This window comes from Lissotriton helveticus, chromosome 10 (assembly GCF_964261635.1).
Source record: "Lissotriton helveticus chromosome 10, aLisHel1.1, whole genome shotgun sequence".
NCBI lineage: Eukaryota > Metazoa > Chordata > Amphibia > Caudata > Salamandridae > Lissotriton > Lissotriton helveticus.
In genome coordinates this window covers 264678066-264750154 of record NC_136071.1, presented here as the reverse complement: position 1 = coordinate 264750154, position 72089 = coordinate 264678066, and positions in this window count along the sequence as shown.

Sequence of the window (72089 nt, the reverse complement as noted above, 5' to 3'; positions counted from 1 at the left end):
GTTTGTTGGATTTCTGGTCAGAAAAATGTAACGGATCAGGTTCAACCAACTTATTTTGATCATCATTAGAATTTGGGGAAAAAAACTTTTTCTTGGAGAGGGTAGAGAAGTATTCACTTATAGCAGGAGTGCTTGATATTTGTCCTGGTTTTAGTGACTTGTCTACAGAATTTCTTACAGCTGCGTCCGTCCCCATTCGCCTCATGTAAATTGTCCGTGAGCGTAGTTTTTTTAGCGCCCTCATACTTGGGGACAGAAATCTATTTTATAGATGTAATGTATAGTATTAATTGTATGCTGTGGCTTGTCTTAATCACACTATCTCAGTTGATCAGTTAAGGAATGAGGGTTTTTTACACGTATGAATCAAAAGTTTAGTTGAAGAGTTTCCTCTTATAGTGAGCGTTAGTGGGGTGGCCCGTCCCGTCCTCGGTCGTCCCCGGACGGCCACAGACGGCCCGCCCTTTTGCCCGGGCTTATCCCCGCGCTTAGTCCCGCGCGCGTCCCGCGTCGCGGGATGCGAGATGTTATCTATATACGTTTCGTTGGGGGCGTGTCCGTGGGCGGTTCGCCTGGGGGAAGAGGAACCAGGTGGTCTCCGCTAAGGATTCTGGTCCTCGCAGTCCCCCAGGCTAGGTGCTCTCGCTGTTTGCACCCTGGCCTCAACCCCTCTGACTCCAGCTGGGAGCGACAGGCAGAGCGTGCCGAGTGCAGCTCACGCTCACACCAGCGAGTCAGGGGGAGGCAGCGCCACGACACAGTGAGGAATCAGCGTCAGCTTCAGACAGCCAGCACAGGCTGCAGACGGTAGAACGAGTTCTCTTGCTCAGCTGAAGTAGAAACAGTAGATCAGCAACAGTGTTTAGCTCCTGTGAGTGGCGCCCGCGAAGCGGGTGTCACGAATCTTTAACCAGGTCGTTGGGGGCGTGTCCGTGGGCGGTTCGCCTGGGGGAAGAGGAACCAGGTGGTCTCCGCTAAGGATTCTGGTCCTCGCAGTCCCCCAGGCTAGGTGCTCTCGCTGTTTGCACCCTGGCCTCAACCCCTCTGACTCCAGCTGGGAGCGACAGGCAGAGCGTGCCGAGTGCAGCTCACGCTCACACCAGCGAGTCAGGGGGAGGCAGCGCCACGACACAGTGAGGAATCAGCGTCAGCTTCAGACAGCCAGCACAGGCTGCAGACGGTAGAACGAGTTCTCTTGCTCAGCTGAAGTAGAAACAGTAGATCAGCAACAGTGTTTAGCTCCTGTGAGTGGCGCCCGCGAAGCGGGTGTCACGAATCTTTAACCAGGTCGTTGGGGGCGTGTCCGTGGGCGGTTCGCCTGGGGGAAGAGGAACCAGGTGGTCTCGGCTAAGGATTCTGGTCCTCGCAGTCCCCCAGGCTAGGTGCTCTCGCTGTTTGCACCCTGGCCTCAACCCCTCTGACTCCAGCTGGGAGCGACAGGCAGAGCGTGCCGAGTGCAGCTCACGCTCACACCAGCGAGTCAGGGGGAGGCAGCGCCACGACACAGTGAGGAATCAGCGTCAGCTTCAGACAGCCAGCACAGGCTGCAGACGGTAGAACGAGTTCTCTTGCTCAGCTGAAGTAGAAACAGTAGATCAGCAACAGTGTTTAGCTCCTGTGAGTGGCGCCCGCGAAGCGGGTGTCACGAATCTTTAACCAGGTCGTTGGGGGCGTGTCCGTGGGCGGTTCGCCTGGGGGAAGAGGAACCAGGTGGTCTCCGCTAAGGATTCTGGTCCTCGCAGTCCCCCAGGCTAGGTGCTCTCGCTGTTTGCACCCTGGCCTCAACCCCTCTGACTCCAGCTGGGAGCGACAGGCAGAGCGTGCCGAGTGCAGCTCACGCTCACACCAGCGAGTCAGGGGGAGGCAGCGCCACGACACAGTGAGGAATCAGCGTCAGCTTCAGACAGCCAGCACAGGCTGCAGACGGTAGAACGAGTTCTCTTGCTCAGCTGAAGTAGAAACAGTAGATCAGCAACAGTGTTTAGCTCCTGTGAGTGGCGCCCGCGAAGCGGGTGTCACGAATCTTTAACCAGGTCGTTGGGGGCGTGTCCGTGGGCGGTTCGCCTGGGGGAAGAGGAACCAGGTGGTCTCCGCTAAGGATTCTGGTCCTCGCAGTCCCCCAGGCTAGGTGCTCTCGCTGTTTGCACCCTGGCCTCAACCCCTCTGACTCCAGCTGGGAGCGACAGGCAGAGCGTGCCGAGTGCAGCTCACGCTCACACCAGCGAGTCAGGGGGAGGCAGCGCCACGACACAGTGAGGAATCAGCGTCAGCTTCAGACAGCCAGCACAGGCTGCAGACGGTAGAACGAGTTCTCTTGCTCAGCTGAAGTAGAAACAGTAGATCAGCAACAGTGTTTAGCTCCTGTGAGTGGCGCCCGCGAAGCGGGTGTCACAAATCTTTAACCAGGTCGTTGGGGGCGTGTCCGTGGGCGGTTCGCCTGGGGGAAGAGGAACCAGGTGGTCTCCGCTAAGGATTCTGGTCCTCGCAGTCCCCCAGGCTAGGTGCTCTCGCTGTTTGCACCCTGGCCTCAACCCCTCTGACTCCAGCTGGGAGCGACAGGCAGAGCGTGCCGAGTGCAGCTCACGCTCACACCAGCGAGTCAGGGGGAGGCAGCGCCACGACACAGTGAGGAATCAGCGTCAGCTTCAGACAGCCAGCACAGGCTGCAGACGGTAGAACGAGTTCTCTTGCTCAGCTGAAGTAGAAACAGTAGATCAGCAACAGTGTTTAGCTCCTGTGAGTGGCGCCCGCGAAGCGGGTGTCACGAATCTTTAACCAGGTCGTTGGGGGCGTGTCCGTGGGCGGTTCGCCTGGGGGAAGAGGAACCAGGTGGTCTCCGCTAAGGATTCTGGTCCTCGCAGTCCCCCAGGCTAGGTGCTCTCGCTGTTTGCACCCTGGCCTCAACCCCTCTGACTCCAGCTGGGAGCGACAGGCAGAGCGTGCCGAGTGCAGCTCACGCTCACACCAGCGAGTCAGGGGGAGGCAGCGCCACGACACAGTGAGGAATCAGCGTCAGCTTCAGACAGCCAGCACAGGCTGCAGACGGTAGAACGAGTTCTCTTGCTCAGCTGAAGTAGAAACAGTAGATCAGCAACAGTGTTTAGCTCCTGTGAAATCAAAATGCACCTAATTTGGCCTGTGTCTTAAAAGGTACATCGACGCCAGCTACCACACCCACATTCACATTACTAGCAAACGGTAGTTATTTACTTTTAAATAATGAAGATTGTTGTGGGATGCTGGCTGGAATTCCTTACATCGTTACAGTCTCCCAACGTGTAGTTTGTTGTAAAAACTTAATGTTTCCTCCTCCACATGAGAAGCTGGATGTTTCCATCTGGCCGTCGATTCCAACCTTGAAGGCAGAGTTCAACAAGATGAGTCGAATAAGAGCTCTTTTGTCCCAGAAAGAAGTTGTCCTTACATCTGCCAGTGAAACATTTGTCCTTCACGTGGCAAACACCCGCACAGAAGTGCATGCCTTATTAAATACGGATCTGCCCCTGCATTTCGGGGAGTTAATTCACACTATCTTTAAAGCTTCCTCAACCACGGGGTTGGCTCTCTTTTTTAAAGTTGTTTGTAGTGGCCTAGTGACTTCTTTCCAAACTATATTCGGTGTGTTCCCGGCATTTTTTCATTTGATTTTCTCCAGCCTCTTTGGTGGATTTCCCTTGATGCTTGCTCGGGTTGCCGGAGTGCTTCTACTGCTTTGTTTATTTCAGAATGGATGCACATCCTGTGCCACGAGACAATTTGCCCCGCCTGTTGCTGCTTCGCAACCGAATGCTTGATTATTATGGAGCGCTGCGTCTGGCTACATTGAGTGCAGCTTATGCATTATCGTTTCGATTTTCTTTTTTCACATGCGTCCAGCTTGTCTTTGATCGCCTGAGCAGCGATTTCGAATGGGCTCTGGATTGTGTCTCTGCAGTACGGTGTTTCCCAACGCAGATTATGATCAACTGATGAGCCCCTTAGTTGCTCATGAATTGTTTTGTTCTGGCGGCAGGATTTGCAGCGATGCATGGAGTCCTGGGTCATTGGATATTTTTGCAGCGGCACATGAATTCTTGGCACGCAGTTATATTGAAGTTAATCCGAGTTGTCCTCTGATGGTGCTAGAGGTTCCGGTTAGTGAGGAACATGTATGTTCATTCCCGTTACTAAATTGGATGGCTGAAATGTTTTCAGATGAGAACAATGACTTCCTTTTGGAGGCTGTTGCAACGTACTTGCATATACACTATTGGAGTAAGGTGCATTTCCTACTCTCTCTTATTCACGACTGACGTCACATGTTGGACATCAGATTTCTTTTTACTATTTTTATTTTTTTTAGGCCTATCGGCTTTATTGTGCCCAAAAGTAATTACTAATTTGGAGTATTTTTAAAAATTCGGAGTTTGCTCCCGTTTTCCCATTATGGCAAATTTGAACTCTGCGTTCCTGCTTTGCCCCCATTTCTCATCCGTGCTCCGATCAAGGGAGGGTGTAGTGGGGCTGAGCCTTGCATTCATACAGTGTTAAGTTAGCATGAGCTTATCAGAAGTTTAAACGCTATTTAACCTTTTGCTTTCTTTTGCACCCATCACACACGTTAGATATTGTTTCGAGTTAGTCTGAGTGTTTTGCTTCACATGAGAAGAACCTGTTTTTCTACATTGCTAGACTTGCTTTGTAAGCTTAGTCTGAACAGAGAGTGGTGAGGCCTTCAAGGTTATATCAACACTGTTGCTGTTGTTCGAACTGATCAGCGCACGTTCTAGACATAACATAAATGCAGCTTGGACAGCTCAGATATTGGCGCCTTTGATAATACACTGTGTAGGCATGATTGAACACACTTGGAGAACATTTGTATGCTGAGAGCTTGTGCAGGACTCGATGTGATTCACTCCTGCTAATCTTTGAGGTATGGGGTCGCCTATGCAAGCCTAAGAGACCTTCTTTAGTTATAAAATAACCTAGTAGCAAGGGAGGGTGAAATATAGGTATATATTTAACCTGTTTCCATTTAACATTATAACATGCTTTCTCCCTTTGTATTTTATGGAATAGTAACTATGCTGACAATCTTATTTCTTATCATATGTCTGCTTGTATTAGCTAAGATGCTGCACCTGAGATCACAGCGATACAAAAGGGGATGATGGACGGAGCGCTTGAACAAATCAAACACTCACCCCCCATCAACTGATCTGGGTTTAATCCATCACCATTCTTTAGTTCACTCAGCCACCCCAGTTCAGACATGACTATATGCAAATCAGTCTGACCCTGTGCCTCATGGGAACAGTCCAGCCCGAACTGCCAAGCCATGTCATCCCTGGACCAGAAACAAGCATCCTGGGACCGGTTTCGGATTCATAATCCTCATCAGCCAGGCTATCTTGAATCCAGTGGCCACGTGATCAAGGGACTCACGTCTGAGCATACCCTGCCACACTTAGGGCGAACAAAGCGATACAAAAGGGGATGATGGACGGAGCGCTTGAACAAATCAAAGTCAAAAAGCTTTATTTCGATAAAATTTCATTATCATAAAAGCAAGTTTAAAAGAATTAATGGTAATAAAATTAATAAAACATATCCAGTTAATAACAACAAGTATAACATTTGCTAAAATTAGTGGAATTTAAGAGAGAATTAAACAAGGTTTTTAAGCTTTCTGGCTCGAATGGCCCAAGCCCAGAATAAAAATTTGGCTAGGGCACAGACATAGGGTACATAACTGTCCGAAACAAGGATCCTGATTGCCACATCGTGGCTCCTGGTTCCCAGTTGCCTACACAGATTCTTCAGCCAGACCCTTCTTGGATTAGCATATTCGCTACAAACGAATAAGAAGTGGGCCAATGTCTCTGGATGGGCTAAACATGAAGGACACAGGTCGGTTTTGTAAAGACAGGAGTTCCATGTTTTGGTAAAAGTGTTCAATGGCAAGGTACCCGTTCTGAATTTAAAATACAAAGACCGGGCAAACGGTTTCCCGATTATATCTAGATAGGGTTCTCGCATAGGAATGTCTTTAAATTTCAGGAAATCCACAGAAAGCCTGCCAATGGAAGTGCTGGAGTGCCTTTGGGAGCAGATCCAATCCCGATAAAGATTTTTGAGTACTTGTTTAGGTGGAGAAGATCTACTTAACCAAGAGTCCAGAAGGCCCAAGTCCAACAGTAAAGATTTCATGTCTATTAGCCATTTGACTCTAGCCCAATGTGGTGACGCCATTATTTCTTCCAGGCCTCTAGCATAGGCACTAAGTTCCTCTACCCGCCAAATGCGGGCCCATAACAAAAGAGGGCGAAATTTCGCAATTTCGCCAATCTGGGAACAGCCAAAGTCCATAAATAGAGGTAAAAGTGGGGTACTTCGAGGAAGGGACATTATTTGTCTACAGAAGTTATTCTCAGATTTTTGGAGAGCTACTGAAGATGCAAAGCCCCAGAGTTCAGCTCCATAGAGTGCAGAGCTGACACCCTTGGCGGCATAGATCTCTAGGACTGTTCCTATTGGTTTCAACGAACTGGAACGTTGCTCCCTCAATAGGGCACCTGTGATCCTTTTATGATTTAGCAGCATCTTGTCTAAATGAGGAGTCCAATCCATTTTGTCTGTGATGCGTATCCCTAAGTAGTCAAATACTTTCACCCTTTCCAGGGGCTCAGTGTTTAAGATAGGGGGACGCACTTGCTGTTTCGGGGGGTTAAGAACAAGGTATTTTGTTTTGTTGGTGTTTATAACCAATCCCCGGTCAGTACAAAATGATTGGAAGTTATCCAAGAGTTTCTGTAGTCCCATAGGTGATTTGGAGATTAGGAGCGTGTCGTCCGCGAAGAGGAGGGTCGGTACTCGAACCCCCGCCAGGGATGGTTCATCAGATGGAAATTTCAGTAGGTGCTCAACCACCCCATTGATATACAAGGAGAAAAGGGTGGGAGCCAGAACACATCCCTGGCGGACACCTCTCTCCACCGGAATACAGCCCGTTTTCTCCCCTCCAGAACCCCACCTGATTTGGGCAAAGCTGTCCTGATGGAGCCTAACTAGTAGGGATAGTAGATACTGTGGAAGCCCCATATTAGCCAGGACCCTCCATAATAAGTCCCGGGGGACAAGGTCAAAGGCAGTCTTTAGGTCGATAAAGGCGAGATAAAGACTGCCCTTGCCTATCACTACCACCTTCCAGTAAATCATCATAAGCCTGAAGGCCTGCTCTATCGTACCAGTGCCTACTCTAAAACCAGCCTGGAAGTCACTAAGTATTTTGTTTTCGTCTACCCAGTTAAGTATCCTAAGTAGAATAACTTTACCAACGACTTTTTGGCTTACATCAAGCAAGCTGATCGGCCTATAATTGGAAGGATCGTCCCTTGGACCTTTCTTATAGATGGGAACTACCTCTGCCCCCTTCCATGACGCGGGAATGGGGGCACCCCTACAAATAGCGAGAAGGAGGGAGTGGATTGATTTACCCCAAGTAGCAACATCAGATTTTAACAGGTCCCCTGGGATGCCATCAGGTCCTGCAGCTTTCTGTGGAGTGATGGAATTAATAGCATATTCTACTTCCTTCTGTGTGAATTCAGGATCACTGGGAAGAAGAATATAATTAATGTAAGGGGAGGATTGGACAAACCCTCTCCTGTTCGAATCATTGTAGCAGGAATAAAGTTTAGAAAAATGGGCCTCCCATACCTGCCCTAAAATATTGCAGGTTATAAGATCGGAATCCGGTCTATTTCGTGCCCTTATGGCGTCCCAAAAGGATTTAGAATCTTTTTTCAGACTAGCTTCCTTAAGGGTTAGCCAGTAGGCATCCTCCCACTCCCTTTTAGCAACCTGCAAGGCCTTTTTATGATCTCTTCTAGCAATTTGGATTAGTGGAGGGGACTTCCCTTTAACTGCCTCTATTAGGCGGGATTTGGCCTTCCTGCATGATGCCGAATACCAATCGTGCTTGCCTTTAGCTTTTAATAACAAATTTTGTTTCCCTGGAGGCAATTGGACCCAAAAAAGGTCCCCTATAGTTTTTACAGCAGTTTCAAATATAGCGGTAGCCATATCTGCTGCTATAGTTAGGTCAATCGAGCCGATTTCGGCTTGCATGACCTTAGCTACTTCATCTATTGCTGATAGTTTATCGACATTACACATGATCTTACTCCACTTTAGACGTCTGCCACAAGTGGCAACAGTAGTCCCTTGTTGACGGCTCAAGGGAACTGGCAATACTTCGGTGGGCCAAGGGTTTTTTAAAGATAGAGAGAGTGGATTGTGGTCACTCTCTACGGTATTGGTGATAACCATGTCATCAACATGGCTCCAGAGGCCCCTGTCCAGCAGAATATAGTCGATCCGTGTGCATTGACCAACTCTGTTAAATGTCGGAGCACCCTGCAGGTCCGATCGAGTACGACCGTTAGCAGCTCTCAAGCCAAACTCCAATGTGAGTGCGTTTAGGTAAATTGCACTGCGAGTCCAGCGTTTGATAGATGGAATAGAGAGGGTAGGAATCCCCCATCTACTGTCCTCCTCTCCTAGGTCTGGCACTCCTTCTAGGGGAAGTGGCTCATATGTACAATTAAAATCCCCTGCTACTAGGATATGCCCAGGTCCACTCTGCTCTCCTAACTGTGCCTCAAGCTCCAACATTGTAGGTGAAATACACCCATTTTTAGTTCCCCTAATATATACATTATAAAGGTCAAGGATCATGCTTCCCCGAGGGCCCAATAGTGAGACACCAAGGATATCCGGGGACCTTGGCTTCTTGGTAATTATCCTACAATTTAGGAGGATACTTATCCAAATAATAAGCCCCCCCGATGGCCGCCCCTTCCCTACTTTAGATTTTACTGCTGGAGTAAAGATAGTGACAAACCCCACCCGGTGTAATGGTTCGATAGCCCAAGTCTCTTGAAATATACAGACTGTATGGGCATCGACCAGGGCATTCCACTCGGGGTGACCTAACTTCCTTGAGATCCCGGCAAGGTTCCAGCTAAGGATCTTTAAATTACACTGTGCTAAGTTTCCATCTTGGATCATAGTGCCTTGATAGTTGCATGAGTCACCGCTACATCTAGTTGATGTGGGTGATAACACCTCTAAATTAATAGGGAAGAATGTCTCCCGCACTGGGTCCTTCATACTGGTGTTTGCGCTAGGGAGGTTAGCATCTAATCCTCCCTTAGGAGTGAGTCAATCAACCTCATCCAGGACACAGAACCTATTTGGATGGGCAAACTGTGTATAGGAAGGGTTGGAAGACAAAGATGGAGACGGATCCTGCCATGGCTGTTGCCATTGCTGATTGGTAAGTAGTGGCTGAGGAGGTTGTTGCCACTGCTGCGTGGGTTGAAAGAAAGGAGGAGGTAAGGGGTGAAAGGGATGTTGCCACTGAAAGCCAGCATGATGTGGGACGAAAGATGGAAAATTCGGCGGTTGTTGCCAATAGTTAGAGGCATATTGAGGGGGACATGCAGGCCCTTGATTTCTTGGACGATGAAAATTGGGTCTTTTCAAGTCTGGGAGGAAATAAGATAGGGGAAGTGGTTTAATCTGGGTGGCTGGGCCGCTGTTAGAGGCATTACAAATAAAAGTCGCAGCCCCCATATCCCTAAAGTTAACAGTAATTACGTCCCCTGATATTGTTTTCTTACTCCTACCCACCCAGTCGCCTCTACGCACAGTAAGAATTTCCCCACTCATACTACTAGGTAATGGTCTATGTATTTGAAGCCACTGGGCACATTTATTTCTAAGCTCTACATAAGTCTCTCTAACTCCTTCCTTCAGTGGGGGGACAGCAGTCAGCACAACCACAAAAGGGGAAACTTCTGGTGGCAGACTAATAGTCTTAAAACGAGTCTGCCTTGGCTTAGGGGCTTCAGGATTATTAGTAGCAAGGGGGGCTGGGATGTTCGTAGGTTTCCCTTTAGCATCCGGGGTTTGGGAAGTGATAGATTTTATTCCAGCAGCCGGTTGCTGGGCAGATAGAGAGCTGCTCACTAATTTTGGTGATGGTTGGGCAAGATTTTTCACAGAGTGGGGATGGCATGTTGCTGATTGCTCTTTAGATGGGGGAAGGTTTTTCGCTTCATCAGCTATAAAATTGATGACCTTAGTTGGAGGTTGGGGATTAGATGGAGTTTCTCTGCGCCCTTGTTGCTGAATAGACCCGGACTCATTGGTCTTATTGAGCCATTTAGTATTAATAAGAGATGTTAATCTATCCAGTTTTGAGATCAAGGGTTTGATTTGGGCCACTATTGAAGTTTCAAGGTCATGCTTGAGATCCGTGACCATATTTTCAACCCAGCATGGAATGCCAGGCGTTGTATGTGGAATGGGTGTCACCAAATTATGATTATTAACTTTCGTTTTAGTTTTCTCTTTAGATTTGGACTTAAACTCCCTGGTTTTAGACTTAGCTACTACTTTTGAGGGAATAAAAGTAACCTTTCCCCTGGAACCGCTGGGCACATAAGCGGTCGACTTGGCAGCTAACCCATCCAGATCCGGCTCCGCCTCACCGGATGTCCGACAGGCTTCTAGATCTGGGGTCACCTCCAGATCCACAAAGGACGGGTCCGACTCTGAGCAGGTAACCGACAAGTCGACAGCACTCGGAACTGTAACAGTACCCATAGTGGATAAGGGGAAGGGCGAGGAGCAGTTATTCAAAACCTGCTGGGAAGGTGAATGCACATTTGCAAGGGAGCCCAAGGAAGAGCGCTTGGCCTCCATGAGATCAAGAGAGACTCTTTTCTCTAGGAGTACAATGCTCTTGTCGATTGTCTCTGTTACCCGTGAGATGAAGAGGTCAATGGGGCCAGTCACTTGAGCTACCTCTGCAGCCTTTTTGGTGCAGCTTCTGGTTTTGTTCCGCATGATTTAACACTACTGTTGACCAACTACACCAATGTCAATGACTATAGGCTCGAACAAAAGGCTGAGTACCAGCACCCTACCTGGTTGGTAGTCTCAGGGCAATAGGCCAAGGATTCAGGGCCTGGGCCGTCCTCTGCCGTCCTTGAACGGCCTTAAACGGCCCGCTCTTTGCCCGGTCTTCGCCCCGGTGGCCGCCCCGCGCGCGTCCCGCGTGCGCGTTAGAGCTGCACAAAGTTTATAGGAGGAGCAGGTGAGGTGGAGGGGGCGGGAAGAGGACCAGCTGCGGCCAATCAGCGCCGCGCTGCACGCTGGTCCTCGCAGTCCCGCCTCGAGGAGAAGGGTTGATTTTCACTCTCTCAAATCGCGTTGGTGCTCCTGTGCACTCCGGGATGACTTTGGGCAGTTAGGACAGATAAAGTCTTGCCTTCGAGCGGCACCCGCGGAGCGGGGGCCGCGAGGCGTGAAGGTTTTGGCAAACGCTGGAGACAGAGATGAAATGTGGAGCAAGAGGCAGGCAGCACTCGCGGCGTCCAAAAGGCAGAACCCGCACTCCTGTCACACCGCCTGATCTTTATCGGTGGAGGGGCGGGAAGAGGACCAGCTGCGGCCAATCAGCGCCGCGCTGCACGCTGGTCCTCGCAGTCCCGCCTCGAGGAGAAGGGTTGATTTTCACTCTCTCAAATCGCGTTGGTGCTCCTGTGCACTCCGGGATGACTTTGGGCAGTTAGGACAGATAAAGTCTTGCCTTCGAGCGGCACCCGCGGAGCGGGGGCCGCGAGGCGTGAAGGTTTTGGCAAACGCTGGAGACAGAGATGAAATGTGGAGCAAGAGGCAGGCAGCACTCGCGGCGTCCAAAAGGCAGAACCCGCACTCCTGTCACACCGCCTGATCTTTATCGGTGGAGGGGCGGGAAGAGGACCAGCTGCGGCCAATCAGCGCCGCGCTGCACGCTGGTCCTCGCAGTCCCGCCTCGAGGAGAAGGGTTGATTTTCACTCTCTCAAATCGCGTTGGTGCTCCTGTGCACTCCGGGATGACTTTGGGCAGTTAGGACAGATAAAGTCTTGCCTTCGAGCGGCACCCGCGGAGCGGGGGCCGCGAGGCGTGAAGGTTTTGGCAAACGCTGGAGACAGAGATGAAATGTGGAGCAAGAGGCAGGCAGCACTCGCGGCGTCCAAAAGGCAGAACCCGCACTCCTGTCACACCGCCTGATCTTTATCGGTGGAGGGGCGGGAAGAGGACCAGCTGCGGCCAATCAGCGCCGCGCTGCACGCTGGTCCTCGCAGTCCCGCCTCGAGGAGAAGGGTTGATTTTCACTCTCTCAAATCGCGTTGGTGCTCCTGTGCACTCCGGGATGACTTTGGGCAGTTAGGACAGATAAAGTCTTGCCTTCGAGCGGCTCCCGCGGAGCGGGGGCCGCGAGGCGTGAAGGTTTTGGCAAACGCTGGAGACAGAGATGAAATGTGGAGCAAGAGGCAGGCAGCACTCGCGGCGTCCAAAAGGCAGAACCCGCACTCCTGTCACACCGCCTGATCTTTATCGGTGGAGGGGCGGGAAGAGGACCAGCTGCGGCCAATCAGCGCCGCGCTGCACGCTGGTCCTCGCAGTCCCGCCTCGAGGAGAAGGGTTGATTTTCACTCTCTCAAATCGCGTTGGTGCTCCTGTGCACTCCGGGATGACTTTGGGCAGTTAGGACAGATAAAGTCTTGCCTTCGAGCGGCACCCGCGGAGCGGGGGCCGCGAGGCGTGAAGGTTTTGGCAAACGCTGGAGACAGAGATGAAATGTGGAGCAAGAGGCAGGCAGCACTCGCGGCGTCCAAAAGGCAGAACCCGCACTCCTGTCACACCGCCTGATCTTTATCGGTGGAGGGGCGGGAAGAGGACCAGCTGCGGCCAATCAGCGCCGCGCTGCACGCTGGTCCTCGCAGTCCCGCCTCGAGGAGAAGGGTTGATTTTCACTCTCTCAAATCGCGTTGGTGCTCCTGTGCACTCCGGGATGACTTTGGGCAGTTAGGACAGATAAAGTCTTGCCTTCGAGCGGCACCCGCGGAGCGGGGGCCGCGAGGCGTGAAGGTTTTGGCAAACGCTGGAGACAGAGATGAAATGTGGAGCAAGAGGCAGGCAGCACTCGCGGCGTCCAAAAGGCAGAACCCAAATCAAACACTCACCCCCAGTCAACTGATCTGGGTTTAATCCATCACCATTCTTTAGTTCACTCAGCCACCCCAGTTCAGACATGGCTATATGCAAATCAGTCTGACCCTGTGCCTCATGGGAACAGTCCAGCCCGAACTGCCAAGCCATGTCTTCCCTGGACCGGAAACAAGCATCCTGGGACCGGTTTCGGATTCATAATCCTCATCAGAGGAATTCCATCCTAAAAACAACTGATATGGGTTCATACCACACTGACGCATAGCTCTGAAACTCCAAGTATCCAAGTCAGGGTGGATGACACTCTGCTCAACATACAACAGGACCCTCGCCTGTCAGTTCTGGAACTCCTTTATCTCTATACGATATTAGATACCACTGACCTGCAATCCTAGAACAATATTATTTTAACACAAATGAAACTGAATAGCAGGGCACTCTACTGGAGCTCTTTCTTTTTTTTATCATTGCTAGCTCACCCGGATGGGCACCTCCAGATCCCACTTGACAACGCTAACTGGAAGTGTAGTACAATGGTGCTTGTTCTGCTGTTTCTGGTCACACACAGTACAAGCAGAGAAAATGAAACAGCTGTGTAGTCTTCCTTCAGACACACAACACAGGAGAAGACATGGACAAGGCTATTGTGAGCCCCCACTCCAGCGGTTGAATGTCTGTGTATCATTCTATTCATTACGGAGGTCCTGGCACAAAGTAACCATACTGTGGCATTTAAGGTTAATGGTGGCACTGGCATGAGGCAGCACCACTTGGCATTTTATACATTCTAGACATTATGGTGGCAATGGAACAGGAGGATCTTCAAAACATGTATCAAGCATCCTAGGCTTCATTTTGACCAATTCTTGAATAACGATTACACTTTTTGTAAATGGCAATCTTCAGCATGGAGTCAACATCCTTGGCAATGTTGCAGACATTCCCAGAATGAGTGAAGGGCATTCATGACATTTGCACCTTCCATACACATTCAGTTGGTATTCCTGGCATGTGAGTGCGATGCTTGGACATTCTGACAAGCTGTTAGTTGGAGACCAGAGACTGGTAGATTTACTAAAAATGAAAAGTGGGAGTTTGGATGGAAAACAGTTATTTTTTTCAATATTACGAACTTTTCATTGTGAAAATTAAAGTTATTTAGCCAAAACGAAATGCTTTCATTGTGATGAAATGTTTCTTTCAAGGTTATGTATGGAGACAAAAAATGTGCATTTCTTTCCAGTATTTTGAACTGATGTTCAACACATTTATTTTGAGTCAGAGACCAATTTTACTACTGTTTCTTTGGGAACAAAGAACACTTACTCCTATGGCTGTTCCATGATTGCCTCATACGGAGAGACTTCTTCATCTATATTGTTTACTCTTAATAATTAAATGACCATCTGTATTTATTTATGAGGCCAGACCCAGCGAACTGAGAGTAAGCAGGGAAATCCTAAGGAATTCTGGGGTTCCGGACCAAACGTATTTTTTAAACCCCTGTTCTTAACACCTGTGAATTTATGATCAAATTTCAGCTCTTACTTGACCTCTTTAGCCAGGTCACTGAAATGGCACAGTCACACTGGTAAATAATGACATGTGTTTTCAATATTATAATTAGGGCTCCCGCTTTTACGGTATTCATGTTTTTAACATTTCCGTCTTTTTTGGCCATCTTATTGGTATTTATCCATATTTGTTTTATGTTTTGTAAACAGATAAGGTGATAACTTGTATATTTCTGCATTAATCTAACGGATAAATGTGGACTCATAATTTGATGCCTGTCAGGTTTTAGCACATAACACAGCCAAAATTACAAAAATAATGAACCCACATTAAAAAAACATGTGTAATAACACATATACATGTTGAGATATTCAGTAATTTAAGTACATTTCATTGAGCTTTGTAGCTCTGAATGCTGTCATTATGAACGGCTACTGGCCTGAAAGGCATTCATCTCAGCATGGTGAATCACTCAAACAAAGTTGAATTATCTGTATTTTTCTGCTTTTAAAAATAAATACAGACAGGAGAGACAATGTTTTCTGTCTGTATTTATCTGTAAAAATTGGTAAAAATGGAAAACAGGGAGCCCTAATTATAATTCAGCAGCAGCTCACTAACATTATTGCTAATAATCGTTGTGGCCCCTGCCATTTCTAATATTTGAGGTCCTATTTTAATCTAAAAGAAACTATTTTTATGAATGTTGGTTGGTGTTGAAAAACAAACATTTCTCTGCCAAATGTCTGTAATAGACTCCGATACATCCAGTGCTCAATTTGAGCCGGTAGTTTCCGGTGCCCAGCACCAGCACTTATGACAGTCTGGGGAGACGCAGCGTTTACCAGGCAGCGGACAGCCCGGGGAAAAGCGCGAGAAGGCACCAGCGCTACCCGGCCACGCCCCCCTCTGACCGGGGAGTTTAAATTGACCTCACGTCTCCAGCTCCGCGGGAGACGCAGCGTTTACCAGGCAGCGGACAGCCCCGGGGAAAAGCGCGAGAAGGCACCAGCGCTACCCGGCCACGCCCCCCTTTTACCGGATATAACCAGCATCTGTTTCTGTCCCATGGGACGCGCGCGGGCAGCGCCAGGCGAAGCCCGGGCAAAGGGCAGGCCATCTGTGGCCGCCCGGGGCAGGACGAAGCAGGGCAGGGCCACGCCATTTTCATCTACATCTTCACCAAGGTACTGTGTCATAGAACCAAATACTATGGGGAAGAGGAAAAGTATGGAGGGTGTGTCAGACGGTCCAAGCACGCGGGTGAAAAGGAGAAAGTCAAAGAAGGCCAATAAGGCACCTAAACACGCAGGGGAGAACTGTGTAATGTCTCGTATTGACGAACTGATAGAAGACTGTAACCTTATACTTACATCTAAGCTCCCCACAGATTACAGTCCGAATGAGAACAAAGGGGAAGATGCAAGTGATTCGCTGCAGAGACGTGGCAAACGGGGTTTGACTGTTGTTCCTGGGATGTTCCTGAAGGGAAAAAATAGACGCAATTCTGATGAAAGTCTTGTTGGGATTGGGGTAGTTGATAATGCTGTGATAGCAAGTCTAGATGTAGAGGTAGAAACAACTCCTCCAACCCCGCTCGATCCGATTGTGTTTTGTTCAAATAGGTTCTCTGCTCTCACTGACATTGACTGTTTAAATAAGGAGAATGGGGACCCCTTGATTCAGTTTATTCCAGATGATGCATCACAAGGGCCGTGGGAGGGGATGCAGGGGTTGGAAGTAAACTCGTATACACCCATTTCTGGTGTTGGGGATGACATTTTAAGTTATGTAGCACTGTGAATCGTTTATGTAACTTTATTCATTGCATGCAAGACAAATTAGATATTTTACCATCTAAAGTGGATAAGGTAATTTCTAATTCAAAAAGATGCTCTAATTGCAGCCAGATAAGAAACATTAGAGCATTGTACCTGTGGAGAAGCAAAGGCCAATAGTTCAGCATCCAGTGCCACAGCAATCTAGGGGTAGTATGCTGAGTAAGGTGGACATGCCTCACAGTAAAACTGTTAGAGATAGAGAGTCGTCAGCAAAACCCTTGCTCGTGAAAACCCCTAAACCCAAGTCTCCCGAACAAACAAAAAACAAGGGGAACACAAAGTTTAATTCTAGATCCTCAAATACCACTATCACTCCAACGCCCCTCCCTAGTAAATTGATAGGTAGAGGCCCCTCTTTACTTCGTCCTACTCCTCCCGACTTATCCAAAGTATACATGGTGAATGTCCCAAAACTGAGCCCAGGGAAGGACACAGAAACTAACGATTCCCTGACAAATAAAGCTATCCAGTGGATCAGGCATACCAGAGGATGCCGATCCGTGATTAGGGAAGATATTATTAGGGCCACAAGGCTTTCGCATCCAAGATGTGAAACGGATTGCATTGTACTTACATTTAAACATGAAAATCTGGCACAAAACTTTATATTGTTGTAGTTTAGGTCCTGCTCCCCTGACCATTCACTTATTCAATAGAGATCTTCACTCCCCCAGCAGTGGGTAAAAGGTAGGGGAACCCAATCACTGGGGGTAGGTGTGGGTGGGTCGTGCCTGGACTTCAATGATTGACTAATGACAGATGGCATTAACCCCAACTCTCCTGGTGATTTAGTACCAGACACCTTAACTAGGTCACAAGGCACGCCTGTGGGAAAACCTTGTGCAGTATCAGACCTAGGGGTGGATATTGTGGATGGTAGTCCCCTAGACCAGAGTTCAGATGTGAGTTTAGTGACGGACTTTGATGCATTTGGCTCCATTATGTCATGGAATATTGCGGGGCTGAGTGCTAAGATGGAAAGCCCGGAGTGGGGTTCGTTTATCAATCAGTTTACAATATGCATATTTCAAGAAACGTGGCTCCTTGATCCCCAACACTTCCCGGGGTTCCTAAATTATAGTGTGCCTGCAGAAAAGAGTGACAGAGGATGACCCTCGGGTGGCTTAACAATCTGGGTCAAACAGAACTCTGGAATTGTTGTAAAGGAGTTCACGACGAATCATAAGGACATCCAGATTGTTTCTCTTACATTTAATCGGGCCAAATCCTTACACATTTATAATGTATATGCTAGGAGCACAGGGGGGTGGAAGTCTGGTCCTTTTGCTGCCCTTGATGACTTGATTGATAAATTCTCCTCTCATTCACGTTTGATTGTTGCAGGAGATTTTAATGTAGATTTTGAACCCTTGTCAAATGATGATTCCTATTTTGTTGAGGAGCAGGACAGTCAGTGGGGGGTTCCTAAGCTTGAACTGGACCCAGTGAAGAGGTGGACCGATCTGGTGATCCAGATCAACTCTATCTGCCTAAATAAAGGACTAAGGGTGGGCCAATGGCAGAACCCCTAAAGATAGGGTGGGTGCTGTCACATTCAAGAGTGGCAACAGAGAAAGTAGAATTGATTACATACTAATTCATCTTGATTTGTGGAACCATCTAGAGGACATGATGATTGTTGACCGCCTTGAGAGTGATCATAATCTCCTATGCATGATTCTTTCTTATTGGGAAGTGCCCGTGGCAACAGTGGGACCGAGTTATGAAAGCCATCAAGCTGTCCTCCTCGCAAACGATATGCGTCATTTGAAGTGGGCCAAAGTTGCCCAAAGCCAGGCAAACATTGACTTTATTTTAAAAAATCTAGAACAAGCTACCAGGGAACTGAGCGCCTGTGCCAATGCCGGAGCCTCAGTCTTAGAGAGAGATAGGGCCAACAAGGTGCACGAAACCTTGTTTTCTCAAATAAAAGGCTTATTTGTTAAAATAAACATCCCAAATAAAACATTAGTTAACAAGTCTCCTAGTTGGTATAATAAAGAATGTAGGATGGCACGACTGGATCTAGGGCAGGCTATCAGAAATGGATCTAGTGCCAGTGTTCGTCTCGCCAGGAGTGCGTATAAAATTGCCATCCAAAAATCCAAGCACGCTTGGGATGAAAAAAAGTGGGGTGAGCTTAAGGAGGCCAGCTCAGCCAAGAACTCCAAGCAATTCTGGGATTTGTTGAAATGGGGATCCGAAGGCCGCCCAGAAAAGCACCAAAACTGGGTCGCCCATGACGACTGGGTGGCTCATTTTAGGCCCCAATATGCCAAAGGGCTGGAACTGCCCTCAGAACAAAGAGATGGGATTACATACACCCCATGGGTGGAAGATGCGTTTACTATTCGAGACATCCAACATGCTTTGGATTCTATTACACCTGGTAGAGCACCAGGAATAGATGGTGTCCCAGCAGATATCTTCCTAAACGACAGAGAACCTTGGGGAAAGTATATACTATTACTGGCAAATATGATAGCCAAAGGATCACCAATACCTGAATCCTGGAACGGGGCGGAAATAATTCCTGTCTTCAAAAAGGGTGACAAGTCACTCCCAGGTAATTTTCGCCCAATCAGTCTAATAGACACCATTCAGAAGATCTACGGAAGACTGGTATTAAAAAAAGTACATGAGTGGAGGCGTGAGATGAATATCTTGTCCCACCTCCAAGCAGGATTCAGAGCCTGTATAAGTACAGTCGATCAAGTCCTACACTTTGCCATGCTCTATTGGAAGGTTGTTCAACTGGGGGGGTAGCTTATATGCTGCCTTCATTGATTTGAGGGCAGCCTTTGATCTTGTCCCGCGTACAAATTTGTGGCTCGTATTGAAAGACTTGGGAATGCCTCCTACCCTTCTTTCCTTGATTGTTAAATTGCACAAGCACAAATTTGCCCAGATAAGATGGGGCCCTCCTGGAAGTGTCACAATCCAGTTTCCAGTAGAGAGGGCAGTGCGCCAAGGTTGCGTGCTAGCCCCGACCCTTTTCTCTCTCTATATTAACAATGTGGCAAAGGACTTGATTAAGGAAACTGTTGATGCCCCAATTTTAGCAGGCGCCAAAGTACCAATTTTAATGTTCGCCGACGACTGTCTTATTATTTCCAAGACACCAAGTGGCTTGCAAAAAGCGCTTGGGATCTTTGAAGCCTTCTGTACCAACCATGGGCTGGAAATGTTGATTAAAATCCAAGTTTATGTCTTTTAATCAACATAGGTCATTTAGAGGAAAAATATTGATGAATGACTTGCCCCTGGAACAAGTTAAATCATTATTATATCTGGGCGTAACCATCCAGCACGATCTGCGATGGAACGAACAGATAGACCTCGCAACCCTGAAACATAGGCAATTAGCAGGAGCACTAAACAGCGAACATGCCAAGTCCCTGACAAAACCGGTGGCCCCTGCAATTATGGTCTGCAACGCGAAGGCTGTGAGCGCAGCACTCTACTGAGTAGAAATTTGGGTGCATGGGAACCTAAGTAAGTTAACAGGTTCTGAAAATAGGTTCCTACGTAACCTTACCATGCTACACAGAGTACCCCTATGGGCCCAGTTTTTCAGGATCTAGGCATGAAACCAATTGAGATTATTGCAAACCTTCACCCAGTATTATACTGGAGGCGACTATGGGTAACGCCGGAACTAAAAATATTCGCCATGGGACTCCTGGACATTATTAAAAGTGATGTTTTTCATCAGGTAAAATGGCTCTCTGGAATTGGAGCGATTCTCAGAGAACTGGGTCTGGTGGAGGGATGTATGACATTACAACGCATGCTTTTACCACGCATGCTTTTACATCGCGAGTTTTACAACGCATACCATTACAACGCATAGTGCTTTGGGGCGCTGGATAGTAAATAGTTTAATTTAGTATTCCAACTCCAGTCCCCGTGGATAGTAGGGAAGGTGTTGGATAGTACATTAAACCTATGCCCTATCCTAGAGCGTCCCCCAGCGCAATGCGTTGTAATGGTTTGCGTTGTAAAAGTTGCGTCGTAAAAGCACTGCGCGCTAAACGTTGCGTTGTAAAGGATGTTTCCCCTGGTGGAGGCATGTGAGGATCCCACCAATGCTATATTTCCTTCAAAGAAGGCAATAAAGGGCTTGTACTGGGGAATGATATCCTCAAAATTGTTTAGGACCACTCCCCCACTCTCACTAACTGGGGTGTTTATGGAGTTCAAGGAAGAAACCCTATTTGAGCCATTCTGGGACGACATAACTAAGCCACTGAATAGAAAGCTCTATTTCCAACTGAGACTCGGCAGTATCCCTGTCAGAGCATTTACATCCAGGTGGTCTAGTGGTGGAAACGCCTCATGTCCATCTTGCCCGGATCCCAAAGAAACAGTTAGTCATCTACTCTTTGGATGCCCAGCATACTCTGCCCTGCGCAGAGTCTGGTTGCGACCCATGGCTAAGCTGCTGGGCACCCGGAGTGGAATAGTGGCCGTTAGAATTATTTGTACGAATCCAAGCCCCTTAATATATATAGCTGTGGCAAAATTTTTAGGATGGTCGTGGGCCAACAGAAATAAGAGTCACTGAATGATTAACTTTTGTGATTACTTGATGTATTTAAACTTGATGAAATTTTATGTGATGAAATTTAGTGTTTTTTATGTATTTGTATATATTTTATCCTTATTCTAATGATTTTTTAATTTTTTTAACTGAAATGCTTTTATGACAATCGTCGAATAAAGCTTGTTTGACTGACTGACAGTCTGCCACATTGTGGGCTATTAGTCTGATTTAAAGTAGGCACATCAATGATGTTTATTAATTCAATATAAGTTAAAAATGGCTAATATCAGCCACTCAAACCATTCTATTAACTTTGTCGGCCTGGAATAGTCTGCATGATCCCACTTGTAGGAGTATGATGCTCTGTAACTGGTTTGGTACTGTCATTTGCAGCACTGGCAGTGGCAATGGGGTACATCTATGAGCAGTGAATACAACACCCACATTAAAAACAAATTAAAGGAAAACGGTATTTAAAACAAACTGTTAAGAATTATTCAAGGTCATCAGGGCAAGGACAGTTGGCTCCGGAATAAGCAGTGGCCTGGGCCAAGACACACTTTGCCTGTGGCATTTGTCTAACGTGAGAGATAACCTTGCTGTTTACTGATTCAGTATTATTTTTAATTTTGTTAACCCTATCACCTGCGTTAGATTCTCACTGATAATATATGACTGCAAAACTACCTAGAAGGGGCAAGATGGGAAAATGAAAGGAGAAGAAAGATAGAAATGAAAGAAAATTATAAATTGAGTTATCTTCAAAATCATCATGATAGCTTTAGGGGAGCAAGTCAGACTGCATACCAGACTAATTGAACTGCCTGTAAAATCTAGTTTAAAAAAAAAAAATGGAGGAAAAGTCCATCGTAATGTTTACAAGGATGATCAGCACAAGGGGACTTGAACTAACCGCCAACGAAGGAGAACAACGCATAGGTCACTCACTTATCTACGCTATGCAATGTACTCGCGCAGTGCTCTATGCGCAAGAAATTGTATATGTGTTTGTATTTTTGTGTGTATCGTGTCTATGAAAATACAATAAAAACATAAATAAAAAAAAGGAAAGGAAGAGACTCAACATTAAATTCGTAAGAGGATTGGATAAGTTCAGATGCACTCCTTAGAAATTGTCTGTAAAAAAGTTGGGATTTTTTAGCCAACTAATTTGAATATTAAGTTGCAAAATACAAAATGTTTCCCCATTTTTCAAACCTTTATTGGGAAGGAGTGATTTCACCTACACCTTGGGAAGTTCAGCTTCAGTAAGCAGACCTGCTTGATTTAGATTACTCCATGAGTGACCACACAGCAAGATATACTGGAAAACCTGTACCTTTATGGCCATATTATTTACAAACCGAGCTGTGAAATGCACTATTTTGCTCCATCAGTTTAAGAACTTACTCAAGAATGACAACCCTCAATCCTTACTACAGAGCACAGGGTGATCCTGCTTCGCTCGTTTGCTCTGTATCCTTGAGGATGTGGTTTAACGTAGAGGAGGGATGCATCCTATTTGTTTGGCCCCTCCCATGCTCTGTAACGTTTCACAGAACACTGAACAGGCAGCCACCAGAAGTGTATCAACAGAATAGGTACATCATCAGCAGGAGCTGTGAAAGCTTCCCTCCAAAATAATGATTGTGTTTCTGCAAACTTAATCGTATAAATGTAGACTACATCAGCATCTAGACTCTTCAGAGGATTGCACTTGTGTGTTTGAGGAGACGATTTTTGAATATAGCGTTAGAGCCTTCCGTAGCAGGCACTTCTAGCCATTAAAGGGGGTGCTCCTGCGTCGATGAGGGCCTTTAACAAGGGAGTGGGCCTTTAATGACAGGTAGAGTCCGCTAGAGTGAGCTCTAAGGCTATTAGGAACATTCCGCCCCTAGAGGGCACAATGTTCTAATTTATAAAACAAAGTTCTCTTGGAACCCGAGGGGGTTGAAATCCCCTTGGAATCCGTGAGCCTTTGTTAAACATTTGAATGTTGATGATCTGAGCTTCTACCGGCCATTAAAAGCCCAGAGAACTCCACTGCTTTCAACAGAGCGCTCAAGTTTACAATGTTCTAATAAAGGAACAAGAAGGAAAGTCAGTGATATTACTCATATGCCACTTGTAATGTGAAAGGTGGCTACTTTTATAATGTTAAAACATTTAAAAAAAATACTTCGAGCAATGGAGACAGGCACTGCATATTAATATGAACTTTGCCTGAGTTTCTGCTCTATAAGTCAACATCTGATGATCACTATACCGTAGCAGGAGCGTGTACAGTAAAAAGTGGTTTCAGTATTCAGAAATAAGCCAATTGATTCCCACTGTCATTGCCATAAGTAAGGTGTGCACTGCCTTCTCCCACATAGGATAATAAATGTTTTCATCTTATTAAATGTTATTGAATGTTTATTTAGCGCTTCATACCACAGTTTACAATTGTAAGCACTGCCAATACCAGTTGTGATATTACCTTATTTCATGGTACTCAATGAAATTATACATCGAACTACATTGCCACATCATTGGACATATTTTTGGGAACACTGCACAGAATAAGAAAAGCCTCCTACGCAAATACTTTTAAATGGTCTTCCAACTATCACATCTCTTCAAGTTACTAAAAAGAGCATGTACAAATCTTTGTTTACTCCATTCTTGAGGTTATATGATAAATCTGGCTGCAGGGCATGGAAGGCTTAGGAAGGCATATGATAAACCTCTAATCGTTTAGAGGACCCATAAAAGAATGGGGCCCTCGGCAATTTATCATTTTGCCTATACCTTAAAATGTGTCTGTGTGCTCAAGGCACAGGTAGGCAAGGATAAAGTGCCATCATTTGTGGGTAAGTTGCAAGGGATGTAGGGCGAGTACAGAAAACAAAGTGGGGGGGGAATATTAATCAAACAGGGACTTTATAAGGCAGTGGGGAGGCACAGTGTGCAAAAGTGACAGGCTGTACCACAAGCGTATCTTGTCCATATGGAACAGATACAGCACAGAGAGCAGCAATGCATGCCTCTTCTACATGCACACAGTAACACCTACCACATGGCGTCAGCACTGCAAGCATTCCTCACTCACATAGACTGACAAATCATCGACATCATCACCTATCCAAAAGTCAGACATGGCCCCTGGATGGCACAATAATGTAATTGTAGATAGTTGGGTATATCGCTTTCCCACTATGGCAGGATGACACATTAACAGTAATGTGGATGTATATTCACTTGTCGTAAGTAGGCATTGCTATTTAACTGACTGTGGGTTTTGGTTTTGCAGAGTTGTGTGCCAGACCTTTGATGACAATAGGGAAATGAGCAAAGTCCTGCTGTTTGACCTAATGCAAAAACAGTGTGACTTCAGCCAGACCAAACAAATTTCACTCCAACTGCTAAGCCACGCAATATAGCAGGCAGCCAAAATGGAGCACAACAGCACAGGTGGTTCAAGAAAGGCACAGTGCAGTGCATGCAGCCTGAGGAGAAAATATGTATGATGATATTTTCCTTTTTCTGCATGCCGCAGCACTAGATTGGCATATGGGGTGAGGATCATTGAATACATTAAGAAACAGACAATAGATTCTGCCCAGGGCCACACAACTCAATAAAGTGGTGACATGAGGAGGCAAGTATACAAATCTAAGACTACACCCTTCAAAACTGTGAGAAATTGGGTTGTTGGTTGGGGGGATGAACCCTTCTAAAGCAATAGCCACAATCATTGCCAAAGTAACCACAAATTTTCTTTAAATTAGCCTGTGCTTAACCGTCTTGTAGCTTGGCACAAACATAGTCTGGCTTAACTTGAAGGTAATGAGTATAGTATTTTTGTGGCACTAAAACAGTAATAAAGTGAGAACACAACAAAAGAATAATCTCACACAAATTTAGAAAAAGAGAGTCAATTTTAATAAATGAGTTGACACCAACCCAACAAGAATCCAGTCAGTGCATCTGAAGTTATTAATTTTTAAAGTGTAAAGTAGCACCATGAATATCAAAGTGCCAACCGCTGACATCTAGTCACACAAAACTGGGGCAAAGTCGAAAGTTATAGCTGACGGCGATGGAGCTCAAGTCAGATACACGAAGAGGAGTGGACCTGGTCTTCACTTACCTTCGGACTTGGAAGAAATGTTGAGAAAAAATGTCTGAGAAGGTAAGGTTCAGTGGGGCAAGTCATCTGGCGGTGCCCGAGGAGGGAAGTCTCCACCAGGAAGAAGCTGTAGACTGTGCCTATGAGGATTCCAACGAGGTCATTTACCCTTTCTGCAAAGAGGCACTGAACAGGACTTGCTGCTGCAGAATAGAATGTAGCAGGACCAGTTGCAAAGTCAAGATGACCTTGAATGCACTTTGGGTGGATCAGCAAGCAAGTAGGTCCTGGTCTACTCTTGGTTCTCAGAGCAAGTTTTTGCCTAAAATATTATAATTCCCAAGTTTTAAATTTGGGCTATCAGGGCACCTTTAGCACCACTTCCAAAGGACCATGACTGGAGAGGCACCACGTGGAAGATCAGGATTCACTTAGGATGGGTCCAGTTGCTGGTTCAAGATGGTTGGAGCAGTTTCTATCCCTGAGGCTCTGATCAGGAGGCCAGTCAACTATCCCTTGGAGTCACTCTTAAAGTCTTAGATTGAAGTGAAACAGCAGGTCTCAAGCCTGGCAGGTCAGACTTCTGAGGGCAAAGGGCAGGCTTCAGACAGCAACACAATCCTTTTTAGTACAGCAGGGCAGTCCTCTGAAGTACACAGCAGATCAAAGCGGCATACAGTACTCTGAGAGTGCTTCCGCAGATCCAAGAGTGAACTGAAGAGTGGGTCTGAAAGCCCCTTTTTATACCCAGTCTCCCCTTTTGAAGCAGGATTAACTTCTGGAGGTTTCTCCCCACAGAAGGGTCTGATATTTCCTGCCTCCCTGCCCTGGTCCCAGTCTGTCTGCAGGCATAATAGGCTAGTGTGAGGTTATTTGTGTGACAGCAGGGGCACTGCCATTTCCAGTGCACTTTTTTCAAGGTGTGCAGTGACAAGAAGAAAGGTGATATTTATGGCAACATGATTCTTTTTTGCACTTCTGGGGTAATTATAGAAAAGTTAGAATTTTTCTGCACGTTTCTACTGCTTTTTTTCAGTAGCTTCTAATTTCGTTTAACAAGTATCTAACAGTTTTTTTGATGTGTGCTCTAGAGATGCTTTTATTATACTTTGTGTGGGGAAACATGTTCTCTCTTTCCTATGACAGGACTGTAGGATTTTAGTGCTCTTTGGGAAAGATGATGGTGTGACCATGTTTTATAAGAAATTTGGTACCCCCTGCCATACATTATAAGGTTATTGCAAGCCACCTCTGAGTTCTATAAAATAACTAGTCTCTGTTCCTCTATACCGCAATGTAACTGCCCAGTGACATGCAATATCCCTATAATGTACAGCCAGGATACTTTATCCCATATATCAACAAGGTACCACCATGTTATTACCTCCCAACTAGTTAGTGTGATAAGATGTTCAATCTGTATATTTACATGTTCTTCAATTTGCACTTTTTCCCTTCCACTTTTTGTTTAACATGATTCTTTGTACATCTGCCTTCTTCGTTGTCATGCTCTCTGAGGTTGACATTGAAGTGCTCTACACAATATATAATTTGAAAATAAAATCAATAAGTTAATGGGCTCGCCCCGCTAGTTTTAAAGTACCATGAATGATTTGTGCACCAGCAGGCTCTTCCCAAAAACACAGCTAAACCCTCTTTATAGCACTGTAGAAAAACAAAAAAGCTATCATTCTACTAGATAGACAGGAGTTCTGGATTTATCAGAGTATGCACAATTATCACATCAGGCGTATAGACTATGAAAATACATGGCAAATCAACAACTAGCAACCACTCGTGACAGTAATTGACTGGGCCTGGTATCAGGCCTTCACAAAATCAATGCTCCGGATTTGCTTCAAACCCCTCTTCAAGGGGCCTTGAAGCACAGACCCTGGAGCTGGGTGGGTAGAGAAGATTCTACTCTTTTTCTATCTGGTCCCTGGTGTCACCAGCCCAGCTTCCCCACCTCTAATCATGTAGGTTTGTCCAACCAGGCTAGGATTTTTAGCTCCATGTTATCTATGCCGCCTTTGTAAACTACCACACATTAGCAGCTGCTAAAATAGCAGAAATGTGATGCTTTTTGATGTGGTTTAATGTGTTGTGTTCCTGGTGGTGTGTCATTTAATTTAGCCTTCCCCAACCTCTGACAGTTCTGTCTCCTCCTCCTTAGCAACATTGTACTGTACACTTGTCAGGTCTAGGGGTTCTCCTAACCTGCGGTCTTTCTGGCAGCAGCCCCCAAAGATCACCCTCCTCCTCCTCTGTACTCCCTGTCTCCCCATCAATTGGAAGGTGAAACTGAGTCCAGCAAGCATCTCTTTAGCCCACTCCTGGGACCCCCAGAAAAGGGCTCATCCACAGATGTTCAGCAAACTCCCTCCTTCAGAGTCCCAGTGAGTGACATGTACAAATTATCACTAACTTGATTCCTTGTAGCCAATCCAGTGGGCGCAAGGATGCCCAACTCACCCCTTAAATCATTTCATGTGCTGTTGAATCTCAAAACATTCATGGAGGAAAGGGAATGGGACAGCGAACCCCTGGCCCAGCATAGTTCCTTTCTCGCCGCCTCTTCTGCATTCAAGGAGCTACTATAGAATATATGATGCCCCTTCGACTGGCTAGTCTCATTCTGAATGCACACACAAAATAATAATTGCTTAATTTAAGTTCTTACTATAATGTTCCATATATGAGCTACACTATGTTTACACTGTACCTGCCATTGCATTCATCAGCATTCAGGAATTTAACACGGTGCCCATCTTGCAGAGAATAACTTAGCAACTCCCTTGAATTTGCTGCTTTGCTTTTTGCAATCAAATATTTTTTTAAGTTCCTAATAGGAAAAAATCGCTGTCTCTGTATTAAGCATTTCATAACCTGTTTCTTCATTTGCCTAAACTCCATTGATCATGATCTTGGGTAATATACAGACATACTATTTGAGACATGGCAGTGAAAATCAGCAGACATAAATGAAAATGAAAAAAAAAGAGCCTGAGAACAGTCGGTTAATTGAAGCGTCATTATCCTCTACATCTGTATAGTCTGAGAAAAAAAAAGCAACATTACATTAGCAACAAAAAGAATTAAACAGAAAGATATAAAGAAAGACACAAGTTCTACATCAGTTTCTTTTGTGAGGGGAGGGTCGGCACCCAGCACAACCCCAGAAGAGGAAAGTCATGTAGAACACAAAACGTTTACACAGATAATAACCAGACAAACTAACTTGAAAACCTAGTGCTTGACTTATCTTCAAGAGCTCTTTCTAAACTGTAACTAAACTATTCCAGTATGGATTAGAATACACACTGACAAATTACACGGATCCTTTTAGACTCACTACGGAGGATCAAGTGTTATAATCAATCAATATATTTGTAAAGCACACCACTTACCGTGAGGGTCTCGAGGAGCTGGTGGGGGGGGCATTGCTGCTGCTGCTCGAATGGCCAGGTCTTGAGGAGTCTTCTGAAGGTTAGGAGGTCCTTGGTCTACCGTAGAGGGGTGGGGAGGGTGTTCCAAGTCTTGGTGGCGAGGTGGGAGAACGATCTGCTGCAGGAGGTCACTCTTAAGATGCAGGGGACTGTGGCGAGGGCGGTGGAGCGGAGCTGGCAGTTAAGGGTGTAGAAGCGGAGTCATCTGTTGAGGTATGCTGGTCCGGTGTTGTGGAGTGCCTTGTGTGCGTGGGTGACGAGCTTGAAGGTGGTCCTCTTGATGACGGGGAGCCAGTGCAGGTCTCTCAGGTGGGGTGTGATGTGGCTGTGGCGAGGGATGCCGAGGATTAGGCTTGCAGAGGTGTTTTGAATGCGTTGAAGTCATTTCAGGAGTTTGGCCGAGGCTCCTGTGTAGAGGGCGTTTCCGTAGTCCAATATGCTGCTGACAAGTGCCTGGGTGACCGTTCTTCTTGTTTCTGTGGGGGTCAACCTGTAGATCTTGTGGAGCATGCAGAGGGTGTTGAAGCAGGAGAACGAGATGGCATTGACCTGATTTGTCATGGAGAGAGTAGAGTTGAGGATGAACCCTAGGTTGCGTGCGTGGTTGGTGGGTGTTGGGGCTGTTCCCAGTGCGGTCAGCCACCAGGAGTCGTCCCAGGCCAAAGGGGTGGAATCCGAGGATGAGGGCTTCCGTCTTGTTCGAGTTTAGCTTCAGCCGGCTGTTCTTCATCCACTCGCCGACGGCTTTCATTCCGTCGTGGAGGTTGGTTTTGGCGGTGAGGGAATTCTTGGTGAGGGAGAGGATCAGCTGGATGTCGTCGGCGTAGGAGATGATGTTGAGGTTGTGTAGTCGGGCGACGTTGCCGAGCGATGCCATGCAGATGTTGAACAGTGTTGGGCTGAGGGATATGCCCTGGGGTACGCCGTAGATGATCTTGGTGGCTTCGGAGGAGAAAGGGGGAGGCGGACCATTTGCGTTCTGCCGGAGAGGAAGGAGGTCGTTCAGTCCAGAGCCTTGTCTTGGCTCCCAGCGTCATGGAGGCGTGTGCATAGGATGCGGTGGCAGACAGTGTCGAAGGTGGCTGACAGGTCCAGGTGGATGAGGGCCGTGGTTTCTCCGTTGTCCAGCAGGGCTCTGATATCATCAGTGGCTGCGATGAGGGCAGTTTTGGTGCTGTGGTTGCTGCGGAACCCGGACTGGGACAGGTCCAGGATGCTGTGCTCCTCGAGGTAGCAGGTCAGTTATCTGTTGAGGGTCTTCTTGATGACCTTCGCCGGAAACGGGAGCAGGGAGATGGGCCGGAAGTTCTTGAGGTCCTTGAGGGTCAGCCTTGGGTTATTTGAGTAAGGCATTGATCTCGGCATGCTTCCAGCTCTCCGGGAAGGTTGCTGTCTCTGAAGAGATGTTGATGGCTTTCCGGAGATGAGGAAAGATGGCGGTGCTGGCTTTGTTGAAGATGTGGTGTGGGCATGGGTCTGACGGCGATCCGGAGTGGATCGTGTTCATTATTTTGATGGTGTCGTCGTCATTTATGTTGGTCGAGGAGAGCAGATGGTCGGTGCGGATGGTGGCCGTGGGGAGGGAGGTCTCAGTGGTTGTTGGGGCGGTCGGTACGTTGAAGCTCTTGTGGATGCCTGCGATCTTGCAATGGAAGAAGATGGCAAGGGAGTCGCACAGGTTTTGCGAAGGTGGGATGTCGTTGGTGTTGGAGCTGGGGTTGGAGAGTTCCTTCACGATGTTAAAGAGCTCTCTGCTGTTGTGTGCGTTGTTGTCAGGCAGTCTTTGAAGGAGGCCTTTTTGGGCAGTCTAATGAGGAGATGGTGTCTGCGGGGGGCGTTCTTGTGGGCTGTGTGGCTGTCTGGTGTCTCTTCATGGTGTCATTTCCTCTCTAGGTTCCGGAAGGTTTGCTTGGAGGCCTGGAGGTCTTCAGTGAACCAGCTGGTTTTCTTGCTGGCATGTCTGTTAGAGGGTTTTTTGATCGGGCGATGGTGTTGGCGCAGTCGTCGATCCATTTTCTGAGGTTGCTGGCGGCAGTTTCGTGGTCAGTGGGGTCTGGGGTGGGCTCCGGGCGAGGGTGGTGGTTAGCTGGTCTTCAGTGACTTTGCTCTAGCAGCGGCGGCGGATCTGTTGGGTGTGGTGGTGCGTGGTGGGTTTCCGGAAGGTGAAGTGGATGCAGCCATGGTCGGTCCAGTGGAGTTCGGTGGTGTGGTTGAAGGAGATATATGCACCTGCGGAGAAGATGGGGTCAAGCATGTGGCCGGCGGAGTGGGTGGGTGTTGTGACGAGTTGTCTGAGTCCGAGGTTGGCAAGGTTGTCGATCAGGGTGGTGGAGTTGCAGTCGTTTTTGTTCTCCAGGTAGAAGTTCAGGTCCCCGAGAAGGATGTAGTCTGTGGAGACGAGGGCGTGCGTACCGACGAAGTCGGCGATGGAGTCACTGAACTGTGTTCGGTGTCTGGGGGGTCTGTAGATGAGGGTTCCTCTAAGGGTGGTGTTGGGATCGGTGTGGATCTGGAAGTGCAGGTGTTCGGTGGTGCTGAGGGTGGCATTGGTGTTGGTTGAGACTCTGAAAGTTTTCCGGTGGACGATGGCGATTCCTCCACCTGCTCCATTGGTGCGCTCCCTGCGGGAGATTTTGTAGCCGTCCGGGATGGCTATGGCGAAGTCGAATGTCGAGGAGGGATTGAGCCAGGTCTCCGTCAGGAAGGCGGCGTCTGGGGAGGTTGAGTTGAGTAGGTCCCAAAGTTCAACAGAGCAGGTGATGAGAAGGATGCATCTGAGGTGGTTGCGTTCTTTCCCGGTGGCATGATTTGCGGTTCGGATACTGGTGAAGCTGCAGCTGTGGCAGGAGAAGGGTCCTTGTGTGCGTTTCGGGGCGGCTAGGAAGCAGGTGTGTGATCGTCCGATGTTGAGTGCGCGGAGGGTGCTTGCATCGTAGCTGCATCGGGTGTTGTGGTGTTCGTGGGGGCCAGGGGTTCTGGTGCAGGGGTGGACCGGCGCAGACGGACTTGCCTCAGGCACGCTTTTGGTGTGCCAGCGGCGTGGCCGCCATAAGAAGGGGAGGTGGGAGGGAGGAGCAGCTGGGAGGTGGTGGCGGACAAATGGGCAAGCAGGGGAGGCGGGGTCGCAGGAACAGCGGAGAGGGTACAGAAGGCAAAGAGGGCACAGGTCACCGAAACAACACAAGGGGAAAAAGGAGGAAAACAACAAAACGAATACAGCAAAATACAAATACACTACGGCTAGGCGAAGCGAGCGGGGGCGGGTCTGCAGGGGAAGCAGCGGCGGGAAGTGTGGGAGGAACTGCGAGGAGGCAGAGAGGGGCATAGAGTAGCGTAAGGGGCAACAGGAGATATGAAAGCAAAGCAAAATAAACAGTACAAGCAAAGCAATACTATTACATAAGCAAGGCGCAAGGGTCAACAGGAAAAAAGAAAACGGAGCAAAAACAAACAATAGAACAGAAGCAATACAATTACAAAGCAATACAATTACATAAGCAACCTGCGGCCTACCACTGGCCACCAGAGATGAGGCACAGGTGGGGGAGGGCCTCAAACTAGCGTCCGAGGCAGCAGCAGTGAGCTGGGGAACACGGGTAGACATGTGGTGCTGTTGCGGCGTGGGGAGCGACCTGCCTGTAGAAGGGTCAAGGGTCGCTCCAATCAACCAAACATGATACAGCACTTTCATCATGGATTCTTTCTTAGACAGCAGTTATGTTCCTCTATCATAAAATCTCCTATTGAAAACAAAACTGAGATATTATGACGTTTCACATATTTAACTTAAAGCGAAATTATTGTTTCTGAGGCAGTAAAATACCTTAACGAGATCTTCCCAAGGCTTGCATACACATGGTAAATCACCCATTCATGTTGATTGTAGAGATAAGGTCCCGATTAGGAGTTTGTCAGGCACACCACCAGCCTGCCATGGTGGCGTTCGAGAGACCGCTAGCAAGCAGACAGCATCCCGATCACAAGTTTACTACAGGGCTGGCGGAGCGCCCGTAGCGCAGCCACAGTGGTGGCATGCTCCGGCTTTAAGAGAGAGCCTGAAGGCAATGCTGGCACACTGCTGTGCCTCCAGCAAGTTGGGTGCACTTTTGCCATGCACAATGTTGTGCAGGCACACAGTGCACGCACTACAGCGCAGGCATAGGGGGCACAACATGTACCCCCAGCCACAATCCCCATTACCTAACTCACCCTGGAGCCCTGTTTGTTGCCCTTTACCTTCCTTTCCACTGACCTTTGCATGGCGGGGTCCCCACCATGAAAAGGTCGGTGGGATGGGAGGTCATAATCCCCATGGTGGTGCCCATGCCGGCACCGCGACCATTGACTACCGCTTTTCACACTGCTGCCAGAGCGGGAGTTCCTATCTTGCTGGTGGCAGCAGTCTGGAGGCAGTTGTGAGGTAGTCTCTCTGCCCACATTGAAATGTGGCAGTTGGACCACCAGATATGGGGGCGATTGGACCTCCAGAATATGATGCCGGACCGCCAAAGTCATAATCAGGTCCTAAGTATTTGTTCAAATAGAGAGGTTTGTGGATGCTTACTTAAAAAAGACGTTAGAGAAGGTATGAACAGTATTTCAAGATGCAACTGATCTACTTGTTAAATTCAGAATTTTCCTATAGAGTAAGGAGGCACACTGTTTATTTCAGATACAATAAAGTTATTTCGAAGCATTGCAGGTCTTGAAGGCATTTAAGTGATTGAAACTGTTTTACATGAATTTAATCAAGAAGAAATTGATAGTGAATTCTTGTTGAGCTTTCTGAATGTACTGATTTTCATAACTATTTCAAACTAGAAATGGGAAGTGTGGTATATAAATAAATAATACCGGATCTAGGTTTGACTAGGCATAGCAATAACAGATAGCTCAATAAATAAGAGTCAAGATTCGAGGTAGTAGGAGTTTTGCAGGTTTAATACAGCATAAGGACCGGAACAGGACAACCTGCACAGGAATAGGATGGCAGGGCCCGGCAGCTGCCGGGGCTGGATCTGGGATGAGCGCGCTAGCATTTAATAACAATACACAAGCATATATAGTAAAACAGTTGCATTACAGTACATATGATAGGCGGAGCAGTGGGTGGAGCAAAGGGTGTGACGCGTAGCAGTCGCGAAAGATAAGGGTGAAAGTGGGTGTAACAGGGCGTATACATAGACAGGTGATGCAAACGTAGCAGAATATGTCATAAATGGGGCGGAAACATGGAGGGGGCTACCTAAGGAGCCGGGACCTCTAACCTGATGGTGCGCGCAAGCTGGCAATGATGTGTTACTAGGAGAAGCTGGGGGCTACGAACTCTTGTGCTAGGAGCAGAGACTGAAGTCTGGAGAGTCAGGGCGACATGTACCTAAGCAGTATCTAGTATCTGATGTTTAGAGAACATGTTGATAGAATCCAAAAGTTATCGGGGTAAAGGCGAACAGACTCTAAGACTGGAGCATGCATTATTCTATATGTAGTGCGTGATGAAGAATATTAAATGATCATTAATACAGTATTTCTCTAACATGGAGACGTAAAGGCTAGGCAATGACGGAAACTATTGATGCGATTCAGTAGCTTAGGAATGCAGAGAAGGAGGGCTGGACTGATAACTAGGATCATAACATACTCTTGGCAGACTCAGAGGCAGAGCCAGGCAGAACCGGGCACTGTGAGGCAGGAAGTAAGTGAAGGGTCAGGGATACAGGTGGGGGCTGTATCGTTCCTCAGCGAGGGCTTCAGGAGACAGGAGCTGAATCTGGTGTCCGGGCCCTTTTGAGGCCTAGAAACGGGGACTTTACAATGGAATAACGTGCACACTGAGAAACGTGGCAACGTAACTTTAAATAGGCCTAATATTCGTAGTATTCACGAAAACTGGAAACTGGCATACTAGAGATGGGCATAAATATAATTGCGTCTTTAATCGAACATGGGGAATACATATGCATATTAATCATGCACACATAACATATGATGGAGGACGCGTAGGGACACAGAACATGGCAAAATTTACTTTTCCACATTCCCTCCTTGTCACTACGTTTCCATCAGGAAACATCAATATTCATGATACCATCTATCATTTCATACAGTATCATTTGCTCGTCTCGAATTTTCTGGCAACGGGTTTTAGAACGGGACTTGGGACTAGGAATACAAGAGGTAGCACAAATGCCACAAATCGCAGGGCCACATTGTAAACAGAGGCAGCAACTGAATATGATCGCTACTGCAATACCCAGAAATGACAATACTTTCCATCCCCAAGCGGAAATTATATTCCAGAACCAACCGGACCATGTCCATGTGCCTGGATCTTGGTGTAACAGATGGGCAATTTTATGGAGTCTGGTTATAGCTGAATAAACAGACGGTGCGTTATTTGGAATGAAAATGCAGCAACTAGATCCGATGACTCTACAGGCCCCGCCCCTATCGGCCAATATGACGTCAAGGACGAGACGATTCTGTAAAACGACAAATCTCATAGCAGATTGCTCTTCAGTCAAGTTACCTAGGGCAGAGGCAGTCTCATTTACTACAGCTTCAAGGGTTCTGGTTAACCTACGGATTAGCTTACTGTTCTGGATAGGGCCTATAAAGAAGAAGAAACCTCTATTGAAATCTGTATACTGTTCTAGAGCAGTTTCAGTATAATCGACAATTGGGGACTCAATCTCCCTTCTATGTCTAAGGTGTACTAGATGTGTGTTTCTATGATAATCAGATGGGGCTAGGAAAACTGGTGGCAGTAGGAAGGCAATGTAACAGGTTCCCTCCCAATCGAGGGGCAGACGAACATATGCGGTTTGACCACAAACAAAATAAGAATGACGTGAAGCTTTGAAAATAGATTTCCCACTGTCACTATACTTGACAATAGTAGTACAATCGCTGTGTCCTACATGTACGGAACCATTATTTCGGACACATAATTCGCCTTTGACTGGTAGTACTGAAATAGCAGGTAAGTCTGGAGTAGTATCAGACTGAACATTCAGGACCATAAAATTCGAAGAATAATTACCTAAATTGTAAACTTCATTTTCTAGATCTAACCCTGTTCTGTGGGGACGACCTGGCTTGTCTGGAAAACATGTACTGTTAAGAAAAGACATATCTGTTGAGGATGACGTTAACGTGGACCATGCTCCACACGAACCATTATGAGAAAATGGATAAGGAAAGAGTGGCAGAACTCCCTTCGGTGTCTGGAAAGGGGGGAGTCGACCACACACCCAACAATTAGTGGCATTGCTGGTCTGGTGTGAATAATGTAACATGCGGATAAAAGAATTGTTACGCATAGCGAGGCGGTAAGAGAGTTCATGAGGAGGCAGATCACTAAACGTGTGCTCTACTGTAACATTAGAAGACTTATTTACATGAGAAACTGGAAAATACAGATAAAACGCATAACTGGTGCAGGAAATCATAATACTGAGAAATAATATGAAACATAGAAAAACGATACATCGGATTGAGTTTTGACTAACTCTCTCACTATGGGGGTCTATTTTATACATGTCAGAAACCGGTCTAACCGTTTCACCTAGGGGAGGACTTAGACAATCAAACTGGCTGACTTATTTTACTAGACCTTAACTTTTTCTTATACTCCTGTTGCGGAATTGTCTCTAACAGGGAGGGTGCAGTATCAGTGTCTTTTGCGGGACAGTCCTTAAGAATAGTACTTTGGCAGTCCTTTAAATCCTGGGAAATGTTCTTTGAGACTGGCTTCAATCCATAAAATCTTTTGATGTGTGAAAGATGCACCCAGCCTTTGCGTCCCTCCAACTTCACGGCTGTACGGGTGGCCAGGAGGACCTGTCGGGGCTCCTTCCAGCGAGGCTCCAGCGGACTTGAGCGATCAAAATTTCTCACTAAGACCATGGATCCGGGAACGATTTCATGCGGTGCCACCTCGGTATTGTCTGGAAATGCGGCGGCAACCTGTGAACGACAAGAGTTGAGGGCAGACATCAAGGAAGCTAGGTAATCTGTCAGCATATTACTTGAAACATCGGTAATACTTCGAGGTCTAGGAGTACCCCACATGTTAGGGGGGCGGACGAAAACGACCTCATACGGGGACAGACCTGATCTGGAATGTGCGACCATGCGCATATAGAACAGGGCAACTGGCAGAGCTATTAGCCAGTCCACACCTTTCTCTTGACAAACTTTTGCAATTCGGATTTTCAGGGTCTGATTATGTCTCTCTACGAGACCGGCTGCTTCAGGATGGCGTACACAATGGAACTTCCACTGGTACCCTAACAAAAGGGAAACGTGCTTCATGAGTTCAGATGAGAATGGCTGGCCGTTGTCAGAATATACGACCCTAGGGAGTCCGTAACGGGGGAAGAACTCACGAACCAACTGCTTGGCAGTGGTCGCGGCTGTGTAATCTGGAACTGGATATGCCTCTGTCCACCTGGACAAAGCGCATACAACTACAAGGACATACTTGAAACCTCGACATCGCTCCATCTGAATGTAATCCATCTGGAGGACTTCAAAAGGGTGGTCAGGGGGCTGGAATCCACCTTGTTCCACCGGGACACTTTTACCTGGATTAAACTGACAACATATCATACAGGTACGGACTTTCTGCTTGGCTGCAGCTCGTAAATGCTTGTTAAACCAAATGTTCTGGATACTATCTAACATAGCTTTTTCTCCTAAATGTGCTGGACTATGTGCGGTATTAATAATGACTTGAACCATAGAGTCGGGGAGAAACCATGTGGCTTTACCCTTCGTTACCCATCCCTGATCTGTCTGGACCCCTCCTTGTTCGGACCATTTCTTGATTTCCTCGGGAGTAGCATGTAACTGGATATCTATGACATCTTGAGTGGGGTCCTTAACTGTCATACAGGTAGTCGGATCTGGAGTGTATGTCGGTGTCTTATTTACTGGAATGTCTAGTGTCTGTGCTGTAAGCTTGGCTGTGCGATCTGCTAGATCATTACCTTGGGAAATAGTGTCAGTAACTTTCGTATGTGCTTTGCATTTCATGATAGCAATGGATGTCGGTAAGTGTATGGCATCTAACAGAGCTTGAATAAGGAGACCATGCTGAATCTTGGTTCCATGAGAAGTCATGAAACCTCTCTCCTGCCAGAGCACTCCGAAGTCGTGTACAACTCCAAATGCGTAACGTGAATCTGTGTAAACATTAACTTTCAGGTTCTTGGCGTGTATGCAGGCTTGAGTCAGAGCAACTAGCTCTGCTGCTTGAGCAGACAGGGTGTCAATGCGGTGTGTCTCTATAACTTCGGTGTCGGTAGTCACTGCATACGCGGCTACTAGTTCTCCTGTACTTGTTCTCATGCATGAACCATCCACATAAAGTGTCAGGTCGGGATCTGGTAATGGAATATCTGTCAGATCTTGTCTTGGCTTTGTCATGATGTTAACTACTTCCACACAGTCGTGTGTGGCAGGATTTGGATTAGCTGATGGTAACAGTGTAGCAGGATTTAGGACGTTGCAGCGTCTGATTTCTATGTGTGGCTGAAACAGTGTCAATTCATAACCTGTTAAACGTGCAATTGTCAAGTGCTGAGTTTGTGTTCGGTTTAAAAGAACTTCCACGGAGTGTGGAACTTGTACTGTCAGGGAGTGTCCTAATACTATGGAATCACTTTGTCTGATAGCTAGTGCTGTGGCTGCAACTGACTTGAGGCACGCAGGCAGAGCCTGGGCTACAGGATCTAATGTGCTCGAAAAATAAGCACAAGGCTTGTATTGTCCTGCTTGATCTTGTGTGAGGACAGATAATGCTGTACCTTCGCGTTCTGTGACGAAAAGTGTAAAAGGCTTACTGTAGTTCGGTGTTGCTAGAACTGGAGCTTGACATAGGGCTTTCTTTAACTCATTGAAACTAAGTGCATGTTCAGATGTCCAAGGGAGGACAGTCGATATGGCTGCCTCCTGTGTCGTTAACTGTATCAGTGGTTTAGCTAGAAATGCATACTGAGGAATCCATTGTCTGCAATAAGAAGTAAGGCCAATAAAAGCACGTACCTCCTTCTGGGTCTTGGGCTGAGGAAGACTCGCTATTAACTGGATACGGTCTGGTGTCAACTGCCTACCCCTCTTGGACAGTAAGTGGCCTAAATAGATCACTTGCTGGACACAGAATTGAAGCTTAGAAGGGGACACCTTGTGCCCCATCTCGGCAAGGAAATACAAGACTGTAAGTGAGGCTCGCTCGCAAGCACGTTCAGAACGGGCTGTGATCAGTAGATCATCGACATACTGGAGCAGGGCAGTGTCAGTTGGCATGTGAATGTTGTCTAGTTGTCTCTTGAGTGCTTGACTATAAATACTAGGACTTTCTGTGAAACCTTGAGGAGCGTGTGTGAACATATAGCTCCTTCCATTTAAACAAAATCCGAAAAGAAACTGGCTGTCTGGATGAATGGGGACACTGAAAAACGCGTTCTTGAGGTCTATGACTGTAAAAAATGAAGCTTCGGAATCAATGGCTGTTAATAGGGAAGAGATATCTGGGACAACTGGGTACTGGGGAATAATACATTTGTTAAGCTCTCGGAGATCAATCACTAAACGATATACTGGAGGTGCATTTGCATCAGTACGTTTCATGACAGGAATGATCGGAGAATTACATAAATTGGAGTCGGTTTCTACAACTACTCCCTGAGCCATGAGCTCGTCAATAATTTTGGATAAGGCTGCTACAGCCTCTGGTGGCAATCTGTACTGTCTTAATCGTGGTAACACTACACCTGGCTTGAGAGTCACACGATGGGGTGTGATTTGCATAAAACCAACATCAGTTGGACCTTGCGCCCATAGATGCTGCGGAACATTGGACAATCTGGGATCAAAATCTCGTAATACATAGTGACCCTTGAAGTCGCGTAGGAACAATCGTATTCCCTCTGGGGAGCAGCATATAACTGCACCTAACTCTTTCAGTGTTTTAATGCCTAACAAATTCTCTGGACATGACTTCGTAAGTAACAGATCAGTAGTGCGGGACAATGGACCTACTTCTAGAGTAACTGGCTTTGATACTTCATTTACAATAGGCTTTCCTGAAAATCCAAGGGAAACATTTCTAGAGCCTGAGAGCGGAGCCCCTGGAACTTCGGCGTGACTTATAGTGGTCCTACTTGCCCCTGTATCAATCAGAAACTTTCTGTCTTTCCCTAATACTTGACTGTGAACATAGGGACCTTCTTGATCTACAGGTATCTCGATGAGAGGCAAGCCTACCTCCCTCTCTAGGCTGTTTCATGAATATGGCTGATACTCTGGATACTCAGACTGCGCATACTGGTACATCTGCTGTGTAACATGCTGTGTTGCAGCAATAGGCTGCGGTGCTGGAACTGTCTGTTGTGCATTCTGTGACTGAGGAGTCTGTGTAACTTGTTCTTGTCTAGGCGGACGTGGTCTTTCTTTAGTCTTACCGGTAGCTATGTTGTGTTTCAGAACTGCACACTCGTTTATAAAATGACCTGGCTGTTTACAATAATTGCAGTTCCCTTTAACGGGAGCTGCAGGATGACTGGCTTGATTTGGTCCCCTCTTCTGACTGTCTTGAGGAACAGATTGTGCAACTAGTACTTTCATTTTCGTGTCTTTCATACGTTTTCTTTCATGATCTTGCTCTTCTCTGATTCTATTCTGGTGGTATTGAAGCATCTGTAACATCTGGGACGGGGTATTAGCTTGCCAGGTACTTTCGACTTTCAAAACTCGATTTTTAATTTGTGGACTTGAATTCTCGACTAATTTAGTAACAAAAAGATGAGGGTATGATTCACTACTTGTCTTGAGGCCACTGTTGATGCTAAAACATTTCTCAAATCTGGAATAATAATCACTAATATCTTCATCTTGTTTCTGTTTACAGGCTGAGATTGCATCCCAGTCTTCTTTTCTAGTTGTCAATAATCTAGGCAAAACTTGTATTAATAATTCTGGTAATTCTTTACATTTATCTCCAAGACCGGTACCTGGTACTCGTGCCTTATCTTCGGCTTCTAGAACTGCCCAATCGATCTTTTTCTCTCCCACCTCCCATTCTTTTTCTTTGAGTTTCTCATATACCCCTGCGGGCAACAAGACTTTTAACATTTTAATGATATCTGGATACGTGTATTCTCCCATACGGAGCATGTCTTTTAATTCTCGGTGGAACCCTGCTGGATCTTTATCATGACAGGGAATTAACTTTTTCATCTCTAAGAGTTCCATCTTTGTGATCGGGGTGTAAACAAACACTCGTTGCATTTCACCACCGTCTGTCTTAATTGGATGCACTTCTCGTAACGGATTCTGTCTGTCTATGTAAAAGGGTTTACTTTCTGGGGGTGAGACATGAACAAAATGTGGGTTGAGAAACATTCTGTATTTGTGGCGCTGTTCTAGAATGACACTAATCAAATCGGTACCTAAACCTTTCCATTTGTACTGGAGTAACTCGTTCAGGACATCGTGTAACGGACCTGGATCAGAATGTTGATCCTCATACAATGTAATGAGGTGCTGGATCATATACATACCCGCCAGTCGTTGCTCGGCTGGGGGCATTTTCAGAAACATTTGTGCCACTATTCCGTCTGGAAAAGTGGTAGAATCAGTAATCCATCGGACTGCTGATCGGACTAGTTCTTGTTCATGCATGGTACTTAACTCGCTATAACCGATTCGTGATTTCAGAATGTGATCGGTAGCTTGAAATACTTGTTCTAGAGAACCTTGTTCTGATGCTGGATGGTGAAAAACTGGCTTGTATTCTAGACGTAAATGGCGATCTGGAAATCTAGATTTTCCTACATACGCTATTCTGTCGGGATTCTCGTCCTCTACCTCTTCAGTATCAGAGTTACTTTCTTTCTCGCTTACTCGTGTTTCTTTGCGTTGTTCATGTATCCTTATTATTTCTTTACGAATCTTCTTGTACATATTCTCTATACTACTGATGGTCTTATGCTTACCCTCGGCTATATTATCACTCCACCTTGTCAGGACTTTCATTTCGGCTCGATCTTTGGTCGGATAATCTTGTTCTCGTATTAAACAATTAATCAGAAACTTTAATAGCATGAACTGGACTTCAACTTTTCTTTGGCACATGACGTCACTAATACTTTCTGGATCATTCCCTGTACGGATGAAACGATATATTCTGTCTAGATCTTCTTTCATATCTGGTAGGGTGACTAGATACTCGGTCACCTTTCTCACGCGTAATGAATATAAAACCATATTATCCTCGCCTGGGACTGGATCATAGCCACATTCGGTAAGGGCTTTTCTTATTTCTGCAACAGACTGATATCTGGGCGTACGCTGTGACGCTTGTGCATGTAATTCGGCTAACGTTAAACGCTTGTGTGGCGGCGGGGTTCCTGGAGGACCTCCCCCTGCGGCCCCTAAACTAGAGTCATCTACTGATGCTCTTCGTCCTGGCAGAGTGGGAAATGGAAATGCAGGCTGGACTTGTATGGCGGGCTGGACCGGGGGTACCGTAACAGGTACTCCGGTGTCTTGAGGAGCGGGAAGTGCCTGATTTACAGGGACTGGCGGAGCGGGATTTGCATATTCTGGGACTGTGTCGTCCAAATAGGACGAAATGAAAATATCAGCTGCGGTCGGTTTGTGACGTAGCTTGAGCGGAACTAATGGTGGCGGGAAATTACTGGATGCCTCCGGGGTCGCTTTTGGCAAGCCCTCGGCAAGAAGAGGATACATACCCTTAATAAGGGCATGCCTCTGTCTGTCTGACTGTTCGGTTTTAATTCGTTCACCTATCTCGATTAATTCTTTTTCTTGTGCTCGCTCTAAGGATTCTCTACTTAATTCAGACTTTCTGATTTCTTTTTCGGTTCTTTTATGAGATTCTTTGCGCCATAACTCAATGGCATCTTTCTGTGACTGTCTGGCTTTCTTTTTCCATAATGCCTCTTCTACTCTCATGATGCACTCGGCATCCCACGTACCTGATACGGGCCATCTATACTTCTCTTCCAAACCTTTGGTATACTCTACCCATAAATCTAGATACAATATGGCGCTTATGCCATGCTTCTGATACATGAAATGACCTGGACTGTCCCTAGGCGGGACAGGAACTGCTGCTTCTAGCAGACCTTTTCTAGTTTTTAACTGACGTAATTTCGAGAATAAGGGCATGACTGAACTGTGATCTAGACACAACACAATACACAATGAACACAATAATTACTTCACATTCACACCACGACATTAAAATACATGAAGAATATTTAAAATAACAGTTCGAACAGAATACTACCTGGAATACTGAAAACAGAATACATGAATTTTCTCGAGAACAGAACTGACTAGAACAGAAACTAGATGCACTGCTGAAACAGTACGAAACTTACCGGTCTCATAAAGAGACACGTCAGGACCCGCATCCACCGAAGTGGACACTTCGTTTTGGGTCTGTGTACCACCAACCCACGGACCAGAGTCAATTAGATTGACCCTGTCTAGATACTACCCCAGCAATGGTACTCACCGGGCAGCAAGAACGGAAGGCCTCGGACTGGACTGGACTGCTTCGACGCCGGACGGACGAACTTCGGACTTCTGTTACGGGTGGGCCTCCGGATACCTCGGACCTTGGACTCTCGGCTTGGGCTCTGGTCGGGACTCGCCGCGTTCCTCCACCGCCTCGTCTGGATGCTGGACCGCCACCTCCGTCTCCTCCGTGGGCCTGAGGGATACTTGAAGCAGAAATATCTGCACGTGCACGGTATGGTTCCGTCACGGCTGCAGAGGGTCAGGGGGCACGCGTGGCTTCACCGGCGCGTGGGGAAAGGGCAAGTCCCTGTTCGGGCGCCATTATGTGGTATATAAATAAATAATACCGGATCTAGGTTTGACTAGGCATAGCAATAACAGATAGCTCAATAAATAAGAGTCAAGATTCGAGGTAGTAGGAGTTTTGCAGGTTTAATACAGCATAAGGACCGGAACAGGACAACCTGCACAGGAATAGGATGGCAGGGCCCGGCAGCTGCCGGGGCTGGATCTGGGATGAGCGCGCTAGCATTTAATAACAATACACAAGCATATATAGTAAAAAAGTTGCATTACAGTACATATGATAGGCGGAGCAGTGGGTGGAGCAAAGGGTGTGACGCGTAGCAGTCGCGAAAGATAAGGGTGAAAGTGGGTGTAACAGGGCGTATACATAGACAGGTGATGCAAACGTAGCAGAATATGTCATGAATGGGGCGGAAACATGGAGGGGGCTACCTAAGGAGCCGGGACCTCTAACCTGATGGTGCGCGCAAGCTGGCAATGATGTGTTACTAGGAGAAGCTGGGGGCTACGAACTCTTGTGCTAGGAGCAGAGACTGAAGTCTGGAGAGTCAGGGCGACATGTACCTAAGCAGTATCTAGTATCTGATGTTTAGAGAACATGTTGATAGAATCCAAAAGTTATCGGGGTAAAGGCGAACAGACTCTAAGACTGGAGCATGCATTATACTATATGTAGTGCGTGATGAAGAATATTAAATGATCATTAATACAGTATTTCTCTAACATGGAGACGTAAAGGCTAGACAATGACGGAAACTATTGATGCGATTCAGTAGCTTAGGAATGCAGAGAAGGAGGGCTGGACTGATAACTAGGATCATAACATACTCTTGGCAGACTCAGAGGCAGAGCCAGGCAGAACCGGGCACTGTGAGGCAGGAAGTAAGTGAAGGGTCAGGGATACAGGTGGGGGCTGTATCGTTCCTCAGCGAGGGCTTCAGGAGACAGGAGCTGAATCTGGTGTCCGGGCCCTTTTGAGGCCTAGAAACGGGGACTTTACAATGGAATAACGTGCACACTGAGAAACGTGGCAACGTAACTTTAAATAGGCCTAATATTCGTAGTATTCACGAAAACTGGAAACTGGCATACTAGAGATGGGCATAAATATAATTGCGTCTTTAATCGAACATGGGGAATACATATGCATATTAATCATGCACACATAACATATGATGGAGGACGCGTAGGGACACAGAACATGGCAAAATTTACTTTTCCACAGAAGCACGATGGCTCTGACATATTTCAACCTACATAAGAGGATTATTCCTTGTATGTGATCCACCAGGAACTGTGATGGTCCTCTTCACCCTTTAACTTGTTTCATACGCTGCTGAGTCACAACACATTCAAGTAACGCCCACAGGGGAGATGGGAAAGCAATAGAAAAAACACTGGTCCAGTGTAGATATTTTTTCACCCTGTGTTATTTATTCAGGATGCTACCAGGGACCAATTTCTCTTCAACTGGCTAGTCTTATTCTACATGCACACAAGAAATAAGAACTATTTAATAATATTTCTTATTTAAATGTTCCATGTATTAGCTGCACAACTTTTACCCTGTACCTGCATTTGTATTCACCAGCATTCACAAGTTTAATATGGTATTTGTCTTCCATAGAATAACTTTATAAACTCCCTTGATCTTGGTGCTCAGCTCCTGTCTTTCTTCTGTTTCATTTCACAGACTCTTTGCAATCAAATATTTCAGTAAACTCTTAATAGGAATAAACCACTGTCTTTGCTTCAGGTGTTTCATTACTTGTTCCCTCACTGTTTATTTATGTGAACTCTCTTCATCATGTTCTTGTGTTAACGTCATAGGGTTTTAAATTACTGAATCACTACATGCATGGATTTGTCCATGATCCTGTATCACATACACTTCTTGTATCTGATTGTTGCACATAGTACAATTTTCTTGTAACTGTGAGACTGACAGTTTTCTTTTGATTATACCCTAGTAAGCCTTCTTAGAAGTGTTGCTTTTGAGTTGAGCACGGCAGCTCTATGTTGAGTTAAGTAAATCGTGATTGCAAAATAAAGACATGGCAGGTAGGAATGAGCTTTTATACTTACTGGGCCCAAGTTCGCTATCGAAACTTGGGGGCATATTATCAAGGACCGGTGTTAAAATTATCGCCGTTTTATCGGCAGGAAACTTCCTGGAAAAATGTGATAATGGGCTTGATAATACCCCCTTGTTAATTCCCATAGAAGCCCATGTTCTGATGTTAACATGGGCTTCTATGTGAATTAACAAGGGCGTATTATCAAGCCCATTATCGCCGTTTTATCGGAAGTTCCATGCCGATAAAACGGCAAAAATTTTAACACCGGTCCTTGATAATATGCCCCTTGGTTTACAGTTATTTCTAGAAGAAATTACTCTCCTGTTTCGCAGTCCTTTCTAGAGGGAAACCTTCTGGCTGGTTTGCAGGTAATTCTAGAGGCAAAGGTGTCAATAATTTTGATAGAGGCGCATCCGCCCAGGCACACTCATCCTCTTGTCTTGCAGCCCTGGGCTCAGACCACTGAGACAGTGAAATTACATAAAAAGGAAGGTGGAGTTTTGTGTGATTTGTGCTGGACCCACCCAAACAGTTTTTTTTTAATTTTAATGATTTTATATAGCGCCAACATGATCCTTGCAGGTATTAGCGCTTTACAGAGTTTCGGCGAGCAGAGTAGTAAAACGGTAATATCACATTCAGTGAAAATTCTAAATTAACTAACAACTGAATATCATAGTTCCGTAATTAAAAACAACATATTGTAAAAGTTCAGAACACTGCAAATACCATGCAGTGTGGATCAGCAGGGGACTAAAAAAGTTACTGCATGGAAAAGCGCAAAAAAGAAATCGGAGTTAAGGAATCATGTGAGCGCTTGAGGAGACTTAAGTCTTGGGATCTGGGAAAGAAGTTTGTTCATAAGATTGCCTCAGTTGGTACCACATTTTCCATTCAACACTTGATGTCTCTCACAGGATCCACCTATTGCCCTATTCACCTCTGTGTTGCACTCTGGGAAGTTTTCAAGATGGCAGCTTCCTACAAAATTGTGACACATTTCCCACTCGGAGTTAACCTCTGTGCACCCAGACTTGGACTTTTCCCTCCAAGATTTCAAAGAAATACCTTTTAGTGACTGCCGCCAGAGTGTTGCCTCTTTTCCCTTTGTCACATCACATGCGGGCCTACTCCCAGATGAAATATCGGGATTTCATGGTATCAGCTACAAAGATTTCGACCTTCTCTGTCCTCCTGCAGGCGATGCCTGAAACTTCATGAATGGGTCCTATTTTGATTACAGATCTTTTAATCTGGCAGCTGGGGCAGCAAAGCTATTACATCTCACAGCCAGGAAGCACACATATCTCATTAAGTTTAGCTCAGAAAAATAACCAAATTATGTAAAATAGAAACGAAAAAAACTCATATTTTGGATTCCAGGCTCAATATTTTGTATACAAAGGTAATGGCTCTGACCTTTGTGTCACATCCCACCCGAAATGACATTCAAACACCATTTACACATATGCCACACAGTAAACCACCACCCATGTTACACTAAATTCAAAACGGAATAGTGGAGTCCCTCCCTTTTGGTCTCTAATTAAGTTTTATTAATTTTCGATGGGTTACCACCTGCCACACTAAGCTTACACGGATGCATGTTCACCCACAAACTGCGCAGTACCTCTTTCCCCAGTTGCACAACTGCAGACACTATTTGAAAAAGCGTGCACTAGAGGTTTACAGCTCCAAACTGTTTTAACAAGAGCATTGGTAATGATTCCATCAAGGAGTCCCTCGACGCAGAAGAGGTTCCAAAAGTGAAAAAAAATCGATGTTTTCAAAGTATAGCTCAATGGTCTCCAACTACTATCAGTCTGTACCGACACAATGAATTCTCACACACATACACTTTTCGTCCAAAAAACATATCCCTTTTCGCTATTTTTTTAACTTCAATACCCATCCCCCACAACAAGTAGGTTTGTTGCCAAAATGATTTCCTCATTTTCTGTCATTTCATCCAATTGCCACCCTGTTTCTGGTCACTTTTACTGATGGTGCATTATGAGACAGGTGTGGGGCATGGTTACAATGCAGGAGGGACATAATAGGTAGAAATGTGAGTGAAGACTAAGAGCAAGCTCTTAGTTTGCATAGCTAAGAAAGAAGAGCAAGGGAGGTAGCTGGAAGAGTCTGGGCAGGCATGGGACACATGCCCAACAGAGTAGAGCTGTAGACAAGTTTGAGAGAAAGAAGGGGAAACGGCAAACAAAAGTAGAAAGGAACTCAATGTTTCAGGGAGAGAGAATTAGTTTGCATTTGTGATGGAGGAAAATTGGGAGCAGAGCTAGATGAACGGAGTACAGAACAAGAAAATGTCCTTGTCCAGTGTTCAAGACAGGTTGCTGCAGTTGCTCTAGTGCTTTACTGAAGATAAACATGCAAATTAATTCTCACCTTTTTCTGACATTCTGTGTACACCCCATCCACTTGACCTCAAGGACAGATACCCCAACTCAGCTCTTGTCTACCTGCTCACCCAAATAAGGGGTCTATTAAGATGGCAGGCGGACTCCGGTCCGCCATCCACCCTAACGGTGCTTGGACCAGCCGCCAGTGGTGCGGTGGTCCCACTGTGCCTATTAGGATGTGACCGCCACCATTACGGTGGCACCCTGTATATTTAACATTGTGGTGCCTGCCACCTTGTGCATGTAAGTGTCGGGGGGTACCATGGGTACCCCACAAGTGCAGCCACCCATCCCCCATCCCCCTGGGGGCCCGCAACGGGCCCCCAAAGGCATTCTCCTCATGGCTTTCCATGGTGGAGTCTCCGCAATGGAAAGGCATGATACCGCCATCATCGTAATATGGATGGCGGTGCCTGGAAGGCACCGCCACCATATTGCAGGTCTTTTCCGCCCGGTAGTCAATCGGGCCGATTGCCTACCGGCAGAAAACTAGGGGACTGTCTTTCCGTATGCCATGGTAATATGGCAGGGGGAAATATTAGGCGGGTGGACGGAAATGGCGGGTGGATCGCCACCGCACATGGGCGGTGGCGATCCGCCTGCCATCCTAATAGACCCCCAAGTGTTTGTTGTTTGCTGTGACGTTTAACATTAAGAAAACACACATAAATAAAAATAAGGGTTAAGGTGATCCTTTTGGTACTATAGCATATTGTTCTTTCTTTCTTAACTATTCACTTTTTCTGCCTCATTAGTCCATGCTAAAATTGGGTTACTGGTTGACTGGGGTGTGAGCCCTGGTCAAGTCGCAACCACAATCCTAGTAAGGTACAAGCAAACCCTAATTGAACCTGTGATTAACCCCTTGGTAGCTTGGGACACAACAATCGGGCTTAACTTGGAGGCAATGTAAGGCATTTGTGTAACATTTGAAACAGTAAAACAGAGAAAACACTCTACATAAAGATCCCACAGCAGGCTAGAAAAGCAGAGCTTAATTTAATAAATAAAACAAGACCAAATAGCGAAGCGAAGTTCAGCATCTGGGATGCGGAACACAGCCGGTGATGCATCGGTTCCAAGGAGCTGCAAGATGTGCAGTACTGTTGGCGATGCATATGTTCCGAAGACTGCCGGGGTGACGCGTGTCTTTTCAACAGGTCCAATTAATCGAGGAGCAGTGATGCTTGAGGATGCACTCCTCAGCCAAAGAGATGCTTTGGTTCTGCTCGGGGATGCGCAGCTCAGCAGAGGTGATTCGTCGGTTCTGCTGGCAAGCACCTTAGGCCCACTTACAACAGTCCAGTCCACTTCACAGGGTAGACTCACATATGACAGAGTTCAGGTGCAGGTGCAAGGTTGATGAAAGCCTGTTGTGTTCCTGAGGCTGCTAATCAAGAGGCCAGCCAACTAGCCATTGGAGTCACTCTGGGTTCAAGGGATGCAGGTTCAGTCCTTCTCACCCAGACAAGAGGGCAGCAGGCAGTAGGGCAGCAGAGCAGTGCAGCAGTTCCACAGAGAAGCAGTCCAGCAGAGTGGCAGTCCTCCAGTAGCACATCAATCCTTCTTCCAGGCAGAGTATCAACAGGTCCAGAAGTGTACTGAAGTGATGGTGTCTGATGTCCTTCTTTTACATGCAGTTGTGCCTTTAAAGTGGGTAGAAGCTTCTAGAGACATGCCTATTAAGTGCACAGATGCCCTGCTTTTCCTGGCTCCTGACTAACTACAGCGGATATGCAGCCCTTTGTGTGGAGACAGGACACAGTCTATTCAGGTGTAAGTGAGCCTGGGACCTTCTCCTCCCTCCCATCCTGCCAATGATTGTCCATTCAGTCACACTAAAGATCCCATTGTGTGTGGCTGCCTAAGTACAATAAACAAACCACAACTACCAACTGCACCCAATCATGTGACCAGAGAAAGGCTGCAGGAACCAAATGGCATAGGCAAGAAAACGCCACCTCCCAAAAAAGTGGCATTTTCAGAATTGTAATTTAAAATCCGACTTCATCATAAGTTAGTGTTGGATCTGGCCCTTTTTGTGGGGATATGCCCACATCTTTTGCTTCCTTCCTCCAATTTTTTCCGACCATGTGTTGTTGGCTTTATGACTGTAAGCACTTTACCACTGCTGATTAGTGCTAAAGTGCCTACGCTTTCTGTGTAAATTATGATTAATTATTCTTGACTGGCATATTTGAATGACTGATAAGTCCCTAGTAGAGTGCACTGTGTGTGCCCAGGATCTGTAAATCGAATGCTACTATTGGGCCTGCAGCACTGATTGCGGCACCCGTACAAGTAGCTGGACCGGCCCCGGGTGCCTTAGACAACTTACGGGACCCCCAACGACTGAATGCACAAGTGGCAGAGAATTAAAGAGGTGAGCAGCTGCTGAAGGTAAGAGCAGTGGGGCGTTGGGTCCAGGTGAGGGGGGATTTTGAGAGAGGACCACAAAGGAAAATGTATTATTTATTTAATTTTCCCTCGTGGTCCTGATATTGTCCCCTGCTTGCTTGACCAGTGGGGCGCCATGTGTTTTTCCTATGAGGATGCGCTATGCTACAGCTGTTGCACACTTGACTGGCCCCCTGCGCAGCACGAGTGCTGTTGGTCTGCAGAGTGCTGCCCCTGAGAAGTGGTGACCAAGACTCTGCCCTCCCAAACCTACTTTAAGTGTGGGACTTTTCTTTCTGAAGCAGGACATTTGTGTACACCTCCGTATCGTGCCTGAGCTGCATCACTCACACTCCCAACCCCTCAAGCCTGCGTACAGACAGCAGCAAATGGCCTGTTGGCCTGTCCCTCAGGGGATGCATTTTAACTGTATTTTCAAACTAAACAACCAGTCGATATCATAATGCTATGCAATATAACATCATTATGCTATGTGTATTTCTTTGCGCTCACTTCCTGCCTATACTCTTTGTGCTCACTTCCCACCAATATTGACAGATTATTTCTACACTGTTAGTTTTAAAATGCATATCTGCAGTACACACCCTTGTAATGTTTTCTTTTTGTGTTTAGACTCATGTATCTGACTCACATTTTATGTGTAATTCATGTACGCTGCATTCCTTATGTAATGTACTTGGTTCTATTGCAAAGCTCTCCGACACCTTTGGGTAAAGTACGTACTATATACAAATGCATAAATAAATAAATAAATAAATGTGCCTCAGACCTGCCACTGCAATGTCTGCATGCGCAGTTTTTAACTGCCATGTCGACCTGGCAAGTGCATCCACTTGACAGACCCTCACCTTTCCTTTTCTTACATGTAAGTCACGGTTCACTGATAGAATATCGATAGTAAAAATATCGAAGTAAAAATATAGATAGTAAAACTATAGACCCCCTATACTTAAACGGTTAAGTACAAAATTATTGAATCAAAAATATCGAAGTGAAAAATATAGATGTAAAAAATATTGATTTCAAAATATAAATACAATTAAATAATGTATATTAAAAATATAAAATATTAATATTATCTTTAACAAAATTAATTCCATGTAATATACATTTTAACTAAATATATAAAATAAATGTAATTTAAAAAAACACACAAACATAATAATTTATACATATACACATATTTACTTCAAAATAATGTATTAACTATTATCTTTATTTAATGTTTGAACTTTTTAATTATATAAAAATAAAATATTTACATGTATCAATAATTGAAAAGCATTCTATAACTAAATAAAACATTAGACTATTAAAAAAAAACATACATTTCACATCACAATAAATACAACAGTAGGGAAAATGTTGGATAGCGGAGGGGTAAAAACTACTATTCTCACTCCAGTGAGTGAAACAGTAGGGAAAGTGTTGGATAGTGGAGGGGTAAAAAATGTCTATTCCCTCTCCAGTGAGTACAAAGTAGGAAAAGTATTGAATAGCGGAGGGGTGAACATTACTATTCCCACTCCAGTTAGTGCAACAGTAGGGAAAGTATTAGATAGCGGAGGGGTAAAAATTACTATTCCCACTCCAGTGAGTGCAACAGTAGGGAAAGTATTGGATAGCGGAGGGGTAAACTTACTATTCCCACTCCAGTAAGTGCAACAGGAGGGAAAGTATTGGATAGCGGAGGGGTAAAAATTACTATTCCCACTCCAGTGAGTGCAACAGTAGGGAAAATATTGGATACTGGAGGGGTAAAAATTAATATTCCCACTCCAGTGAGTGAAACAGTAGGGAAAGTGCTGGATAGCGGAAGGGTAATGACTATTTTCACTCCAGTGAGTGCAAAAGTAGGGAAAGTATTGGATAGCGGAGGGGTAAAAATTACTATTCCCACTCCATTGAGTTCAACAGTAGGAACAGTATTGGATAGTGGAGGGGTAAAAATGACTATTCCAACTCCAGTGAGTGCAACAGTAGGGAAAGTGCTGGATAGCGGAAAGGTAAAAATTACAATTCCCACTCCAGTGAGTGCAACAGTAGGGAAAGTATTGGATAGCAGAAAAACTAAAATTACTAATAACATTTCAACAATAAAAAAAATAAAAAAAAATATATATATATATATATATATATATATATATATATATATATATATATATATATATATATATATATATATATATATATATATATATTACCTACTGGCGGTCGCCAGTAGGTAGTTATAGTTAGGATTGATTTCCATAGGGAAATCGCAACATTCTATTTGGAATAACTTTGGCGCCGGTTGAGGTATCGGCCTGAATTTTTCAGCAACTTTGCCTCGCGGCGCTCCGCTCCTTCTGTGAAAGTTTGGGGTGGATTCGTCAAGTAGGGGCTGAGATAAAAGGGGGCCCCAAAACGTGTTTTCCCATGTTAATTTCCATAGGGCGGTCGGTCGCACTTTTAGCTCGAACGGCTGAATGGATTTTCACCAAACTTGCCAAAATTGTAGGGACTGGTAGCCCGATGTGCCTTTGCTATGTCTAAAGATATGTGCTCCAGAGGATTTTGAGTAATTTAGGTTCAAAAAAATTTATATATCTAGAGCCGCGCCCCGGTACGCGCACCGGGGAGCGCTCCTTGCGCCCCACGCGACTTGTGCACGAGAAGCCGATTGGCTCTCGGGTGTCTGTAAACATTCGAAACAGTCCGGAGCGGCCGCCATCTTGTGTCTCGGTAGGACCGAGACACAAGAGGTGGCTAAAAACAAAAGGGGGAAATGACCAAAAGGGGGCAGGGTACACCCCCCCGACCCCCTAGGTTTGATGTGGGGGGCCATAAAAGGGTCCCGCGGGACAAACATTTTTTAATTTTTTTTTTCGATTTTCACAGGGGGAGCGCCCGGTACGCGCACCGGAGAGCGTACCGGGGAGCGTACTATGGAGAAAAAAGAATGACAGACTTTTTAAAAAATGTAGCATTTTTTTATAAATTGGAGGTAGTTCTGAAAAGAACTTTTTTTTAAAATTTTTGTTTTTTTATATTTTTTTATACTTTTTTAAAACGATATTATATATATTTTGGGGATTTTTTTCAGGGGAAAAACAAAAACAGGGATTCCAAAACTGCTCAACAGGAGCAAAAATTTTTGAAAATTAGGGACGGGGAGGGCAGCGGTGTTCCTGTCTCTTTATAGCAATGAGGTCAACGCTCTGCTCCCCATAACAGAGCAGTTCATCACAGTCCACGCATAGAAATTTTATGCCTGCAAACACTGGCTGCACGTTAGGGACCATTCTTCCACGTGGTGTTCCTGAAGGTGTTGCTCCAGCAGTGGAGGTGCTGCTGCCATCTCTTGGTAATTTCCGTGCCAGGTCCCTCACACTCTCCCTGGCATAGTTTTTTGGGTGTCTTCTCTGGACATGCCTAATTAAATTGGCATTTCCAAAGCTATATTTTTTATTAGGATTGCCTCTGGATAAAATACTGCCACATATCTTGCAGATTACCTTAGCAGCATTAACCTTTTTTTTCCTTCAGGGATGTCATAAAATTTCCAAATGAAGTGGTCCTTTGTTTTGTGGTGAGGAGGGTCCTCACGCAAAAAACCATCAGAATCACTGCTGGATGACTCCCTTGCAGCCATTGCTGTAGATCAGGAAACTTTGAGAAGCAGATAATGCAAAGAACACCTCTTGCTCTCTCCAAGTATAAAGCAATAGTGAGAGAAATGGGTGGGTTTCTCAATATTTTGAAAAAAAAATGTTCTGAACCAATGAAGTGTTATTTTAAAGTCACATGGCTTGATGCGCTTACGCTACGCGCCCTGGGGCGTGTCCCGGGGCGCGTAGCGTAAGTGCGTCGGGGCGCTTACGTTGCACGATCGTATGCGATCGCGTGCTTCCGGGTGCACTTACGCAGTGCGTCATATGACGCATCACGCGGCTACGCGATACGTCACGATATTGTTTTCGTTCGCGGGAATAGCGCTAACGGGACGCTCACCGGTACGCTCCCTGGGGCGCGCCGCAACATTGCACTTACCCGTGCGTTCACCGGTACGCGCCCCGGGAGCGCACCAGGCAAAAAATATTAAAAAATATTTTTTTTAAAAATAAAAAAAATTACATATTTATACAATATAAAATTCATCTAAAAAAATATTATTTCATACCTCTAGAGATTTGCTATTAAAAAACCGATGAAATTCACTGAAAAAACCATAGGTTTCACACCAGTTATAGTTAGGAATTAGCATTTAAAAAACCTATTAAATTCACTGAATAAACCATAGGTTTCACACCAGTTATAGTTAGCTGGAAATTTTACTGGCACAAAACTAATGAAATTCCCACGTTATAGTTAGTTGGACTCACTATAACTTGCGCGTGCAATGCACTGCTGATGACGTCACATATTACATCACTCATGACATGGTCAGTGACATCATTCATGACATCACTGATGACACCATCCAGTGAATGTGTGTCTTTCTGAAAAATAAATAATAGTGAGTAATGTTTAAATATTTAAATATATGTATTAATATTTCACTTTGTGTATAAGTGGCTGCATGGGTTGGTGAGTAGCTACATGTGTAGGTATATGGGTTATTAGATGTTTTTCTTAGTATCAGTATAAGTGTTTGTATGGTTTGGTGGGGGTATTACTTAGCACATAGATGCATGAATGACTGACTCTCTGTTTGTATGCGTTTTGAATACAGCACATGTGCAGGACTGTATGGGTGGATGAGTGTGTATATGTGTATGTTAGTGAGTGAATGACTGTCTCACTAGTGTCTTTATCAGTAACTACCTATGTTTTAATGTAGTATATGTGAATTTTTATGTATATAAGTGAGTATATGTGAGAGTAAGGGATTGTAAGAGTTCCTGTTTAAATAAGTATGTGTTTCTATAAGTGATTGTTTAAGAGAGTAAGTGTAAGTGTAAGTTTTCTTTGAAGTAAAGTGGTAGTGTGTGTATAGCTGTATATGCAAATAAATGGATGTTTAATAGTTTATTTGCATGTGTGAGTATGTGTGACAGTATATTTTGGATGACTGTCGGTGCTTAACAGGATGTATAGGTGTATCACTACATATGATGAGTGAGTATATGTATGAGTGACTACATAGAACTGTTGGTGAATGAGTGGATGTGTATATAGATGGTGGAATTACTGAATTGGTTGTTGTAACTGGTATGGGTATCTCAATTTTTTTGAAAATTTTAGTTTCTATTTTTGAATATGTGTTTCAAGGGTTACATTACAGTGAAAGGAGGTCTGTCACTCTGTCACAAGGATGGTGTCATCAGTGATGTCATGAGTGATGTCACTGACCATGCAAGTTATAGTGAGTCCAACTAACTATAACGTGGGAATTTCATTGGTTTTATGCCAGTAAAATTTCCAGCTAACTATAACTGGTGTGAAACCTATGGTTTTTTCTGTGAATATATATATATATACATATATATATATATTCACATATTCTTAAAAATAAATAAATAATATTTTAATAATATACCATTAAACATATAAAAATAACACATATCATAATGTTAATTACATACAATAAAAATATACAAATATGATGTTAAAAAAATAATAAATACATTTATAAACACTATTTATTAAAAATGAACAAATATTCACAACCAAATTATTTAAAACATGGATGTATTTATTTTATTTCTTACCCTACAACACCACACCAATAAAAAAAGATATCAACAATTTCATTAACATTTATTTCCATATTTAACATAATTAATAATACATTAAAAATATATTATTATAAAAAAAATTGATTACACATTCTTTAACACTATAATATTTAATATCCACAACACACACCTAAAATTAATTACACCATTATGATTCATATTTACTAATTAATTAAAATTAATTAATAATTCTTCAATAAACAATAAATTACTTCCCACCCTTCCCACCATTTATACCTTTAAATACCACATCACACAAATTATCAAACAATTATTAATACATTAATTTACACATTTAACACTATAACATCACAATTATACAAATATTAATAAATAGAAATGATTCAATGCATTTTATATAATTAAATTACTTCCCAATTTAGGAAAATATAATAACTACTATAAATAATCAATAAAATATATATAATTAAATTACTTCCCACCCTATTCCCCTAGAAACCCACAAGCCGCTACAGAACTAATAATGCAAAAATCTATTTGATTTTTTTTTAATAACTACTATAAATAATCAATAAAATTTGTATCATTTAATTACTTCCTACACCATTCCCCTATAAACCCACAACCCGCTACGGAACTAAAATCGCAAAAATCAATTTAAAAACAATTATTAACTACTAACATTTTAACACATATAATAAAAATACAAACAATTCTTATACAAAAAAACAAACATCACAAACAAATAAAATAAATACTAAAATACATAACATTATTAAAAAAATCGATATTTTTAGCAACTATGGGGTCTATCAGAATGTTGGGCAGATCGCCACCACCCGCATGGCGGTGGCGTTCTGCCAGACATTCTCCTCCGCCCGCATGCCATTTCCCCCCCAGCCATATTAGTATGGCCGGGGGACCCCAGTGGATGGAAATACCGTCCGCCGGTACCTCCGATCACACAGGTGACCGGGCGGAAAAGGGGCCTGATATGGTGGCGTTGTCTGCTAGACACCACCATCCATATTATGATGGCAGCGGGAAGCAGCCTTTCTGTGGCGGCGTTGCCGCCACAGAAAGGCCTGCGGATTTCAAAGTTGGGGGCCTGTTGCGGTCCCCAGGATGTTGGGGGGGTGAGGTGTGCACATGGGGTGTACCTATGGTACTCCCCCTGCATTCAAAATGTGGCAGGCACCGCAGTGTGCAGCTACAGCTTTGTGGCGGGCGGTGCTGTGTGCACTGCCAGCCACAATGATGTGGATTTGCTGGTGCACGACCGCCGCACCACTGGCGGCCGGTCCCAGCACCGCATGGGTCCGCACGCTATCCTAATAGGCCCCTATGTTTTTACAAACGACATTTAACACTTTGATATTTTTAAAATCGATATTACTTACCTAAAATCGATATTCTTGACCACAATATTTTTTCCGTCAATATTTCTGACCCACGATTTTTGTACCTCAAAATTTGTGCAAATCGATATTTTTCCATCAATATTTTGTCCCTGCACTGTAAGTCACCCCTGAGGTAGGCCCAAGGTAGCCCCATGGGCAGAGTGCAGTGCATGTAAAAGGTAGGGCATGTAGTGATGTGTTTACATGTCCTGATAGTGAAAAACTGTGCTTTTTGTTTTTCACTATTGAAAAGCTGTCCTTCCCATAGGTGATCATTGGAGCTGCCTTGTAACATTTTACAAGTGTGACTTTCAATTAAAAAAGGATAGAGAAATTGAGTTTGGGCTCCCTAACTCAGAATTTAAGAACACATCTGTTAGTAAAGGTGTTTTTTAAATTGTGTGTTTGAAAATGCCATTTTTAGAAAGTGGGGCTTTTCTTGTTTAACCATTGTGTGTGCTCCTGCCTGCTTGTGGATTCACTGTCTGGTTTTAGACTGACAGATACTGTTTGTGCATTCGCTCCAGGGCAGAACTTGTTTTACCGAGACTTTCTCAACAAAGATTTCAAAGAGAAAAGGGACCTAAAACCCAAGAGCCTTACATTACTTCTGGAACCTCTGCCAAGGAAGAAGAGCTGTAAAGGGGAGTTCTGACTCTTAACTGTGTTTTGCTTTGCTGTGTTTGTTCTGCAGTAGCTGTTTCTACCTTGGAGAGGACAAAGACTGGACTTTACTGTGAACCCTGCTTGAGAAGAATGTCCAAGGGCTCTTGTGTGCTTGCCTCCTGTTCTGCAGTCTCTGGGATAAAAAGGCTTCACCTACAGCCTTCTTGAGCTCCACTGCTGAGAGTTCTGATCTTCCTGGGGGTGGCGATTCCATTTCTGGGCCGCTGGAGGTTGTTGCTGCTACTGAAATCTGTGAAGAACTGTCTGCAAAACCTATTCTTCACTCTTTTTGCAACTTAATTTTGGTTATACTGCACCGCTGTGTGTGAAAAATTCCAGACACACAACCCATGCAGCCAAAGAAATCCCAGCAGTGCGTGTCGGTGGTCCGAAGAATCACCCAAAGCTGAGTCCAGAGCAGAGTGGTTGTGTGGGTGTGTGAGTGCTTGTATGGGTGAGTGAGTGGCTGTGTTGAGAGGCTATGTGGGTGAGTGAGTGAGTGAGTGAGTGTGTGAGTGACTGTGTAGGTAAATAAGTGGGTGTGTGAGTAGTTGTATGGGTGAGTGTGTGGCTATGTAAGTGGCTATACAGGTGAATGATTGGTTGTGTGAGTACTGATATGAGTCTGTGAATGGGTATGTGAGTGGTTGTGTGGTGGTTGGGTGTACGAGATGTTGTAAGGACTGTGTGTGGGTATCTCAGTGTTTCTGTGGATGCTGTAATCAGTGATGCCATTTGGCTGATTACAGCCCCGGGGACCCTATCACCATGAGGCTGGCTTTTCCTTGTTTAAAAAAAAAATAAGAATAATGGGAGGGGGGCTGCATGGCCCACCTCCCAGGCCGATTTCAGCCCCAGGTACTCCATTTTCCGGGACCCGGCCTGTAGTGTGCGTGTCCTGTCTCACCTAGAGCACCCAATTTCTACCGTTGAGGAATGCAGGGGGAGCCTGAAGGCCCCCGCGGTCCCTGACGGCTTTCATCCTACTGCCGGAATTGGCATTGCTTTGGCACAGAGGGAGCTGCTAACCAGCAGCTCTCTCTGTGTCAAAGCAATTGGGCTCTGCTTTGAGCAAACAAGAGCAAAATGTTCTTGCTTGCTCAAAGTGAGCACAGTTTGCTATGGCTTGGCAGGATCGGCAATGTTCCCACCAAGGCATAACAAACTGATATGTCCAGGGGTTGGCACCCTGGGACAAAGTAGGAGCTGACTATGGAGGGTGGCGTCCCCGGGCCATGTTGGCTCCAGGATGGGAGCTGCAAGGCCCCTCTCTTTTGTTACTATTTGCCTGAGAGGTGTGGTCTATGGGGCTGCGAGGGGTCTGCGCCGCCCCTTCACTCATTTATATTAAAGCCCCCGGGAGGAGGTGGTCCCCAGGGCTGAAGGGGGTCTGTGCTCCCCCCAGGGGCTGCTGGGGGTCAGCAAAGCCCCCCTGAACAGTATTTAATTAAAGCCCCGGGGGTGGTGGTCCCCTGGGCTGCAGGGTTTGTCCACACAGCCACCCCACACTAACTTATATTAAAGTCCATTGGCTGGGGGTGTCCACATGTCCCCCCAATGAATTTAATTAAGGCCGCTGGGAGGTGGAGGTTCCCAGGGCTGTGGGTGGTCCGTGCAGCCCCCCAAAGTCATTTATCTAAACGCTCTGGTCCCTGGGGCTACTATAAGCGTGGGGGTCCCTATGCCCTCCTCTTTTTGCAACCTCAATGTCCCTGGGACGTGGAAGATTTCATAGATCCAGCCACAGAATCTTTTGAGATTTTTTTTAATGATTTTTAGCTGTGATGGAGTATCTGGGAGACCCCTGCACCCCTGCCAGGGGCTCAGGGTGTCACTATCTTTTTTGGAGGGATTCGGCTTCAAGTGGAGTCTCAAGATGGCTGCCAACACTTCCTAGTTGGAGTGTTGGCAGCCAATCAGATAGCAGCATGGGGACAGTTGGATCCAAGGATAATCCACATCTCCAGATATACAAATTTGTTTGCCAGTTAATATCGCCCACACTACTGAATGGATTCACACCAAAAAAAGCACTATCTGAGTACCAGCATCTAGCTTCCTGCCAAGTTTGGTCTGACATCCACTGCAGCAACTTTCATGAGGTAAAAGCCTGATTGGCGGGCGGATCCAGTTTACAGCATGCCTGTCGATTCATACCAGATGCGTTTCGTGCTCATTGCACTCTTCAGCGGCGCAACAGTCATTTTGACATAGAAGACACACCTCCCACTTAAAAATATGAGCCCTCTAATGGGCGACTCGAATGAGTCCGCGTTGGTTTGTGGGTCTTGTGGTGTGTGCTTCAGTTATGTGCCGCTGTCTGAGATGTTTCAAGCCCACCAATAGGCATCCACTCCCACATCCGGCTTGTCAATCTTCCATGGAGGATTGACAAGCCGGATGTGCGAGTGGAGGCCCATTGGCGGGCTTGAAATATTTCTGACAGCAGCAGATAACTGAGGCACACACTACAGGACCCACAAACCAACGCGGACTAATTTGAGTCGCCCATTGGAGGGATCATATTTTTCAGTGGGAGGTGTGGCCTCTATGCCAAAAGGACTGTCGCACCGCTAAAGAGTGCGATGAGCACAAAACGTGTCCGGTGTGAATCGACAGGCATGCCGAAACTGGATCCGCCCACCGATTCGGCTTTTACCTCATGAAGGTTGCTGCAGTGGATGTCAGAGTGCGTCTCCAACAGGTGGGAACCTTGGAGCTTTGATTTATACGCGACTTCCCAGCCGCGGGAGATGCACCACCCGGAAATTTGGGGCCACGGAGCTCCGAATCACGGAGTCTCAATGTGGAGGCATCGATGGAGGAGTGACAAGCCAGATTTGCGAGTGGAGGCCCATTAATGGGCTTGAAATATTTCAGACAGCAGCACATAACTGAGGCACACACTACAGGACCCACAAACCAACGCTGACTCATTTGAGTCGCCCATTGGAGGGCTCATAATTTTAAGTGGGAGGTGTGGCCTCTATGCAAAATTACTGTTGCTCCGCCGAAGAGTGCGATGAGCTCGATACTCGTCCGGCGTGAATCGACAAGAATGTTGGAAACTGGGTCCGCCCGCCGATCCGGCTTTTACCTCGTGAAGGTTGCTGCAGTGGATGTCAGAGTGCGTCTCCAACAGGTGGGAACCTTGGAGCTTTGGGAGGGAGTCGTAACTAGAGGCAAGGCGGCAAAGAAGTAAACACAATGACCGTGGTAAACCTTTCAAAACGTATTTTAACACCATTACAACTAGAAGTACTATCCAGAGGGTTATCATTCTGTCCAACATCCAAATTTAACTTCACCAATGCCCGTATCGATTTGTTCTGTTTTACGCGTAAACTTAAACTAAAGAAATGGTTTGCGACAAAACCACGTTTGAAAAAAGATCTAATTGTTGACAAACCCAGTGTTCTAAGTGTTAATGATGCTGAACTTTTACAATCTGTTCAATTATTAGCAGGCTGTGATAATGTCAGTGATAATCCACTTTTGAACATGGTAGACACTGAGAATTCAATCGAAATGAGCAGCAACAGTAGTTTTAAACCCAAATCGGTGTTTGTACCGCAAATCATGAACAGCTTTATTGATAGCTTCGAACAGGGCATGATTAATGAAATAAAAAAGATGGACAGAATGAAACCCAAATTGAACTGGAACTTAAACAAACAACAGTTTCTTACATTGAAGGAGATGGAGAGTTGGGCTGATGTAGTCATTAAGTACAGTGATAAGGGTGGGAATGTAGTGGTCTGGCCGCTGGATATGTATTTAAAGGAAGGATTGATGCAATTGGCTGATGATAATAATTATGTAAAAGCAACCAGAGAGGAATACAGTGTAATGAAACATGCATATTGGAACAAATTAAGTGATTGGAGTGCAAGGGGGTTAATAGAAGATGATGAATACAATTACCTCCATATAAAATATCCCAAAATATCTGCATTGTATCTATTACCGAAATTGCACAAAAACCTCCAGACACCTCCTGGCAGGCCGATTTTCTCATCTGTGGGGAGTCTCTATGAGAACACCTCCAGATACATAGACCACTTCCTGCAACCCTTTGTCACCAGTTTACCCTCATACGTGAGGGACTCATCTGATTATTTGAGAATTATAAAAGACAGCACATGGAGCCCTGAATACTGGCTGGTGAGTTTTGACGTCACCAGCCTATATACTAGTATTCCCCAAGACTTAGGCATAGAAGCATGCAAATATTATTTGAAGGAGAGATCTATCTCTCATTTATCACATACGAACATGCTTCTGGACATGATGTGGGATTGTCTGACCAACAACTTCTTCATCTTTGACAAACAAATGTTCAAACAAACCAGGGGGGTGGCGATGGGTACTTGCTTTGCACCCAGCCTAGCATGTTTCTATCTGGGCTGGTGGGAGGAGCTAGTGGTGAATAAGATCTCCCACTACAGTACCCACGTCATCCTCTGGAAAAGATATATAGACGACATCTTCTGTATTTGGAAGGGCACTCTCGACCAAGTACATAAATTTGAATCCATCCTGAACCAGAATTCCCTTAATCTGAATTTTACAAGTGTCATCAACAAAGAACAGTTGGAATTTTTGGATATTAAACTTGAGGTCATTCAGGGAACTTTAAATAGCTCCTTATTCCGCAAATCCACCGCAGGGATTTGTCTTCTCCATGCGGGTAGTTGTCACCCTCCCAGTCTAATACGCAGCATACCAGTAGGCGAGCTGTTTGGAGCTAAGAGAAACTGCAGCTCGGTCGAAAGTTTCTCTAGAGAAAGAAAGACAATGGTGGATCGATTCTCAGAAAGGGGTTACAGTCAGAAGGTGATCCAGCAAGCAGTAGCAAGAGTAAATACTATGGACAGAAATGATCTGTTGATCCCCAAACTACACAAAAAGGATGACAGAATACGATTCATCACCAATTATGACTGCCAATCATGGAGGTTGCGAAAATGTTTGGCCAAATACTGGGATACACTGAAGTTAGACAAGGATTTGAAAGAACTTATTCATGACACCCCTTCATTGACCTTCAGGAAAGCCAAATCCCTAAAAGATGTATTGAGTACTACATTGATAAAAGAGAGTCACAAGTCTAATACAATACAAGGATTTTTTCCCTGTCGCAGGTGCAAGGCTTGCAAATATAGTAACAATTGCAAAACATTACAACTGTCTAAAGACCGCTGTGCACATAAGATTACGAAACATCTCAGTTGCAATACTGAATATGTTATTTATGCACTACAATGTCCGTGCAATAAATTCTATATAGGGTGCACCAAAAAGCAAGCTAAACTGAGAATTTTGGAACATCAAAGAGCCATCAGGAATGTGAATCAGCAGTACCCTGTAGCCAGGCATTTTGCCGAAGAACATAAAAAGAACCCAAATTTGATGAAATTCTATGTCCTTGACAGTGTTGAGAGCAATGAGAGAGGAGGTAACAGATGGTTGGAGTTGAGGAAATTAGAATCGAAATATATTATAATGTACAACACAATGCAGCCCGTAGGACACAATCTGGGGGAGGAGTTAGTAATTCACCTCCAGAATTAAAATGAGTCATGTATGGTGTGCTGAGTAGCTGCTGCTTGCTAGGTAACTGAATTCTAGAATTTTAAAATGCTTTTAATTAGAAAAACGGATCTGTTAAGAAATAATTGTTATACGCAGCAATGTCCTTTTTTCTCTTTTTCTTCAGGAATTGGAACATAATTATGATGTTGCCCACGAGGGCTGAATTGTTTGGAGTTACCGTCAATGGCGTAATTGAGTTAAGCGGCATAAGCCCACTGGGGCGTTATTGATAACCAAGGACTATATAAAATTGCTGTGCGTGTGTATTAACACTCATTAGCAATGTAAGCCCACTGGGGCTTTACATACATCATTGACATGCATTTAACAGTCCGATCGTGACGGCATTGTGTAACTTTGCAATGAGCACCTTTTGAATACAAATATGCCTTGAGTTGACTTTTGCCTTGTAAATACTGTTGCTATTGAAGATGTAACCTTTTGTTTATATATTTTCCTTTCCTGAAAATCAACATGATACTAATGTTTACAGGAAACTTTATTTAAACATTGTAATGGACATTGCAATAACATAATATTTTCTTTATGTCTATTGATCACGTGTGAAATTCTAAACACGGTATGTAACTTTAAAAGAAGGATGGTACTGGTAAGCTCCACCCGTGAGCAAGAGATCGGCTGATCTCGAATCGCGTTGGGTTGTTTTTTCTTGCCAAATAAAATCTGAAAGCACCGTTTACTGCATTTGGGCTCCGACTCTGGTTTTTCATCAACGAGGAAGGCAAACCAGGAGTGTGTTTATATTTAGGGGCTGGCGAACCCCGTCGGAAGCCCGCCGTTCTAAGAGGCAGAAGCACGCCATCTCAGTGTGTGTTTAATATATATATATATATATATATATATATATATATATATATACATATATATATATATATATATATATATATATATTCGCTGAAAAAAAACATAAAAAAACATAGGTTTCACATTCGTTATAGTTAGGAATTAGCATTTTAAAAACCTTTGAAATTCACTGAAAAAACCATTGGTTTCACACCAGTTATAGTTAGCTGAACATTTTACTCATACAAAACCATTGAAATTCCCACGTTATAGTTAGTTGGACCCACTATAACTCACGCGCCCGCAATCCACTTCTGATGATGTCACATATTACATCATTTATGACATGGTCAGTGACATCACTGATGACATCACTGATGACATCTCAAATGACATCACTGATGACATCACTGATGACATCTCAAATGACATCACTGATGACATCGCTGATGACATCATCCAGCGACTGTGTGTTTCTGTAAAGTTTAAATGTTTTACATATTGAAGAATGAGTGGATGTATAAGTGTCTGCATGAAGGATTTAGTAGGTGCGTGACTGACTGTATGAGTGAGTGATTAAATGTGTCTTACTGAATGCATGGGTAAGTGAGTACATTGTCTGAATGTGTGCATCATTATGTCTGTTGTTGTGTAAGCTCCTGCATGTGTTGATCAGTAGCTATATGAGTGGCTATATGGGTTATTGATTGGTTGCCCAAGTATTTGTATATGAGGCTGAGTGTGTGTGTTGGTGGCTGGGAGTTGTGTGACTCTGTACATAGATATGTGAACAGTTGATTCACTTGGTGTATGGGTTCAAGAGTGCATGAGGAAACAACTGTATGGGCGGTTGACTGTTGCATGGGTGCATTGGTGTGTGAATGGATATCTCAGTGCTACATGTCCAAGTAAGTACATATGTAAAACACAGTGCATGTGAGAGTTGGCATATATAAATGACTATACAAGAGAGCTAGTGATTGTGCGAGTGGCAGTGTGGATCAATGTGTACTTGTATCAGTGATTGTAAAAGAGAGTAAGTATGTGTTAGTATATGTTTGAATAAGTAAGGTTTTGTGTGTATAACTGTATAGATGAAGAAATGGGAGTGTGATTGATTCTTTGCATGTTTGACTAGGTGTGTGAGTAACTCCATGGATGAGTGGCAGTGTGTGAGTGTCTGTATAGGTGTATGAGTGCATATGATAGTGTTGTATTGATGAGTGACTGTATGTATGAATGATTGTATGGGTGAATGAGTGGATGTGTGTGTAGACTTAGGAATCAGTGAGTGCGTATGTAGTAACTGGTATTGGTGTGTCAATGGGTTCTGGAATGGTAGTCTGTATTTAACACTGGATGTATCAAAGGTTAGATTAGAGTGTGAGGAGGTGCATCGTATTATCACATGAATGATGTCATCAGTGATGTCATCAGTGATGTCATTTGAGATGTCATCAGTGATGTCATCAGTGATGTCATTTGAGATGTCATCAGTTATGTCATCAGTGAAGTCACTGACCATGTCATGAATGATGTAATATGTGACATCATCAGCAGTGGATTGCGGGTGCGCGAGTTATAGTGAGTCCAACTAACTATAACGTGGGAATTTCAATGGTTTTGTATGAGTAAAATGTTCAGCTAACTATAACTGGTGTAAAGCCTATGTTTTTTTCTGTGAATTTCAAAGGTTTTTTAAATGCTAATTCCTAACTATAACGAATGTGAAACCTATGGTTTTTTCAGTGAATTTCAAAGGTTTTTTAAATGCTAATTCCTAACTATAACGATTGTGAAACCTCTGGTTTTTTCAGTGAATTTCAAAGGTTTTTTAAAAGCTAAATCCTTTGTATATCGAGTTTGTAACTTACGATTTTTGGTGTTTTTTTTTATTAGCTGTTTTGTATAAGTATTAATTATTATTAATTTATTTAAAAAAGATTTTTTTTCAATGTATTTTTTTTAAACATTTTTTCCTGGTGCGCACCGGTAAGCTTACCTGTATCATTTTGACTTGGAGCGCTCAGGTTGCGCGCACCGGTAAGCTCTCCCGAGAGCGCAGCGAGAGCGCTATTTCTGCGTTTGTAAAAAAAAATATGTATGAAAACTAAATAATAATGCAAGACATTCAGTACCATGCTTATAAAAGTAGTATTTTTGATATTCCGAAGAAAATGATTTTGCATTTCCGTAAAGCTACCAAAACGTCACTCAGGCGTGTCGCGTAAGCGCCCCCGGAAGCGCCTACGTTCGCGCCGCGTAAGCGCCCCCGGAAGCGCTCCGGTGCGCGCAGCGTAAGCGCGTCAAGTCATGTGACCTTAAAATAACTCTTTTCATTGGTTGTTAACAGTTTTTTTTACAACATGAAAACCCCACCCTTTTCCTTCACTTCTTCTTCCACTTTGGTGAGAGCAAGACCTCTTTTTTTCTGTCCTAACAGTTTGTGGAAAGAATGGCTGCCAGAGCATTCAGCAGCAGTGAGGAGTCAGATGGTTTCATTGATGAAGAGCCTCCTCAGCCGAAGGTGAAAGAACATTTTATTTGGAAGTTCTTTGAAATACCTGAAGGATTAAAAAAGGTGAATGCTCCCAAAGTTGAATGTAAAATCTGCCATACTGTACTTTCCCGAGGAGACCCCAGAAGGAAGTACAGTTTTGGAAATTCAACAATGATTCGCCACGTTCAATGCAGGCATCCTCAGAACTATGCCCGGCAGAGTGTCAGGGCCCTGGCACAAGATGCTCCAAGGGATGGTGCTTCTACTTCGACTGGAGGAGCAACTGCATCATCGGTGAGGGGGCGACCAGAACAGCTGATTCCAAATATTCAGCCTGTTTTTGATGGCATTGGTATAAAGTGTAAAGGTTGTGATGAACTACTTTGTTATGGTGAACAAAGTATTATGAACATTGCCCGAACCAGAGAAAATCACCACTGCCGTCCCCACCCCTAATTTTGATTCTTTTTTTTTGCTCCTGTTGAGCAGTTTGACATTCCCTGTTTTGTTTTTGTTGAGAAAAAAACGAAAAAAGAAGAAAAAAAAGTTCTTTTTAGAACTACCTCAAATTCTCAAAAAAGAGCTGTATTCTTAAAAAAATCAAAAAGAGTAACTGAAGTGTAGTGCAGTGAGAGAGGAGAGGAAAATGAGTGAGAAAGAAAGAAAGGGACGAGAGGGGAAGGGAAGTGAAGTAGGGGGACTGAAAGAATGTGAGTGTGGGAGGTGAGTGAGGAGAAGGAGAGTGAACATGGGGAATGAGGATAAGTGAAGAAAATGTAGTAAAGGAACGGGGGTGTGGAAGGGTAAGAAAAGAGCAGTGATATTGAGGAAAGAGTGGAGATACAGACTGGATAAAGGCAAGTGAGTGTGAGACAAGGTGAGTAAGGGAGTGAAGAGATAGAGAAAGTGAAAGAAAAAGTGAGAGTAGAAGACTGAGTGAGGGAGGAAAGAAACATAAGTGAGGGAGTGTAGCTGTGTTATAGGGAGTGAGCGTGATAGACGAGGAGTGACAGACTAAGGGGTCAGAGAGAATGAGGCTAACAGAGAGAGAAAGAGGGAAGGGGATTGTAGAAGTAAGAAGACAGAGGGAGTAAGAGAAGGAGTTAGTGAAGTGGAGTAAGGAGAGTAAGGGAAGAGAAAAGAGTGAAGGAGCAAAAGAAGGAAAGAGACAGGAAGGAAAGTAAAGGTTAAGGTCTGAAAGAAGGTGAGTGTGGGAGTATGGCTGAGTTATAGGGAGTGAGCGTGACAGAATAGGAGTGAGAGACTAAAGGGACGGAGAGAATGAGGCTAACAGAGAGAGAATGAAGGAAGGGGAGTGTAGAAGTAAGAGGACAGAGGGAGTAAGAGAAGGAATTAGTGGAGTAAGGAGAGTAAGGGAAGGGAAAACAGTGAAGGAGTAAAGGAAGAGAAGTGAGAGGAAGGAAAGTAAAGGAGAAGGTCTGAAAGAAGGTGAGTGTGGGAGTATGCTCAGATATAGGGAGTGAGCATGATAGAAAAGGAGTGAGAGACTAAGAGGACGGAGAGAATGTGGGTAACAGAGAGAGAGTGAGAAAAGGGGAGTGAGTAAGTTAGAGGACAGAGGGATTGAGAGAAGGAGTTATTGAAGTGGAGTAACGGGAGTAAGGGAAGGGAAAAGAGTGAAGGAGCGAAGGATGGGAAGAGAGAGGAAGGGAAGTAAAGGAGAAGATTTCAAAGAAGGTGAGTGTGGGAGTATGGCTGAGTTATAGGGAGTGAGTGTGACAGAAGAGGAGTGAGAGACTAAAGGGACGGAGAGAATGAGGCTAACAGAGAGAGAATGAGGGAAAGGGAGTGTAGAAGTAAGATGACAGAGGGGGTAAGAGAAGGAATTAGTGAAGTGGAGTAAGGAGAGTAAGGGGAGGGAAAACAGTGAAGGAGTAAAGGAAGGGAAGTGAGAGGAAGGAAAGTAAAGGAGAAGGTCTGAAAGAAGGTGAGTGTGGGAGTATGGCTCAGTTATAGGGAGTGAGCGTGATAGAAAAGGAGTGAGAGACTAAGAGGACGGAGAGAATGGGGGTAACAAAGAGAGAGTGAGAGAAGGGGAGTGAGTAAGTTAGATGACAGAGGGATTGACAGAAGGAGTTACTGAAGTGGAGTAAGGGGAGTAAGGGAAGGGAAAAGGGTGAAGGAGCGAAGGATGGGAAGACAGAGGAAGGGAAGTAAAGGAGAAGGTGAGGCTAACAGACAGAGAATGAGGGAAGGGGAGTGTAGAAGTAAGAGGACAGAGGGAGTAAGAGAAGGAAATAGTGAAGTGGAGTAAGGAGAGTAAGGGAAGGGAAAACAGTGAAGAAGTGAAGGAAGGGAAAAGAGAGGAAGGAAAGTAAAGGAGAAGGTCTGAAAGAAGGTGAGTGTGGGAGTATGGCTCAGTTATAGGGAGTGAGCGTGATAGAAGAGGAGTGGGAGACTAAGGGGTCAGAGAGAATGAGGCTAACAGAGAGAGAATGAGGGAAGGGGAGTGAGTAAGTTAGAGGACAGAGGGATTGACAGAAGGAGTTAGTGAAGTGGAGTAAGGACAGTAAGGGAACAGAAAAGAGTGAAGGAGTGAAAGAAGAGAAGAGAGAGAAAGGAAAGTGAAGGAGAAAGTCTTAAAGATGTTGAGTGTGAGAGTATGGCTGAGGTATAGGGAGTGAGCGTGACAGAAGAGGAGTGAGAGACTAAGGAGATGGAAAGAATGAGGCTAACAGAGAGAGAATGAGGGAAGGGGAGGGTAGAACTAAGAGGACAGAGGGAGTAAGAGAAGCAGTTAGTAAAGTGGAATAAAAAAAGTAAGGGAAGAGAAAAGAGTGAAGGAGCAAAGGAAGGAAAGAGAGAGGAAGGAAAGTAAAGGAGAAGGTCTGAAAGAAAGTGAGTGTGGAAGTATGGCTGAGTTATAGGCAGTGAGCGTGACAGAAGAGGAGTGAGATACTAAGGGGACAGAGAGAATGAGGCTAACAGTGAGAGAATGAGGGAAGGGGAGTGTAGAAGTAAGAGGACAGAGGGAGTAAGAGAAGGAATTAGTGAAGTGGAGTAAGGAGAGTAAGGGAAGAGAAAACAGTGAAGGAGTAAAGAAAGGGAAGTGAGAGGAAGGAAAGTAAAGGAGAAGGTCTGAAAGAAGGTGAGTGTGGGAGTATGGCTCAGTTATAGGGAGTGAGCGTGATAGAAAAGGAGTGAGAGACTAAGAGGACGGAGAGAATGTGGGTAACAGAGAGAGAGTGAGAAAAGGGGAGTGAGTAAGTTAGAGGACAGAGGGATTGAGAGAAGGAGTTACTGAAGTGGAGTAAGGGGAGTAAGGGAATGGAAAAGAGTAAAGGAGCAAAGGATGGGAAGAGAGAGGAAGGGAAGTAAAGGAGAAGGTTTCAAAGAAGGTGAGTGTGGGAGTATGGCTGAGTTATAGGGAGTGAGCGTGACAGAAGAGGAGTGAGAAACTAAAGGGACGGAGAGAATGAGGCTAACAGAGAGAGAATAAGGGAAGGGGAGTGTAGAAGTAAGAGGACAGAGGGAGTAAGAGAAGGAATTAGTGAAGTGGAGTAAGGAGAGTAAGGGAAGGGAAAACAGTGAAGGAGTAAAGGAAGGGAAGTGAGAGGAAGGAAAGTAAAGGAGAAGGTCTGAAAGAAGGTGAATGTGGGAGTATGGCTGAGTTATAGGCAGTGAGCGTGACAGAAGAGGAGTGAGAGACTAAGGGGATGGAGAGAATGAGGGTAACAGAGAGAGAGTGAGAGAAGGGGAGTGTAGAAGTAAGAGTACAGAGGGAATAAGAGAAGGATTTAGTGAAGTGGAGTAAGGAGAGTAAGGGAAGGGAAAACAGTGCAGGAGTGAAGGAAGGGAAGAGAGAGGAAGGAAAGTAAAGGAGAAAATCTGAAAGAAGGTGACTGTGGGAGTGTGGCTGAGTTATAGGGAGTGAGCGTGATAGAAGAGGAGTGAGAGACTAAAGGGACGGAGAGAATGGGGGTAACAGAGAGAGAGTGAGCGAAGGGGAGTATAGAAGTAAGAGTACACAGGGAGTAAGAGAAGGAATTAGTGAAGTGGAGTAAGGAGAGTAAGGGAAGGGCAAACAGTGAAGGATTGAAGGAAGGGAAGAGAGAGGAAGGAAAGTAAAGGAGAAAGTCTGAAAGAAGGTGAGTGTGGGAGTATGGCTGAGTTATAGGGTGTGAGCGTGACAGAAGAGGAGTGAGAGACTAAGGGGACAGAGAGAATGAGGCTAACAGAAAGAGATTGAGGTAGGGGGAGTGTAGAACTAAGAGGACAGAGGGAGAAAGAGAAGGAGTTAGTGAAGTTGAGTAAGGAGAGTAAGGGAAGGGAAAAGAGTAAAGCAATGAAGTAAGAGAAGAGTGAGGAAAGAAAGTAAAGGAGAAGGTCTGAAAGAAGGTGAGTGTAAGAGAGGAGTGTGGAAAAGGGGAGTAAACGTGGGAATTCAGAATAACTGAGGCAAGCGCAATAAGGGAACAGAGGTGTGGGAGCATCAGAGAAGAGTAGTGAGGTTAAGGAAAAGAGTATAGGGAAAGTAAATTTTGTACATTAAACTTACCTTATAAGTAATGTAAACTTAGTTTCATATTTTCATTTAAATTTATATCTGTGAAAGACAAAACAAAATAAGTTACAATATTTATAATATATATTTTACAATACAAGAGACAAAGTAAGAGATTAACAAGGATGAGGGAGGGTGAGTGAAGGGCAGGGAGGTTGATGAAAAAGGGAAAATAAAGAGAGGATAAAAGTAGTGAGCTTGAGACAAAGGAAGTGAAGGAGTGAGAATATAGAGGTAGTGAAGGAAAGAGTGGCAGAAAGGAACTGAGTAAGAGAGCAAAGAAAGGTAAGTAAGGGAGTGTGGGTGAGTTTTAGGGAGTAAGCATGACGGAAGAGCAGTGAGACAGTGAGAGGATCCAGAGACTGAAGCTAAGATACAGGGTGTGAGGGAAAGGGAGTGAGGATGTGAGAGGACAGAGGAAGTGAGAGAAGGAGTGAGTGAAGTGTAATAAGGTGAGTGAGAGAAGGGGAATTATTGAGGGAACAAAGAAAGGAAACATAGGGAAGGGGAGTGAAGTAGAGTGACTGACAGCTGGAAGTAGTGGATAGGAGAGAGGGAAAAGGCCGTGAAGGAGTGGTTAATGAGAATAAGTGAGGAAAATGGAATAAGGGAAGGGAGGTGAGGGAG